Genomic DNA, 72,089 nt, shown 5'->3' with positions numbered 1-72,089 from the left:
GGAGTGAGGGTGAGGATGGGTGCAGACACAGTGTGGTGAGTAGGGGGATGGGTGTGAACACTGTATGGTTGAGCAAAGGGGGGTAATACATGTGGCCATAGTATGGGGAGTGAGGGAGGGGATGGGTGCAGACACAGTATGGGGAGCGAGGGTGGGGATCGGTGCAGACACAGTATTGTAAGTGGAGGGATGGGTGCAGACACATTATGAGGAGCAAGGGGGGAATGTATGCAGATACCGTATGAGTAGTGAGGGGGGAATGTATGCAGACAGTATGGGGAGCGGGGGTGTGATGGGATGGATGCAGACACAGTACGGGTAGTCAGGGGGATGTGTGAGGAGGCAGTATGAAGAGCAAAGGAGTAAATATGTAAGGAGACAGTATGGTTAGCAGGGGGGATGTGAGGGGAGAAGGGTGACAGTATGGGGAGGGAGCAATGTGCGAGGATACTATTTAGGGGAATAGTGTGAGGAGATAGTATGGCGAGGGAGAAAAGTGTGAGTGGGCACAGAATAGAGACTGAGCATTGTGGGGGGATAGCATGGGAGATAGTGGAAGGGCACAGCCTGGAGGGGAGAGCATGCCAAGAAGAAGGAGTTTGATGAGGGGGCAAAGTATAGAGACTTGGCCCTATAGGGGGATACAGTGTGAGAGGACAGTGTGAAGAGGGGGCCCAGTATGGAAAAGAGAGGGCAGTGTGGAGGGCATGTACCATAAGAGAGACAGTTTGGTCATATTTTGTGCAGGGAATATAGAGAGGGGAAATTATTCATTCGGGGCTCAGCGTAGGGCAGATATTTTTATTCAGGAGCATTATAATAACACTACTATTTTTAAGGGTATCGTGTGGAGATGTGCTGCACAAGACTGGAGAAGATGCAAGTCTGCAGAGACGAGCTGAGGCTGTGAAAAGTCATCACAGCGTCTGGGCAAGATGAAGAAAAGAAAGAGAACGACTTAAATCAGAGACAACGTCATCTATGAGGTACCTGGATATAAATGTTTTTTGTGATACTGACCAATTCTCATCAGTACTGTGGTTCCTTTATGGTCCACAGCCTGATGATGACTGATAGCAACAACTCACAGTATCTCCTTACCAATGTTAAGGATGTACTCTAAGTTGTACGTGCCTGCGATACAAATATATATGGGCCAATTGAGGTACCATCTACTGATGGTGGTTCGGCTGCAGAATTCATGTACTGATGGTGAGCCTAGTGATGTATTCATATACTGATGGTGGTCCTGGTGATGTATTTCTGTACTGATGGTGGTTCTTGTGATGTATTCTTGTACTGATGAGGGTTTTGATGCTGTGTTTTTGTACTGATGGGGGATTATACAGATTCTTGTGTTTTTTCAGCGTTTTTGCAACATTTTTCACCCACAGAAAATATTGAGAGAATGCAAAAACGCGGCAAAAAACGCAGAAGACAGGTTTTGCTGTGTTTTGGGTGAATAGGGCTACATTCCCACGATGAGCTTTTGGTGAATTTTTGATGTTGCAGCGTTTTTACTGCCAAGAAAGAAGGTTTTAGCTGCAGAAAAAAATGCAGCAAAAACGCTGCGTGTGAAAATTGTCTAAAGTGCAATTTCTTCATTCTGGTTTTATTGCTCCTGATAGAATCAGATATTACACTTAGCTGGCTTCTTCTGGGACACCCAGCAGCAACGCCCACGATCGGTTCTAGCACTGATCGCGGGCGTTTAACCCCTGTGATGCCGCTATCAATAGTGACAGCGACATCGCAGGGCATCGCAGAGGGAGTGAGACGATGGTCTCCATGGTGACCCCCGGTCCCAAGATGTCCGCGGGGTCCTTCAGGATGGTGGCCTGTCAGCGCCTGCTCAGAGAGCAGGAGCTGAGATGCCTCCTTCCTGCCTGTCAGACGCTGATCTGATGCTCTGCAGTGCAGAAGCATTGCAGAGTATTAGATCAGCGATCAGGGCAGGGAAAGTTGATGTCCCTACTTGGGACAATGTGAAACAGTAAAAAAAGTTAATAAAAATTATAAAAATATTTTAACAAAATAAAGAACAAAAAAAAGAAAAAAAATTAATCCAATAAATACATTTATCTGTGTAAAATAATAAAAATAAACAAAAAAAGGTATACATATTTGGTATTGTCGCGTCTGAAACGACCCGACCTATAAAACTGTCCCACTAGTTAACCCCTTCAGTGAACACCGTAAAAAAAAAAAAGAAAAACAAGGCAAAAAACTATGATTTATCATCATACTGGCGAACAAAATGTGTAATAAAATGCAGTCAAAAGACGAATGTAAATAGAAATGATATAGCTGAAAACGTCATCTTGTCTCGCAAAAAAAAAACAAGCTGCCATACAGCTGCGTCAGTGGAAAATTAAAAAAATTACAGCTCTCAGAATAAAGCGATGCAAAAATAATTATTTTTTCAATAAAATAATTTTAATTGTGTAAAAGTGCCAAAACATAAAAAAAATATATAAATGTGGTATCGCTGTAATCGTACTGACCTGAAGAATAAAGCTGCCTTATTAATTTTACCACACGCGGAAAGGCATAAAAAAATCCCCAAAAAACACAATTCCTTAATTGCTGGTTTTTGTTCATTCTGCCTCCCAAAAACATGTAATTTGCCCGAAATAGGTACCAATAAAAATGTCAATTGATCCCGCAAAAAACAAGCCATCACATGACTCTGTTGGCAGTAATATAGAAAAATTATGGCTATCAAAATATGGTGGTGCAAAAACTTGTTTTTACAATAATAAGTGTCTTTTAATGTGCCAATCATAAAAACCCCATATAAATCTGGTATCGCTGTAAGGGCACCACCCAAAGAATAAAGTCGCCTAATCACTTATACCGCACAAGGAACGGCGTAAAAAATTAATTAAACCAATTCTTCACCTTCTATTGATTTGTTCATTCTGCCTCCCAAAGATCGCAGTAAGGCTCAGCTCCCATTTATCCTGCACCCTACACTGAGGGCTTATACCAGGGTCTCCGTGTAAATCGCTGAAATACGTGATTCAGACTAAACCCCCGGCGGAAGATTCCCTATAATGAGGCAGATGGAGACACTGTGGATGCCGTCTGACCTATGATCCAGCAGTGTCCGTCTTTTTATTAGGCGTGCATAAAAGCACTGTTGGCCACTTCTAAAAAGAAGGATGACGCTGAACAGAGACCGAAGATAGAAGTGCTCAGCGTAGAACGCAGGATAAATGTGATCCCAAATGTTATGCTTCACTCCATTCACAAAAAAAGCAAGTCCCCACTCAGGTCCGTTATTTGTTAACTGAAATAAAGGGGCTTTCACGTTACTGGTAGCACAAAAAAACGAAATGGCACCTTGCCCTCCAAAAGAAGTCCAGCGAATTCTGTGCTCCCAAATCCAAATGTCACCCTCCCTTCTGTGAACTCCACAGTGTGCCTAGTTAGTGTCCACATGTTTGGCCCGTCTAATTTACGGGTGCATGTCTCCAGAAGCACGAGCTGGGCATAACATACTGGTCACTACAACGGCAGTTTGCAATCTTCACCCAGCAACATCCACTGCTGCTTGTTTCTGGAAAACACCCATGGAGTCAAAATCGTTACTACACCTGTAGATAAATTCACAAAGGGGTATAATTTCCAAAATGGGGCCACTTGAGGGGGATTCTGCTCTTCTAGCACGTAGGGGCTCTGTATATGGAGTCCGCAAACTATTCTAGGAAAATCTGCCCTCCAGGAGGTAAAAAGCGCTCCGTCCCTCCCGAGTCTCGCCATATGGCTAAGCAGTACTACATTGCCACATATGGGGTATTTCTACATTCAGCAGAAATTGTGGGACAAATTTGGTGCCATTTTTACCCATTTCCCAGTGTGAAAATGTAAAATAAAATCTGAGGCTAAAACAAAATTTTGGTGGTAAAAATTTAATTATTTTTTCTTCACTGCCCAATGGTATAAAATGCTGTGACACATTTGTGGTGTCAATATGATCCCCTAGATGAATTAATTGAGAGGTGTAGTTTGTAAAATGGGGCCACTTATGGGGGGGGCTCTACCAATGTGACATTGCACCCTCAAAGCAGTCCAGCAAAATCTGAACTCCAATATGACGCTTCTTCCCTTCTGAGCTTTGCATTATGCCTCAAAAGTAGTTTTCAATGACATATGGGGTCTCTGTGTTCTCAGGAGAAATTGCACAGAAAATTTTGGGGTTCATTTTCTCCTGTTACCCTTTGGGGCTAAAAAACATTCTTGTGGGAAAAATGTGATTTTTTTTTTATTATTTTCACGGCTCAACGTTATAAACTTCTGTGAAGCACCTGGGGGTTCAAGGTGCTCACCACACATCTAGATAAGTTCCCTGAGGGTTCTGGTTTCCAAAATGGTGTCACTTGTGGGAGGTTTCCACTGTTTAGGCACATCCGGGGCTCTTCAAACGTGACATGGCGTCCGCTAATTATTCCAGCAAATTTTGCATTCAAAAAGTCAAATGGCGCTCCTTCCCTTCTGAGCCCTGCCGTGCGCCCAAACAGTAGTTTTCCTCCACATATGGAGTATTGGTGTGCCCAGGAGAAATGGCACAACAAATTTTGGGGTGCATTTTCTCCTGCTACCCTTGTGAAAGTAAAAAAAATTGGGTCTAAAGTAAAATTATTGTGAAAAAAAGTTAAATGTTTATTTTTTCCTTTCTCGTTCCATTAATTCCTGTAAAGCACCAGAAGGGTTAATAAACTTCTTGAATGTGGTTTTGAGCACCTTGAGGGGTGCAGTTTTTAGAATGGTGACACTTTTGGGTATTTTCTGTCATATAGACCCGTCAAAGTTACCTCAAATGTAATGTGGTCACTAAAAAAATGTTTTTGTAAATTTTGTTGTATAAATGAGAAATTGCTGGTCAACTTTAAACCCTTATAACTTCCTAACAAAAAAAAATATGTTTCCAAAATTGGGATTATCTAAAGTAGACACGTGGGAAATGTTATTTAGGCTATGTGCCCACATTGCATTTATGAAGCAGAAAATTTCTGCTGCATAAATGCAAGTCCTCTCCCGGAAAAACGCATGCGGAATTCCGCACGCGTTTATCGCGCATTTTTCGCGCGTTTATCACGCGTTTTCCACATGCGGAATTGCCTTGCGTTTTTTATGCATTGGACAAAGGCAATTCCGCTTGCGGAAACGCAAAATTAAATGACATGCTGCGGATTTTTGAACGCGGCATAAACGCTGCGGAAAAATCCGCAGCATGTGCATAGAACTTGCGGAATCCCATTGGGGACCATGGGGTGCGGATATACATGCGTTTTTCAAGCGTTTACGCTGCGGAAATTCCGTAGCATATACGCTTGAAAAATGCTACGTGGGCACACAGCCTAATTAACTATTTTGTGTGACATGACTCTCCGAATTAAGGGCATAAAAATTAAAAGTTTGAAAATTCCAAAAGTCATATGAAACAAATTTTACCACTATCATGAAGTACAATATGTCACACAAAAAAACAATCTCAGAACCAGGGGGATCCGTTGAAGCGTTCCAGAGTTATTATCTCATAAAATGACAGTGGTCAGAATTAAAAAAAATTAGCCTGATCAGGAAGGTGCAAGCAGGTTTTGGGGTGAAAGGGTTAATGCTTAAGACATAGAGCATAAGTCTGCAATCTTTCTTTGCATAAGAGCTCACTCACACGAACGTATAACACGGCCGAGTGCTATCCAATGTTTTATCAGATAGCGCTTGGCCCAATGTTATACTATGCGTCAGTGCAGATCAGCGATTATTTTCTCATGACAATTTGGCACGAGAAAACAATTGCAGCATGCTGCAGGTGCATCCGATGATCGAATCGCACTCACCCATTCAAGTCTATGGGTGAATGTGAAACATCGGACTGCACTTGGATGTCATCTGATGTACGGACACAAAGACAGTGGAGAAGATGGAGAAATTAAGTTTTCCATCTTCTCCGCACGCACCTGTGCTGCAATTCTCTCATGGGAGACAATCGGATCACACTCAGATGACACTTGGCTCAAACTCTGATAGATACAGACATCTCGGTGTATGTTGAGAATGTCCCTAGTGTAACAATATGACTATGGCTACATGGCGACATCACTAAATCGCAGTGTTGCACTGCAACAGTCACGAATGTTTCCAAATGTAACTTGCGTGAGACTTAACTGCGTAACTGCGACTTGGTTATTTCTTTCTAAAACAGTCGCGCAACAGCAAGTTTTCTTGTCTGAGAATTGTCGGCGAGTGTCACATGTCACCGTGTAGCCACAGTCTAAAATAGAAAACTTTGCGGCAGGAGGTTTAAGTTTGGTGATTGATTGTTCTTCAGCACAACAAGTACAGGTGAAGTACATTAAAACTATGTGGACCCTGTAAAATTCAAAACTTATACCGAGATTGTCTCATCAAGGCAGCCCCTCTCCAGATGCCCTATTAGAACACATGGACGTCATAGAGGAAGGTGCCAGAATAGAGAATTGCTCTGTCTGGGAAAAGGCAGCTGCAAGGGAAGAATGCTGGGAGAGACAATGAGTGGCCAGAAGATGGCTCCCCCAACCATAACAGCTGATTGACAGGTGCTAAAAAAGCTGCACCACCGGGGTCAACTGATGGCCACAATATGACGTGTGGGAACAGCTCCCTGAAACTTATAAGCCATAGTTATTATATGTTTTACGTACTAAGTATATAACAAAAATTAATGTATCAATGCGATATCAGTCAAGGCCACTTTTTTTCTCCATTTTGACCACTAAGGGGCCTGTGCAGTTATCTCAATCCTTGTCCATGAATGTGAACATCCCTCATGAACATCTGTTTATTTCATAGTGTGAATATATAATAGCAGCATCACGTATAATTGTTAGTCTGATAATCCTTGCGCGAACATTATTATAAGTTTGAAGCCGCTGTAATATGTCTCAGGGTTTATAGTGCAGGGGTAAAAGTGTAGAGCAATGGCTCCATCTAGAGTACAAGTATCGCCATGACACCTGACAAATTACTACACCAGGGTCAGAGCACATGCCCATACATGTTTAATGAAATGGTGAGCAATGGGTGACCGCAGGCATGAAATGACATAAAAAGAATGCATTACTGTCTACTTATGGCTAATGTGTGCCTTTTGCACCATAAATCCACAGCAATTTACAGTACAATACATATTGAAGGAGCGTACAATTCTGCAGCACTCTTATTATCTTAAAGGGGTTGCCTCCTTGCAGAAAAGTTTTTCCTGTAAGCTTTGTTAGAAGTAGAAAAAACAATTTATGATGTATTTCACCCTATACATTAAAGGGAACGTGTCACTAGATTCCTGCTGCCCGAAAAACAGGCAGCATGAATCAGATCATGGCTGTGCGATTACAGCCAGATATGCCTTTCTCTGAAATGTCCCAGAGTTTCAAAGAGAACCCACTTCAGGTGATGGCTGGAGTCCGCGATAGACTAGTCATATCTCTCCGTATCGTCCCCAGCCAGCTTGTACAATCATGCAGCCAGGTTCTGATTCATGCAGTCCATGGTACAGGCAACATGAATGTAGTGACACCTTGAATCACTGTCTACAAATTAAGATTCTGGTAATAGTCGATTCATGGACAATGAATGAATTGGAGGATGAGAATGTGCATCTTTGCTCCATTCATGACGGGGCTCTATATCAGGACTGCTGTAGGGTCCCAGCAGTTGGACGTTCAGAGACCATTATGTTATGCCCTATATGACTTACCCAAATTTAAATCAGATTAATTGTGTCCCCCTTGTGACTATTTGATTCCCTTAGACTATGTTCCCACAGATCATATTTAATGCGGACCTCCAGCAGCGAAGTTCTAGCTGTCATACCTGCAGAGGTATTTACTCCTGAAGATTTCATTGTGAAGAAGGTGCAGGGAAGTTGCACCCTCAACATTCATCATGCATGGCAAAGGGTGAACAAATTGATTTTAAACAGTTTGTCACTGGTCAGGTCTTTTTTCTAAAGGTCTGCAGTTACTCTATGTGACTGAAGACATTTGAATCCTCATAGCGTGCACACCGCACACTGTCAGGATTTTCTGGTGGCGAGAGCGGGTGGTAACATGGTTGCAAGCATGCGATTTGCATACTTCTGGCCACACTCCTATTAGATATGGGCAACCTTGCTCATATTGCTTATATTCAGTACGGTGGCTCAATGGTTAGCACTGCAGCCTTGCAGCGCTGGGGTCCTGGGTTCAAATCCCACCAAGGACAACATCTGCAAGGAGTTTGTATTTTCTCCCTGTCTTTGTGTGGGTTTCTCCTGGGTTCTTTGGTTTCCTCCTACAGTCCAAAGACATATGGATGAGGAATTTAGATTGTGAGCCCCAATGGGGACAGTGATGATAATGTATGTAAAGCACTGCAGAATATGTTGGCGCTATATAAAAATAAAGATTATTATTATTAGGCAAAAGATATATATAGCTCACCACGCCACTGTAATCATCAGCTTCGGTCGGAAATTCCCTGGAGGGAGTTAGTCCAGCTGGTGACTGCAGCCATATGCAACAAGGAAGGATGGGGGAAGAATGTATTTCAGCACACTGTGGTGCCAGAAACGCGTAAGGACCTTCCATTTTAACTTGGTTTTAATGATACACTAATAAAGAACTAAGTTTTACCTGGATAGTGATGCTGGAATACGTTCCTCCCTCCTCCTTCCTTGTTGTATTATTATTATCATTCAGCGAGGCGGCACACGTTTAGTCAGAAATTGTCTGGAAGTAAGCAAATCCAATACTTGCGGTCCTCGACAAAATTCCTGACATTGTTCAGAGTGCACACCGTAAGGATTCAGAAGTCTGTAGTCACATAGTGACTGCAGACTTTTAGCAAAAGACCGAACAACCCCTTTAAACCCTCATTTCTTGTCAATTTATATTCTTATTTTTTGCAATATGTGTATTTGTTTTCTAAAACCTCATGGTCTATGCCATACATGTAAACTCTGGCCCGCAGGGTGGTTTTATTTGGCCCGCGACACCAGAACCACCATCCCTATGTAGGGCCTTTATTTTGTATGGAGGACTATGTGGTGCCCATAATACTGTATGGAGGACTATGTGGGGCCATTATTCTGTATGGAAGACTATGCGGGGCCCATTATTCTGTATGAAGGACTATGTGGGGCCATTATACTGTATGGAGGGCTATGTGGGGTCCATTATTCTGTATGGAGGACTATATGGGGCCCATTATTCTGTATGGAGGACTATGTGGGGCCCATTATTCTGTATGGAGGATTATGTGGAACCCATTATTCTGTATGGAGGACTATATGGGGCTCTTTATTCTATATGGAGGACTACGTGGGCCATTATTATGTATGGAGGACTATGTGGGGCCATTATTCTGTATGGAGGACTATGCGGGGCCCATTATTCTGTATGAAGGACTATGTGGGGCCATTATACTGTATGGAGGGCTATGTGGGGTCCATTATTCTGTATGGAGGACTATATGGGGCCCATTATTCTGTATGGAAGACTATGTGGGGCCCATTATTCTGTATGGAGGATTATGTGGAACCCATTATTCTGTATGGAGGACTATATGGGGCTCTTTATTCTATATGGAGGACTACGTGGGCCATTATTATGTATGGAGGACTATGTGGGGCCAATTATTCTGTATGGAGGACTATATGGGGACCATTGTACTGTTTACTGGTTGGCCCGCAACTTTGTTAAAGTTTTTAATAATTTTGGCCCTGTGTGTGTTTGAGTTTGACATCCCTGCTCTATGCTGGCACTGAGTGAATACACATAGGAAAATCCACTGTGTTTTCGTTCTAATACACGGCACTAATACATATCAGTTATAAGGCCCCTATAGAATTTTATCTTCGAATTTACAGAGAGGAATTTTTCCATATGAACCATGACATAAAAAAAGTAAATATATACTGTATATACAGGAAACATTGGCACATACAGTGCCTATCCGGCCGTAATATGGCTCTGTGGGGCCTCCATGTGATTCCGCACAAGGTTACGTGCAGATAACATTGCTATGTGCATGAGCCCGTTCTGTGACAGAGCACGTCATAACCTCTTTTACCAATAGGGGGCTGTATATACACAGTGAATAAATACATTATTCTTCCTAATCTTACGTATCCCACCAAGATTTCTTTTCAATGAGTACTTGCCATCTTGGATATTAGAATTGTCTTTTTTCTCTCAGGATGAGCGGTGCAAGAGCTGTTTATCCCCTCTTTTCTCTATAAAAATGACTAGAATGACTATAATAACTAATGACTGTTGATCAAAACTGAAAGTAAACGTAAAAGGGAAAGTCCATTGAAAACCAAAGATTTCCACTAAACCATTTATTGGAAAGTACTCCAGCCTCCATAAAGCATGCTATGTTGTTCCTGTTGCTTAGTAACAATTTATAGCTGGCATGTGACATTGCTGCCCACGTACTCTATATGGAGAAAAGTACCGGGACACGCATAGTAATCAATGAATTCAGGTTTTTCATTCGGTCCCATTGTCCCCGGTGTATAATCCAGGCCCTCGCCATGCCAGCTGCCTTTACAGACGTGTGATAGAATGGCTCGTACAGATCTCAGTGATAGCAGCGCAGTCCTGTAATAGGACGGTGTAACAAGTCAGGTCATGACATTTCTTCCTTCCTAAATATTCTAGGATCACCTGTGAGTGATATTTTTGAAAGTGGAAGCATTTAGGATCCACAGCAACTCAGCCATAAAGTCGTAAACCACACAATGTTACAGAGCAGGGTCCCCGAGTGCTGAGGAGCATCAAAGTCTCCAACGCTCTGCTGACTCCATAACTGCAGAGTCCAAACCTCCTTTGGCAATAACATTAACAAAAAACTGTGCACCAGGAGCTTTGTGGCCGAGCAGATACATGCAAGTGACTCGCCCCCAGGGCCGTGGGGTACTCTTTGGGAGTTATCGCGGTGGCTGGCCCAGGGCGGTCAGTGCACAAAGGGGTATCACTAATTAGTAAAAAGTTCAGAGAGTTTGTGACGACACCGGTGGTGTCTGGTGAGGATCACCAGCGCTGCAACAGTCCTCTGAGGCAGATGTCAGGGCAGCTAAAGATGGTACGGCTCCCCACAGGCAGAGCGGGCCTCAGGGCAGTGTAAAATAGATAAATGGTGCGCTGGGCGTTGTAGTGCGGGGGAGGAAGAATGGCGCCGGTGAAGAAACAGTCAGGGGCCGTTCGATGCAGTCGTACAAGATTTTACTTACAGTTCCTAGGCAATTCACAAGTGCACTTTACAGGTGAAGGCCTCCCTCGTCGCGCCGCATTCACCGGACAGGGGTTCAACCCTTCTTCAAGCAGCTTAGGAATGCCTGGCGGAACCCCACTTTCTCGTGTTCCTACTTTGACCGTCTTCACACTTGGTCCTTCTCTCCTCTGCCCTACACTGACCACTCTCAATCCCGCTTGGGTATGCTGAAGTCCTTCCTGTACGTCGGATCCGGGACCAACTTGACCCCCTGGAGATTAGAATGAAGCAGCCGATCCCTCCTGACACCTGGCAGGAGCGGAGCGTACGGGTGCTGTCCTGCACGCGCCATACCCCCTGGGATCCTTTCCTTAGAACGGAGCCTACTCCCTGCTCCCCTCCGGGGCCTCTATCCTGGGCCCTAACTTGTGGAGCAGAGCTCCTGATGAGCCTCTGCTCCCGGACTGTTCCTCTGAACAGCCCTCACCACACTCCACTACTGACTCCACTACTGACTGACTCTTCTAAGATGGCTTCTCTTTTATATCTACTGTATAAGTGCTTACTGTAACTGCTTCCTCCATCCACACCCACTATTGGTTCCCCATACCTTTGGGTTCCCCCCACTCCAGCCAGGGACAGGGATCAGCAGCTGCGCTCTGCATGTTGCCCCTCCGGCTGGCCTGGAGCAGTGTGATGTTGGATGCGGGTGTTTTGGGGTTCCGTGCGACACTCCCAACTTACCTGAGAGAAGGGAGACACCACACCTCTGGGTGAGGTGCAGTATCTCTGTGGCGACTGAACCCTCAGGGGCGCCACACAAGCCTTACATCACCAAGCACAATACCAAGTGCTGGATGAAGTGGTGTAATGCTATCATCACTGGGTTTTGAAGCAGTGGAAACGTGCTCTGTAGAGTGTTGGATCACTCTTCTCTATCTGGCATTTGATGGACGAGTCTGAGTTTGGTTAATGCCAGGAGAACATTACCTGCCTGATTGCATTGTGCCAGCTGTAAAGTTTGGTGGAGAAGGAATAATGCTATGGGGCTGTTTTTCAGGGTTAACTAGATATCTTCGTTCCAGTGAATACTAATCCTTCAGCATACCAAGACATTTTAGATCATTGTAACTTCCAACTTTGTGGGAACAGTTGAGGGAAGGCTCATTTCTGTTCCCCATGGCTGTGCTCAGTACACAAAGCAAGGTCCATAAAGACATGGTTGGGGGAGTTGGTGTGGAAGAACATGACTGGCCACACAATGCCATGATCTCAACCTTATCTAACAAATATTGTGAGCACGGCCCTCTCCTATAAATGTCTGACCTCACAAATGCTCTTCTGGATGAATGGGCAAAAATTCCCACAGACACCTATAATAATAATAAAAGTTTTTATTTTTATAGCGCCAACATATTCCGCAGCACTTTACAAATTTTAGGGGGGACATATACAGACAATACAGAATAAGCATATCACATATCGAAAGGAGTGAGGGCCCTGCTCGCAAGCTTACAGTCTATGAGGAAATGGGGGAGACACAAAAGGTAAAAAGTACATATATTGTATAGTGCAGCCTTGATATACTGAATAGGATAAATAATAATACATGGACTTGTGTCCTGCCAGTATGTGTACTGTCCTGACAGAGGCTATTAAGTGCATGGTTGGTGTGAACCTGAAGTTAAAGAAGATTTTATTATGGGGGAAAACTAGGACGGACAGAGTGTGTTTAGGCGATACGCCAGTCTAAAGAAATGTGTTTTTAGGGTTCGCTTGAAACTGTGGGTATTGGGAATTAATCGAACTGTCCTGGGTAGTGCATTCCAAAGAATTGGCGCAGCATGCGAGAAATCTTGGAGATGGGAGTGGGAAGTTCGGATTATGGAGGATTTTAGTTTTAAGTCATTTGCAGAACGGAGGGCACGTGTAGGGTGGTAGACTGAGACAAGGGAGGAGATGTAGGGGGGTACTGAAGCATGGAGCGCTTTGTGGGTAAGCGTGATAAGTTTAAAATGAACTCTATATTGGATGGGCAACCAATGCAATGACTGGCACAGGGAAGAGGCATCGGTGTAGCGGTTGGCGATGAATATGATCCTGGCTGCTGCGTTAAGGACGGATTGGAGAGGGGAGAGTTTAGTAAGAGGGAGACCGATTAGTAGAGCGTTGCAATAATCAAGACGAGAATGAATAAGAGCTACAGTAACAGTTTTTGCTGAGTCAAAGGTGAGAAAAGTCCTGATTCTTGAGATGTTTTTGAGATGTAGATGACATGAACGAGCGAGTAATTTGATGTGAGGAGTGAAAGAAAGATCTGAGTCAAAAATGACCCCAAGACAGCGGGGAGTAATAGTTGAGCCACAAACGGAAATGGCAATATCGGGCACAGGTGGGTTAGTGGAGGGAGGAAATACGAGGAGTTCAGTTTTTGACAGATTCAGTTTTAGGTAGAGGGAGGACATAATGTTAGACACAGCAGAAAGACAATCACTGGTCTTTTGTAGTAATGCAGGGGTGATGTCCGAAGCAGAGGTGTATAATTGGGTGTCATCAGCATACAGATGGTACTGAAAACCGAATCTACTGATTGTTTGTCCAATAGGAGCAGTGTATAAGGAGAAAAGAAGGGGGCCTAGGACTGATCTTTGAGGAACCCTGACAGTAAGGGGAAGTAGGGAGGAGGAGGAGCCGGCAAAAGACACAGAGAATGAGCGGTCAGAGAGATAGGAGGAGAACCAGGAGAGAACAGTGACCTTGAGGCCAATAGTGCGGAGCATAGTGAGGAGGAGCTGGTGATCCACTGTGTCGAATGCTGCAGAGAGATCCAGGAGAATCAGCAGGGAGTAGTGACCATTAGATTTAGCTGTTAGTAGATCATTAGAGACTTTAATGAGGGCAGTTTCAGTAGAATGTAAAGAGCGGAAACCAGATTGTAAAGGGTCAAGAAGAGAGTTGTCTGATAGATAGCGGATGAGACGGGAGTGGACCAGGCGTTCCAGGAGTTTAGAGATAAAGGGAAGATTGGAAACAGGTCTGTAGTTGGCCGTGCAGTTCTGGTCAAGGGATGGTTTTTTAAGTAATGGTTGTATGCTGGCGTGTTTAAAAGAAGAGGGAAAGATACCAGATGAGAGAGAAAGGTTGAAAATTTTAGTTAGGTGAGTGGTGACAGCTGGAGCAAGGGACTGAAGGAGATGTGAGGGAATAGGGTCACTGGTGCAGGTGGTAGGGCGAGAAGATGCAAGGAGCCTGATCACTTCATCTTCCGTGACTGGTTCGAAGTCAGAAAATGAGCAAGATACAATGTGGCGGGGGAGAGCATGCATAACATTTGGGGATTGGGAGAGAATTTCCTGTCGGATATGGTCAATTTTTTCTTTGAAATAATTGGCCAGATCGTCAGCGCTGAGGTCGGTAGTTGGGGCCTGTGTTGTTTGATTGAGGAGAGAATGAAACGTGTCAAAGAGTCGTTTAGGATTATTGGAAAGTGAGATTATGAGGTTGTTAAAGTAGGTTTGTTTGCAGAGGTGAAGGGCAGAGTTCTACGTTTTCAGCATAAATTTATAATGGAGGAAATCTTCGGGCAGATTTGATTTTCTCCACAGCCGTTCAGCGCACCTGGAGTACCTCTGGAGAAGACGTGTTTGAGGCGTGTGCCAGGGTTGTCGCTGTCTATGCCGAATTTTCCTTTGTGTAGGAGGTGCGGCTTCATCCAGGGCGCATAGCATTATTTTGTTATAATGCTTCAATGCAGAGTGGGGACATGAGAAGGAGGAGATTGGGGCCAATGATGATTGCAACCTTTTTATAAATTTCTGGGTGTTAATGGCACGTAAATTTCTATAAGTGTGGATGGTGGGAGTGTCTTGAGTAGAGTCACAGTTCTTGACAGAGAATGAAAGAAGATTATGGTCAGAGAGTGGAAGGGGAGAGTTAGTAAAGTCATGTACTGAGCAAAGCCAGGAGAAGATCAGGTCCAATGTGTTCCCGTCCTCATGTGTAGGAGAATTAGCAAGCTGTGAAAGGCCGAAGGAGGAGGTTAGTGATAAAAGATGTGTGGCAGATGGGGAAAGAGGATCGCCAATTGGCATGTTAAAATCTCCCATGATTATCGTGGGGATGTCGCAGGATAGAAAATTTGGTAGCCAGGCAGCAAAGTGATCCAGGAATTGACGGGGGGGACCTGGAGGGCGATAGACAACCGCCACTCGCAGGGAGAAGGGCCGGTAGAGTCTGACTGTGTGGGCCTCAAAAGATGGGAAGATAAGGGAGGGTACAGGGGGGATAACCTGAAAAGTACATTTTGTTGAAAGAAGCAGACCAACACCTCCCCCTGATCTGTTGTCAGGTCGCGGGGTATGAGAGAAATGTAGGCCACCATAGGAGAGAGCTGTAGCGGCGGTGGTGTCCGACTGCTGGATCCAGATTTCAGTGAGAGCCAGAAGGTTGAGTGAATTGGAGAGGAAAAAGTCATGAATGTAAGAGAGTTTATTACAAGCTGAGCGCGCATTCCAAAGGGCACTTTTGAATGAGACCGAAGATATGCAGGGAATATTAATGAGATTAGCAGGGTTTCTGAATGTAACAGGGAAAGAGTTAGTGTTGCCTCCAAAATATTGTAGAAAGTCTTCCAAGAACAGTAGAAACTTATAGCTGCAAAGGGTGGGGAGGATGTGGTGGGTAACTACTTATTCTGTCTAGAGATTTGGAATGAGATAAAAAGCTCCTGTATGTGTAATGTGGAGGTGTCCCAATATTTTTGCCCCTGCGTACATGGGAAAAATATCCAGCAACACATGCAAGAGGAAAAAAAGATAAAAAAACAAAACAAAACATGTATTAAATCATCTTAAAAACATGCTAAAAAAAAGAAGAGGGGGATATGTCACAGCAGTAAGCCTACGCGTTTTGAACAGGAAAGTTCTTATTCATTTTGTCCATACAGTGTACTGAGAACGTAAGTATCACGTCATGGTATCTCCACTGTGACCACTTATTTTTATGAGGTCTATGGACTCCACAGAGTTAAGGAACTGGTGGTGACTCCTACTCTCGCACCCTTGCTGCCTTCCTTTACTTATCCTTCACCAAATATCAGAAAAGTCTGCTGGATGTCGGCACCACGTGATATCAATAATGCGGAGCTGCCATTAACCCTTCATAAAGACAGCAGTCTGGTAAATGCCATTTCACAACTGAAGACTAAGGGGTCACAAACACAATAGACAGCTATCTTTCCTGACTCCTACATACACAGAAACTTTCGCTCTGCCAAGCGCTCCTTTGTTCTCTATGAGAGCGGCTGCCATTCTCCTCTGGCAACAGCTTATCTCGCCAAAGCAAAAGGATCGGCCGCCTGAAATTGAACTTTCTGGATCTTTATCTCTCCTGAAATCCTCTGTTGAAGTAGGGTCGGGAGGCCCCCATACATATTCGGCCATCGGCTGTGCCCACTGATATCAGCAGGTTCGGCTGTCGGCTGTGCCCACAGATATCAGTAGGATTCGGCCGACGTTACGTTGTTCTGTATGGGGGCCTGTAGCTAGAGGTCTTTATAGGTGTCAGAAGGCTATGCAGCTTCTGATGTAGAGGAGCAGGAGTTTTCGGTAATTTAGATATAGTTCTCTCAGGTCTCGCCCCCTTTACTCTGTAATATAGGAGCTGTATACTTCTCAGCAGTCTTATCTCCAGGCTGCAGCTCACTACGTGATTATATCAGGTTATTGTACTCGTGTGGGAAGCGTTACATATGGCTTTTCTTTCTCACTTTATGGCGGTAAACAACTCATTTTATATCTGCATTGCCAGGCAGATTAGAATCTTTTTACCCAGATAGCTCAGCACTAAACGGCATGACAAGACCTGACATGGATGGGAAGAGCCCATCCACCCCCAGCCGTGCGGCAGTGCCAACAGAGCAAGGAGCCAATAGTGCTGCCAGGACAGATGGTTATTCCTGACACACAGTCTAAAAGGAGTACTCAGAGAAACAGCAGCTAATGGCACAAGGGCACATTGTGGCACTGTGACTAAATGCAGGGACCCTGCAGCTGCTTTTGTTATGGGTGCATTATGGTTGGCAAGGAGGACATTGCAGTTACCATTGTTATTGTGGCACTGTAGCTGGCACTGCTTGGCATTATGACAATCAGCTCTGACACTGTTATAGAAGCATTGCAACCAGCACTAGTGACATTGTGATTGCTATTGGTATGGGGGCTCTGTTTTTGGCACTGTGGGGCATAGCGACTCACTGGTATGGGGCACAGTAGCGGACTTTGCCTCCATTATCATTATAGGAGTCTTGTGGCTGGGTATGGTTACTGACACTAGGGACACTGTGATTGTTACTGTTATGGGGGTGTGTGGCTGGCATTCTGGTGGGCATTGCTCTATAGGTATGGGGACTTTGTTATTGGTACTACGGACAGCCATTTTTCTGGTGGCATTGCAGCTGGCCCTTGTGGCTCTATAAATTATGAGGGTGATGTATGGCTAACTCTAAATATAATTCTCTGTGCTCAGCACAAGGCCACGGCCCCACTATCAGTATTTGGTCAGTAATTTTTCTCAGGAGTGGGAGCCAAAACCAGGAGTGGGTGATAAATGCAGAATTGGTGACTTGTTTCTATTATACCTTTCCTCTGATTGTTCCTCACCTGGTTTTGGCTCCCACTCCTGAGAAAAAATACTGACCGAATACTGGCCAAATACTGATAGTGGGGCCATGGCCCAAGCCTCATACTCCTATCCTCATAGGAACATCACTGAGCTTTCACTCAAACCTCAAAAACTGGTCTGAGGGTCAATTTTCAAGATCAGCAAAACCACCTGTAATGAGATGATGGGTGGATGTGCTGTGGACCAACAATGATTTTTAGGTCAGCGACAATCAGACAAGTTATCAGTGATCTTTCGCTCAGTTAACAACTTTACGCAAGTCAATGGTTGGGATTGATTGTTCGGGCGATTGTGAAAATCCTTAAAGTTAAGCTAATTAACTCTATGTCCTATCTTTAGTGTAATGTGCTGACAAAAATACAGCCAATAATCTCTGAAGGCTTGTGACATCGCTGAGACATGAGGAGAATGCAGCACAGTGATTCTCTAGGTATTTAGGGAATGTATGCAGATAATCCTTCCTCAAACACCAGTGACATCACCGGTACACAAAGAGGAGCCATTGCTAGAAGTGTCAGCTCCAGTGACAAAATGGCCGCACTTTGGTGATTCTTCGGACCCAAGGTTCCGACAGGGATTAATCATTTTGGCGAAGAGATCAGCGTTGCATTGTGTTATTTTTTTTCTAACAGCACTGAAAAAGGCCTGAAGAACATGATTGGGTGAGTTTATCATGTCTTGTATCATGGAAGTATATGAGGCGGCAAAATAATACAAACTGCGCCGTATTTTCATGTGGCACGATAAACGTAACACAACCTGCTGGGTATATAAGGGTATGTTCACACTTTTTAGGAGGGCTTTGAAGCAGATCTGCTCCAAAATCCCCCTCAAAAACGCTTCAAATACTCTTTGAATACCTTTCCTATTCATTTCAATGGAAAATTTTGCTGTTCAAGCGACAAGTATTTTTTAAAAGGTTTTCAAAAGCTTGTAGAGGAAAAAAATAAGTTATATGCAATCCTTATGGACTCTTTGTGAAATTTGACACTCTTGTTAAATATGCGAATTGCCTCTTCAGAGAGAAAGAGAATGTGAACTCTAGCACCACCTATAGGAAGCAGCAATCCGAAAAGTCAATATCGACCCTTTAACGAGCCTTGCCACATGGACCAGGGCCGGCTCCAGGTTTTTCTGGGCCCCAGGCAAAAGAGTTTCAGTGGGCCCCTTTAACACATACCACGATTCATGATGCACAGATACCGCAGAGAAATATAGATATAGTACAATGCCAAAGATTTCACTTCTTATATTACATGACCGATATCTATTGTACATTCTACAATAGCTCAGAAACCGGCGAATCGCTCCACACAGTATACTGGCCCCCATAAAATGCTCCATACAGGAGACTGGCCCCCATAAAATGCTCCATACAGAATACTGGCCCCCATATAACACTCCATACCGAATACTGGCCCCCATATAACGCTCTATACAGAATACTGGCCCCCATATAACGCTCCATACAGAATACTGGCCCTCATAAAATGCTCTGTACAGGATACTGGACCCCATATAATGCCCCATACAGCATACGGGTCCCCTTATAACGCTCCATACAGGATACTGGCCCCCATATAATGCTCCATGCAGGCTGTTCCCCCAACATAATGCCCTGTGCAGGATGTCCCTTTCCCCCCATATAATGCCCCATGCAGGATGTCCCCCCCCCCCCCATATAATGCCCCATGCAGGATGTCACCCCCTTTCTTTAAAATGCCCCATGCAGGATGTCACCCCCCCTCTTTATAATGCCCCATGCAGGATGTCACCCTCTCTCTTTATAATGCCCCATGCAGGATGTCACCCCCTGTCTCTATAATGCCCCATGCAGGATGTCACCACCCCCTCTTTATAATGCCACATGCAGGATGTCACCCCCCCCTCTTTATAATGCCCCATGCAGGATGTCACTCCCACTCTTTATAATGCTCCATGCAGGATGTCACCCTCTCTCTTTGTAATGCCCCATGCAGGATGTCACCCCCTGTCTCTATAATGCCCCATGCAGGATGTCACCACCCCCTCTTTATAATGCCACATGCAGGATGTCACCCCCCCTCTTTATAATGCCCCATGCAGGATGTCACCCCCACTCTTTATAATGCCCCATGCAGGATATCACCCCCCTCTCTTTATAATGCCGCATGCAGGATGTCACCCCCTCTCTTTATAATGCCCCATGCAGGATGTCACCTCCCCCTTTATAATGCCCCATGCAGGATGTTACCCCCCCTTATTATGCCCCATGCAGGATGTCACCCCCCCATATTATGCCCCATGCCTCCATACATAAAAAAAAAAAAAAATCAAACACTCACCTCACTCCTCCTCACCTGCTGCCCTGCTCAGGTCCGGATTCCAGCGTTGCCGGTGTCATCCTGCTCTGCGCTGCCTGTGACGGCTCAGGGGAGGGCGCAGTGGAAAGACGTCACCGCACCCTCTGACCTGAGACGTCACAGGGAGCGCACAGCAGGAAGACAGCGGATCTGCGGAGGCACGGGGAGAGGTAAGTATCCGGCTGCCGGGGCCCTGAGCAAGTGGGGGAGAAGGGTGGGCGCTGGCACCGCTCTCCTCCGCCCATAGCCCTGCGGGGTGCCCGACTGCAAGTGGGCCCCCCCCCCGTTTGCTCAGGGCCCCGGAACTTGCCCGGGTGCGCCGGGTGCTGACGCCGGCCATGACTAAGGATAAAAGCTAAACCAGAATCTCGATTTGCTGACACTGTGCACAGTACACAGTGTGAGATCTGGTTTGGCAGGGTGAGAGGCGTCTGACCCTGGTCCAAGGGATAAAGTTTCTTCTTGTGGAGAGTAACAAACCAAGGCTGGCATGCCAATGTGAGGAGACTCACGTGTTTCTATTATACTTTTCCTCTGATTGTTCCACTCCTTGTCTTGGCTTACAAATACTGATGTAAAATACTGACCAAATACTGAATGTGTGACCGTGGCCTAAGTCATGTGGCAAGGCTCGTTAAAGGATCAATATTGACTTTTAGGATTGCAACCTCCAATAAGTGACACTAGAGTTCTAGTCCTCTTCCTCTCTGAAGAGGCAATTTGCATATTTAATTTCCCAGAGGAGCATTGCAAGGCTAAGTCTCCTCACATTGGCATGCCAGCCCTGGCTTGTCACTCTCCACAACATTACCTTTTGGATCACACTCTCAAGTGAAAAGGCGACAGAAAAGTGTAGAAAAAATGCATCAAAAACAAAAAATGCTTTGGAAAAAATAACATCTCTGAAGTAGATTCCTCAGCATTTTCTGCCTTTAAAAACGATGTGGTAACATAACATAAAGTTGTATTTACATGTGTTTTTTTGAGGCATTCAAAAAGACGGGCATTCTTTGGGGATACTAATTCAAGAAAAGCTCCTTCCTTGAAGAGTTTTTGCAGGAGTTTTAATTTTCTTGAAGCAGTTTTGCAAAGTGTTTTTCCTGAAGCAAAGTTTGCAGCCTTTTCATTGGACAGTACGTAGTTTGGTGCTGGTTCCATCAGGATCCACTTAAAAAAAAGGGACATGTATTTTTTTTTCCACTAGGACAGATTTTCAAAATCTCTTCAGGCAAGAAAGAAATGTTTCAAGAGCTCATACAAACAGCAAAGTGGATTTCCGATAGAAATAAATAGGAAGAGTCTTCTAAGTGTTATTGAAGCATTTTTTTAATGAGGATTATTGGGCAGATCTGGTCTAAAAATTCTATGTGAATGTGGCGCCCCTGCAGGTTCAGTTGCCACAGAGGTACTGCATCTCATTCAGAGGTGTGGTATCCCACTCTCAGGTAAGGATGGAGTACTGCCCGGGACCCACCTACCTGCATCCAACACTACACCATTCCAGACCAGCAGGCGGGGCAAGATGCACTGGCTTATGCTGAGCCCTGTCCCTGGTTAGAAGTGGGGGGAACCAAGAGAGGGGGAACCATGTAGTGGGTGTGGGTGAAGGAAGCAGCACAGGGGAGCACTTTGAGTAGGAGTACAAAAAGGGAACCATCTTGTGGGAGACAGGTTCAGTCTGAGAGGAGAAAGAGTGGGAGCAGGAGCTCTGTAGGAGCTCTGCTCAGAAGGAGAGGAGAGAGGAGTGGGCCTAGATTGAGAGGCCCAGGAGGACAGGCTGGAAGAGGACGGGAGCAGAGGAAAGGCTCCAAGAACAGAGAGGGTCACAGGGGCACGGAGAGTACGGAAGCCACCCGTGCACCCAAATCTACAAGGACGTGGAGGGATCAGGCCGCAAAGGGGACCGGCCCCTAACTAGTGGAGAACAACCAGGCTCAACTAGGAACCGGAGGCTACTGTACTTTCAGGTTGCAGCTGCTCACTACCACAATTATATCGCCGAAAAGGTGGCCGCATAGGATTCAGGTGACTGCACGTTATCCGCCAAAATCCGAGGCTACCGGTTTGGGACACTGGTTGCGAGGTGCAGGGCAGGAGGGTGAGAGGGTGAGAGCCAGCGCAGAAAGACGACCGAGGAAGGCACACAGAATGGGGTCCCGTTAAGTATTCCTGAGATACCTGGGAGATTGCTGAACCCCTCCCTTGGTGAACATAGGACGGCGTGGGAGGTTACCCTGGCGCTGGTAACCTGGAGTCTGACAACTGTGAGTAAATCTGAAGACTGCACCCCCACTGTGTCTGTGAATAATTGCTGCGCCATCACCAGCCCTGCACTACACCGCACCAACAACATCCACCCTATAGTATCACTATACTCTGCCCTGGAGCTAAGCTCTGCCTGTGGAGAGCTAAAACAACTCTGCTGCATCACCATCAGCTCCAGAGGATTTGCACCGCAGCGGCGGCTCCATATAGCCGCATACCACAGGTGGCGTCACAAACCTTATATAATAACTTTTTTCCCCTTCTTCATTCCCCTTTTATTGACTGCCCTGGATGTCACGGACCGGGTCACTGCCACCGTGACATCCCCAGCACCGATCAGCCCGGCTACCGAGTACCCCACGGCCTAGGGGGCGCGTCATGAATATAGCCTAAAGTTATAGTCAGGAGTTTTTTGAGGAGTTCAATAACAATGGGCTGGATTCATCAAAGCTTTCACACAAGAATTCTGGTGTAAAAGCTTTGAAAAGTTGCAAACTTCTGAATGACGCCTATATTTTGTAACTTTTGGCCTCTTCCAACTCAACGGAATGGGCAAAGCTGGGGGGGCACTGGGGTGCAGTGTTGCGCGGCTGGGATGCGGCGGTACAGCACAGCCCATATAATTCCTGGTATTGAGACTTCGTGCCACTGGTCAGACGCGCCAACTCCACTGAGAGGCACACATCTCGTCATGAATCATTAGCATCTGATTTCACCACGCCGCCTCAACAAGACTGGCGTGAGTAATACCGGTCTAGGATAATCGGGCCCAATGAGTTTTTCAAGTGGAAACCCCTTCAGGAAAAGCTACTTCTTTGGAGAGTTTCGATTTTCAATTTTCCTGAAAATTTTATTATTATTATTATTTTTCATTTTTTTTAAGTGTTTTTTTCTGAAGCTTTTTTTTACTTGAGTCAAGCTTTTTTATATTAAAGGGAATCTGTCAGCAGGTTTTTCCTATGTTATCTGAAAACAGCAGACGATAAAGGCTGTGACAAAGATTTCAGAGATGTGTCACTTGTCAAAGCCCGTGCTGTTGTTTACTGTGAAGGATTTATCACTAAGAGCTTAACATTGCTGGACTAGTCCGACTCCGCCCCCTCCTGTGATAAGCAGTTTACTGTCTATAGACATTGTACACAGAGACTGGTGTGGGCGGGGTTAGCTTTCTCAGCTCTGCTTCATTCTAAATCTAAACGCGCTGGTGGTGTAAGAACGGCTGCACCCAGTACTCTAAGTGATACATAGTTGGATTCAGCTTCTTTTTGCCTATATTACACTGCTTTCGGATTAGGTAGCAAAACCCTGCTGACAGATTCCCTTTAAAGCTTTAGGCTTTCAAAAGATGCCAATCGGCTAAAAATGACATTTCCATTCTTCCAGCATTTTCCAGTAGGAAGACGCTCAATTCATTACATTAGAAGTCAATGGGAAGGCCAACAAGACGCCAAGAAGATTCCTGGGTGTTTGTTTTTTTTGCCACAAAAACAGCAGCATTTTCTTTATTGCTTAACAGAGTTCAAAAAACAAGCCGAAAACGATGGAAAAAAAGCTAGGACAAAAAACGGTCAGGAGGCAACCAAAAGAAGCGAGAAAAAGACGAGTTTACAAAACTCCGGTGCGTTTCCTGAAGCGTCTTTTGCTTGAACATCTGATGTTTTTAAATGGCGGAAAAAGACACAACATGAATCTACAGTGGGAACCACCATGCATATTACAGAAATGCCAGTGGATAGCGAGTTTAGAACATTTGGCCCATTGTATGAACCCTCGTAGCTAAGACAATTAGTGAAACTATGAAAAGAGGCAAATATACCAAATCCACGCCTTGTAGCACAGTTCGCAAATGTTGCACATCTTGTCAGGCCTAGATATCACCTCAATAATGGTTTCCAGTCACCTACATAATGTGATCTATTTAAGATTTTAAAATGTTTTAACATATCCCCCATCACTTATAACCATAGTCTGCAGGGCGTGTATTGTACTGAATATCAACAGAGTGACCCCCTACAAGAATAGTGTAGCACCCTGAGGATTCGGCTGCTACAGGGGTATTACACCTCAAGCCAGAGGTGTGGTATTCCACTCCCGGGTAAGGATGGAGTGTGGAACTGAGCTAGTAGGCTGCATGCACTACACACATCCCATTTCCGGGGAACAGACCGATGGTACTCCCACTAGAGAAATGTGCAGGTACGACAGTGTCTGTTCCTGGCTGGAGTGGGAGGGGGGTGGAACATCCCAGTAGTGTAGGGGCAGATAGGGGGAGCAGCCTGGGTAAAGTTAGGAGCTCATTGGGTGCTGGTCACCTGAGCTCACACATAGAGGGAGTATATAAGGTGGGCACCATCTTAGATCAGGGTCAGTCTGTGAGACGTCGGTCAGTCTGTGAGACGTCGGTCAGTCAGTCTGTCTGAGAGCCTGAGAAGCAGAGCAGAGGAGAAGAGAGAGAGACCCAGAGGCGCAGAGGGGACCCCAAGAGCCCATAAGAGAGCTAATAGGGTGAAGGGTCGGCAACAGGGTACCGGATCCCAAGCTGGCAGAGGCTACAGCACACCTTAGCCAGGAACCGGAGGTCGTGGGCAGGATCTGCCACGATCACCCACTAATTCCACCCGGAAGGCAGACCAAGAATAGGGTCAGGGAGCCCAGAGGAGGCTTGACCAACAAGAGGCCCGAGGGAGCCGGACTTAGGTGGATCCCTGGTGGGAACGGCCAGAAGAAGGGAGAGACAGAAAGGAGCTCAGGACCACACTCCGGAGTTGCCTGGGAGTTGACCGAGTCCAGGACCTGGTGGACGCAGCACGGCTTGGGTGGTCACTGCTGTACACAGTGACCCGAGCAACACCAGTAAGTAAAACCCTGGAACTGCACTTTATGCCTCTGAGTCTCCTTGCTGCACCTTCACAACCACCATCCTCCACGGCTGACCCCCTGAGGCTATACCCCTCCCGTTGGGGGTTATACTACCTAAGCTGCACACACACCACCAGCCTCAGCGGACCCTGCTGCAGCGGCGGCCGTAGTGACCGCAAATCAACGGGTGGCGTAGTCGACACAAAAGAACATCTAGTAACATCATAAGGACTGCCACACACTGAGCTTGACACCCTGGGCACGGACCGGGTCACAGCCACTCGGAGACTACAACCCCCATCTGATCCGGCTCCGGGTATCCCCAACAACACTGGCCCAGGGGGCGTGTCAACTTTGGCGTAGTCGGCAGGATAACGTGCCCGCAACAACCGGGTACTGCGTGCCTGAAGAAAAGTTCACCGTTACCTCAAAAAGAAGTCTCCCGCCGGTTCCGGAGGGTCCCCGCCAACGGGCCCCATCGCAGGTCGTTTCCCGCCGGTTGTCCGCCATTTGCAGCTTTTTCCCGCCATCCATGGAGTTTCCCGCCACTGGGAGACGATTCCCGCCATTTCCGAAGATTTCCCGCCTTGGGGGAGCGGACGCCATTATGGGCGTGCCAGAGGGTGGCAAAAGGCCACCTCCCATCGTGGGCCAGGTCGAAGAATGGCGCCAAAAGCGGAAACCGCGCCCACCAACAGAGACTGTGATGCTGGAAGTGTCCATCAGCGTAAGAGAACTGCCCCTGGAACTGAAGTTGCCCCGGGACCACCCTCGATGTGGGCGGAGACAGAACAAGAGAACAAAGATGGGTGTCGCCTGGAGCAGTCTGGAGAGAGCGCACCCGGAGACAAGACGTCTGGAAGAGAGTCCAGAGAGAGCCTACCCGGAGATGGAGGGAGAGTCAGGCAGCACCGACCCAGTGGTCAGGAGCCTGTTGCAGGTCGCCACTCCAGAAGGCCTGCTGGAGATCCTAGCACAGCTCCCCCGAGACCGGGAGTGTGCACAGACCGCGTTGGAGGGCCTCGCACGGAGGATGGCCCGGGTGCAGCGAGAGACGTTGGCGGAGTGGAGCCGAGAGATGGCCCAGCAGACCGGCACCCGTCAGCGGAGCACGCCACCTGAGACGAGGAGACAGACCGCCTCTGAGGATGGCGCAGGAGGAATGAAGGCAGGAGACGGCGCCGAGAAGGGAGCTGAACGGACGGAGGCAGGTAAAGGGGACGTCTCTACCCCGAGCCGGGAAACCGCGTGCCTGCCCCAGCTCCCCGTCGCAGAGCCCGAAATTCCCCCTGCCGTGCCTGTCGCTGCATCGTCACCGCCGCCGACTAGGCCTCAACCGGAAACCGCGGCCGCGACCCCTGTGACGTCACACGCCTCGACCTCGAGCGTGGCCAAGCAGGAAATACCACCGGCCTGGTCGCAAGGCCTAGTACCTCCGGGCGCCGCAATACCAACAGCGCCCCCTACCTCCGCGGAGCCACCGGCCTGGCCGCAGGGCCGAGTAACCACGGGCGCCGCCGTTCTTACGGTGCCCTTTGCCTTTAGGGTGCCCCAAGCCTGGTCGCAAGGCCTGGTCGACCCGGGCGCCACTACCATCAACGCGCCCTCAACATCTAGAGTACCGCACCTGGGTGAGGATCTATTTGCCCAGCATACGTGCCCGGATGGGCAGCCCTTCATATGGCCACCGGAGTTTCACCATCCCCGACTCCGGAAAGAGAGACCCCTAGACGAGCCCCTGATTCCGGCTCCGAAGCCTGTAAAGAGGACCTCGCCCCCGCTGGAGGAGGCACAGTTCGAGTGGGACCCCACCGGAGAAGACCTCATGGGGCTCACTCAGGAGACTCGGGCGGCCGCAGCAGAGCGTGCAGAGTGCTGCCGGCAGCAGCTCGAGGTCTTCGAGAGGGAGCGGAGAGAGAGGCGGGTCCGGGAACAGCAAGCGCAGATAAGGAGCGCGGAGCAGAAGAGCCGGACCAGGAGGAATCCCCGTGCAGCACATGGTCCCCCTTCCACCGGGACTGTGATAAAATTCAACATGCAGCACGGATGGGGCTTTATTAGAGACCATCAGACCCCCGGCGACGTCTTTGTAACCCGCAGAGACGTAGAAAGCCATCTGCCAGAGGGACACAGAGGTCGTGACCTGTATGTAGGGGACGAGGTCACCTTCACCCGGCACAAGTGTGCCAAAGGACCCTACGCCCTCCATGTGCATCGCCTGACGGAGGAGGAGCTGCGGTGTGAGGAGGAGCAAGAGGACCCGGACGGGTCTGAAACTGAAACCAACCAACAAGAAAGAGCAGGAGGACGCCGTCGTTGAGTACGGTAGAGAAGAGACTGTATATAGTTGCCCGTAGGGGTACCAAAAAACTGTTGCTGCTCAAAATATGTTCCCCGTTGGGACAAAAGAGTGAACTGTACCCGTGTGTCCCTATTCCCACTGACCGAGGACTGAGAGCGGTCATTCCTCCCTAATACCTGGCCGAGGACTGAGAGCGGCCATATCCCCTTGTATATAGTTGCGCTTCCTAAAGCGCCCCCTACCGGTTTTATAGGAAACTGTTTTCTTCAAGAGACTGTCGCACTTTACCCGGTCACAAGTTGCACCGTGACCGGAGGAACCAGAAATAAGAATGTTATTTATGAAAAGTTTTTATATGAAGAGTTTATTGCTGCTGATGATGTATATGATGTTTTATATGTTTATAAAAAAAAAAAAATTTTGTATGTTTTGGATGTTTATATTTTACAGCCCGAGGACGTGCTGTGATTTACCAGGGGGGAATGTAGCACCCTGAGGATTCGGCTGCTACAGGGGTATTACACCTCAAGCCAGAGGTGTGGTATTCCACTCCCGGGTAAGGATGGAGTGTGGAACTGAGCTAGTAGGCTGCATGCACTACACACATCCCATTTCCGGGGAACAGACCGATGGTACTCCCACTAGAGAAATGTGCAGGTACGACAGTGTCTGTTCCTGGCTGGAGTGGGAGGGGGGTGGAACATCCCAGTAGTGTAGGGGCAGATAGGGGGAGCAGCCTGGGTAAAGTTAGGAGCTCATTGGGTGCTGGTCACCTGAGCTCACACATAGAGGGAGTATATAAGGTGGGCACCATCTTAGATCAGGGTCAGTCTGTGAGACGTCGGTCAGTCTGTGAGACGTCGGTCAGTCAGTCTGTCTGAGAGCCTGAGAAGCAGAGCAGAGGAGAAGAGAGAGAGACCCAGAGGCGCAGAGGGGACCCCAAGAGCCCATAAGAGAGCTAATAGGGTGAAGGGTCGGCAACAGGGTACCGGATCCCAAGCTGGCAGAGGCTACAGCACACCTTAGCCAGGAACCGGAGGTCGTGGGCAGGATCTGCCACGATCACCCACTAAATCCACCCGGAAGGCAGACCAAGAATAGGGTCAGGGAGCCCAGAGGAGGCTTGACCAACAAGAGGCCCGAGGGAGCCGGACTTAGGTGGATCCCTGGTGGGAACGGCCAGAAGAAGGGAGAGACAGAAAGGAGCTCAGGACCACACTCCGGAGTTGCCTGGGAGTTGACCGAGTCCAGGACCTGGTGGACGCAGCACGGCTTGGGTGGTCACTGCTGTACACAGTGACCCGAGCAACACCAGTAAGTAAAACCCTGGAACTGCACTTTATGCCTCTGAGTCTCCTTGCTGCACCTTCACAACTACCATCCTCCACGGCTGACCCCCTGAGGCTATACCCCTCCCGTTGGGGGTTATACTACCTAAGCTGCACACACACCACCAGCCTCAGCGGACCCTGCTGCAGCGGCGGCCGTAGTGACCGCAAATCAACGGGTGGCGTAGTCGACACAAAAGAACATCTAGTAACATCATAAGGACTGCCACACACTGAGCTTGACACCCTGGGCACGGACCGGGTCACAGCCACTCGGAGACTACAACCCCCATCTGATCCGGCTCCGGGTATCCCCAACAACACTGGCCCAGGGGGCGCGTCAATAGCACAAGTTTCTATGCCTGGGAAAGCTGGGTAACAACCATTACAGCGGCCAGTACAACTCCAACAAGGGTTGTCACTGTGTCCTTTATAGCCAATTTATTCAAGTAATAAAAGAATAGTTAGATAGATATATGATAGATACATAATAGATAGAATAGATAGATAATAGATCGATGATAGACATATAATGGAAGCTAGATATGTGATAGAGATAGATATAGATAACTAGATGGGGGCCCGATTCTAACGCATCGGGTATTCTAGATATGTATGCGGCCGACCGGGCGCAATTAGCAGAGCGGTGTTTAAATTTGGCGCCAAAATCGCTGATTGGTCGCGGCCGGCAACCGATCAGCAAAGCGGTGTTTAAATTTGGCGCCAAAATCGCTGATTGGTCGCGGTCGGCCGGCGGCCGCGACCAATCAGCAGAGCGGTGTTTAAATTTTGCGCCAAAATCGCTGATTGGTCGTGGCCGGCGGCCACGACCAATCAGCGGAGTGGTGTTTAAATTTGGCGCCAATCTTGCTGATTGGTCGCGGTCGGCCGGCGGTGAGCGGCGCCGCCTGTCGGGGTACTTGTGCTGCCAGCAGCGGGGAGATGAGCGGCTAGCGCCGGTCATCTCCCTGCTACATCGCCGCTGACCTCCGTCCGGCAGATGAGCCGCTAAAGGCCGCCATCTTTTTCTGAAATCCCACGTCGCTGATTGGCAGCGGCCGGACCAATCAGCAGAGCTGGGTTTAAATTTGGCACCAATACTGCTGATTGGTTGCGGCTGGCAACCGCGACCAATCAGCAGAGCGGTGTTTAAATTTGGCACCAAAATCGCTGATTGGTCGCGGCCGGCCACCGCGACCAATCAGCAGAGCGGTGTTTAAATTTGGCGTCAAAATCGCTGATTGGTCGCGGCTGGCAGCATCGACCAATCAGCAGAGCGTTGTTGAAATTTGGCGCCAATCTCGCTGATTGGTCGCGGCTGGCAACCGTGACCAATCAGCAGAGCGGTGTTTAAATTTGGCACCAAAATCGCTGATTGGTCGCGGCCAGCCACCGCGACCAATCAGCAGAGCGGTGTTTAAATTTGGTGTCAAAATCGCTGATTGGTCGCGGCTGGCGGCATCGACCAATCAGCAGAGCGTTGTTGAAATTTGGCGCCAATCTCGCTGATTGGTCGCGGCTGGCAACCGTGACCAATCAGCAGAGCGGTGTTTAAATTTGGCACCAAAATCGCTGATTGGTCGCGGCTGGCAACCGCGACCAATCAGCAAAATTGGCGCCAAATTTAAACACCGCTCTGCTGATTGGTCGCGGCTGGCAACCGCGACCAATCAGCAGAGCGGTGTTTAAATTTGGCGCCAATCTTGCTGATTGGTCGCGGTCGGCCGGCGGTGAGCGGCGCCGCCTGTCGGGGTACTTGTGCTGCCAGCAGCGGGGAGATGAGCGGCTAGCGCCGGTCATCTCCCTGCTACATCGCCGCTGACCTCCGTCCGGCAGATGAGCCGCTAAAGGCCGCCATCTTTTTCTGAAATCCCACGTCGCTGATTGGCAGCGGCCGGACCAATCAGCAGAGCTGGGTTTAAATTTGGCACCAATACTGCTGATTGGTTGCGGCTGGCAACCGCGACCAATCAGCAGAGCGGTGTTTAAATTTGGCACCAAAATCGCTGATTGGTCGCGGCCGGCCACCGCGACCAATCAGCAGAGCGGTGTTTAAATTTGGCGTCAAAATCGCTGATTGGTCGCGGCTGGCGGCATCGACCAATCAGCAGAGCGTTGTTGAAATTTGGCGCCAATCTCGCTGATTGGTCGCGGCTGGCAACCGTGACCAATCAGCAGAGCGGTGTTTAAATTTGGCACCAAAATCGCTGATTGGTCGCGGCCAGCCACCGCGACCAATCAGCAGAGCGGTGTTTAAATTTGGTGTCAAAATCGCTGATTGGTCGCGGCTGGCGGCATCGACCAATCAGCAGAGCGTTGTTGAAATTTGGCGCCAATCTCGCTGATTGGTCGCGGCTGGCAACCGTGACCAATCAGCAGAGCGGTGTTTAAATTTGGCACCAAAATCGCTGATTGGTCGCGGCTGGCAACCGCGACCAATCAGCAAAATTGGCGCCAAATTTAAACACCGCTCTGCTGATTGGTCGCGGGCGTCGACCGCGACCAATCAGCGTCGTATTAGTGAGGACCGGGGAGCGGCGCTGCCTGTGCGGCTACTTCCGCTGCGAGAAGCCGGGAGATGAGTGGCTGCTCGCAGGAGAAGCATCCCGACCGGCGGCGCCGCACCCTTGTCCTCCGTTCACACTTGCCGTCCGGAGATCACCGGGCCAAGCCGCTGATCTCCCGACGTTAGCCGCATGGAGGTGAGCGGCGCCGCCTGTCGGGGTACTTGTGCTGCCAGCAGCGGGGAGATGAGCGGCTAGCGCCGGTCATCTCCCAGCTGCATCGCCGCTGACCTCCGTCCGGCAGATGAGCCGCTAACGGCCACCGTCTTTTTCTGAAATCCCGCGTCGCTGATTGGCCATGGCCGGACCAATCAGCGACGCGGGATTTCCTGGACAGACAGACGGGATAAGACGATTATATATATAGATGGAAGATAAATAGATAGATAGATAGATAGATAGATAATGGAAGATAGATAGATAGATAGATAATGGAAGATAGATAGATGGATAGATAGATAGATAGATAGATAATGGAAGATAGATAGATCGATAGATATATAGATAATGGAAAATAGATAGATATGTGATAGAGATACATAGATACTGTAGATAGATAGATAGATAGATAGATAGATAGATAGATAGATAGATAGATAGATAGATAGTGGAAGATAGATAATGGAAGATAGATAGATAGATAGATAGATAGATAATGGAAGATAGATAGATAATGGAAGATAGATAGATAGATAGATAGATAGATAGATAATGGAAGATAGATAGATAATGGAAGATAGATAGATCGATAGATATATAGATAGATGGATAGATAATGGAAAATAGATAGATATGTGATAGAGATACATAGATACTGTAGATAGATAGATAGATAGATAGATAGATAGATAGATAGATAGATAGATAGATAATGGAAAATAGATAGATATGTAATAGAGATACATAGATACTGTAGATAGATAGATAGATAGATAGTGGAAGATAGATAATGGAAGATAGATAGATACTGTAGATAGATAGATAGATAGATAGATAGATAGATAGATAGATAGATAGATAATGGAAGATAGATAGATAATGGAAGATAGATAGATGGATAGATAGATAGATAGATAGATAGATAGATAGATAGATAGATAGATAGATAATGGAAGATAGATAGATAATGGAAGATAGATAGATCGATAGATATATAGATAGATGGATAGATAATGGAAAATAGATAGATATGTGATAGAGATACATAGATACTGTAGATAGATAGATAGATAGATAGTGGAAGATAGATAGATAGATACTGTAGATAGATAGATACTGTAGATAGATAGATAGATAGATAGATAGATAGATAGATAGATAGATAATGGAAGATAGATAGATATGTGATAAAGGAAGATAGATAGATAGATAATGGAAGATAGATAGATAATGGAAGATAAATAGATAATGGAAGATAGATATGTAGCTTTGCCATTCAGTGGTCTAGGAAAGTTGGGTGTGCAGCCTTGCTTTGTACAATTACATAATATCACTTGGTAATGTTATGATCATTTTAAAACGTTTACAGTACATATTACTGCACATATCTCCCAACAAAATGGCCGATACTACCAATCCCAGAACGTCTCTCTGTGACAGCAGCACATGCTCACTGTCTGTTTATTCTCGTAGTCATGATGGAGAGTCAGCCTCACGTCAGCACAAAGTCCTCCCACAGTGCAGGTTTTCCCCGCCTCGGTCCTCAGGCCTACTTCCACCTCATAATCCCCGGCCTTGCGTGATTGGTGTGTCCGGATTTATGGGCGGCACAGGCGGGCTGAGAGTCCCGAATGTCGGGAGGAGGAGATGCTGTTAGCTCCAGAGGCCTGAGCCTGAATGCCCGACGTTGTGTAGGTAATGACATTGTAGGAATGAAGTCCAGCAGTGTATATAATATAATTATGCTGTAGGATGTAATAAAGCTGCCATTTTACAGTATATTAATGGTATGAAGATGACTGGATAACTCCATAAGCCTCAACATTGAGTCACTTATTAGTAATGTTGTTTATGTGACACTTTGGTTTACACTGACGCAAAATGGGCGTTTCTGCGAATAGTGTTGTCTGTCATACACGTCCACCGTTTTCTTTGTCATTGTGGATACGTCAGACATGTACAAAAGACTTCACGCCACCTCGATGAAGTAAACTTTGCTCCATAGGCGGCCATTTTAAGTCTTTATTACAAAGTTAATGGAAGCAAGTAACAAAAAGTATTTAAAAATAACTCAGGCAAAAAAAAATAATTTTTGTGTCGGAGTTGTTTTCGTCTGTAATTGCGCAATTTTTCAGCGTCTGGACAACTCGGTGGCCACATTTAGGCATAGTGTCGTGACAAGTCAGTAATATGTGGATAATTTCTCGTACTGGCCCAATTTGGGAAAATTAGCACACTTTTCTAACTTTCGCCACCTCGTCGACTGTATTTTTTGACAAACCTGGAGCACAGATGAGAAAAAAATTGGAGCATATTTTGGTTTTTCGTACCAGACATTCACATATTATCATGGTCTGAGTACAGACCATCACGTACATACCGACCGCAGGTCTCTTCACCCACACTTATTATATATATATATATATATATATATACAGTACAGGCTAAAAGTTTGGACACACCTCATTTAAAGATTTTTCTGTATTTTCATGACTATGAAAATTGTACATTCACACTGAAGGCATCAAAACTATGAATTAACACATGTGGAATTATATAGTTAACAAAAAAGTGTGAAACAACTGAAAATATGTCTTAGGCTGCGTGCCCACGTTGCGGATTACAAGCGTATTTGCTGCGGATTTTCCGCAGCGGAAACGCTTGTAAAACGCTTGGTAATCCGCATCCCATGGTCCCCAATGAGAATCCGCAAGTTCTATGCCCATGCTGCGTTCAAAAATCCGCGCATGTTCATTAATTTTGCGTTTCCGCAAGCGGAATTGCCTTATACAATGCAATAAAAAACGCAAGGCAATTCCGCATGTCGAAAACGCGCGATAAACGCTTGCGGAATTCCGCATGCGTTTTTCCGGGAGAGGACATGCGGAAATGAAGCAGAAATTTTCTGCTTCATTTCCGCAACGTGGGCACATAGCCTTATATTCTAGGTTCTTCAAAGTAGCCACCTTTTGGTTTGATGACTGCTTTGCACACTCTTGGCATTCTCTTGATGAGCTTCAAGAGGTAGTCACCGGAAATGGTCTTCCAACAATCTTGAAGGAGTTCCCAGAGATGTTTAGCACTTGTTGGCCCTTTTGCCTTCACTCTGCGGTCCAGTTCACCCCAAACCATCTCGACTGGGTTCAGGTCTGGTGACTGTGGAGGCCAGGTCATCTGGCGTAGCACCCCATCACTATCCTTCTTGGTCAAATAGCCCTTACACAGTCTGGAGGTGTGTTTGGGGTCATTGTCCTGTTGAAAAATAAATGATAGTGCCGCTCACAGGCAGAAAAGGCAGAGGGAGGTAATTATAAAGAAGTTGCTTTTCATCATAAAAACGCTTTGGCATATTTTAAATAGTAGTGTACAACCCCTTTAATGAAATAAAAAACACACGGTTTTTAATTTATTTATTTTTATTGCACGGGTCCGCGAAGCCATCGATCTCCTGAAAAAAAATGTAAAATAGCAAACAACCATATCCCTCACCTGTCCGCCGTCAACGATGCAGTCCATGTACCGACAATGAGTGTCCCACGTCGATGCATGTCACTTCTACAGCAGTGACATCGGCAATCATGATGTCACTGCTATAGAAGACAGCATTGTATACTGACAGGGGTGTAAAATCATATACATGCTGCTGCAGGAGGTCACTGGGGTTCATCAGCTGATGAGCCCCAGTGAGCTCTCACCGCCATCACCCTGGGAACTTTCTTCTGAAGGTTCCCACGGTGGGGTCACGTGAGCAATCAGCTGATAGGTCACGTAACTGATAAGCTGATCGCTGATGTCACCGCAGGTCCTGGCAGCTCAGTACACTGCGGGGAGCGAGCCTGCTCCCTGCAGTATACCGCCGGGAGGAGAGGATGGCCACCGGGGACCAAGAGGATGCCGGACAGGTGAGTATAGAGGGTTTTTTTTTTTTTTTACTTTTTTTTTTCTTTTTTTTTTAACAGCGTGGTAGCCGGCTTGGCTGGGAAAACTGCTCCTCCCAGCGGCGGTCAGATGAGAGGAATTGTAGTCCTCCTCTCAAATCCGGGTACCACCCGCACTGTCTTTCCGCCGCAAATTTACAGCCATTGACTTTAATTGAAACGCAGCAAATCGACATATACCTGCGGGTTTGCTGCGGTTCAATGCAAGTCAATGGGCGCGAGTTTGTGGCGGAAACGCCTGCAAAATGGTCATGCTGCGTTTTTTAACGCAACGCGAATCCGGAGCGTAAATTTACGCATCATGTGCACAGCACATCCGGATTAGCATTGCTATACCTGGCAGACCTATTAACAAGCGTTTTTGTGGCGGGAAAAGATCAGGAATAGGACAGACATTTATAGGACATTTCATAACTTTCCCAAATTCTTATGAAAAAATATTCCCCACAAACTGCATTGAACTACTGTACCCAATGCATTATATATTTTAGAAGTCGGTCCATTATATACCGACTCCACCAAAATGGGCTCCGACTGCACTACTCCGACTCCACAGCCCTGTAATGCATTCTAGAAAAGCCAAACCATTTTTCATCAATGTGCTGCATCCGCTTCTTACCAATTTTTGGAATGTTTTGGTGTGGGCACCATTTTCCTCGTAGAAAAAAAAAATGTCCTTGCCTTTCCTACTTATTTATGACCTGATAATATTTAGCTTTTGTGCTTTATTTTTTTCTTCCCTTCATTCTCTATTTCTCCGTTGACGTAACCTCAATGTTTTTTTGTTTTTTTGCAGGACAAGTTGTACAACCCCTGGCAAAAATTATGGAATCACCAGGCTCGGAGGATGTTCATTCAGTTGTTTAATGTTGTTGAAAAAAAGTAGATCGCAGACATGGAACAAAACTAAAGTCATTTCAAATGGCAACTTTAGGGCTTTAAGAAACACTAAAAGAAATCAAGATTAAAAATGTGGTACTCAGTAAGGGTAATTTTTTTTTTCAGACCAAGCAGAGGGAAAAATTATGGAATCACTCAATTCTGAGGAAAAAATTATGGAATCACCCTTTAAATTTTCATTTACAAAACTAACACCTGCATCAAATTAGATCTGCTTGTTAGTCTGCATCTAAAAAGGAGTGATCACACCTTGGAGAGCTGTTGCACCAAGTGGACTGACATGAATCATGGCTCCAACATGAGAGATGTCAAGTGAAACAAAGGAGAGGATTATCAAATTCTTAAAAGAAGGTAAATCATCACGCAATGTTGCAAAAGATGTTGGTTGTTCACAGTCAGCTGTGTCTAAAATCTGGACCAAATACAAACAACATGGGAAGGTTGGTAAAGGCAAACATACTGGTAGACCAAGGAAGACATCAAAGCGTCAAGACCGGAAACTTAAAGCAATATGTCTTCAAAACAGGAAATGCACAACAAAACAAATGAACGAAGGGGAGGAAACTGGAGTCAATGTCTGTGAACTGTAAAAAACCGCCTAAAGGAAATGGGATTTACATACAGAAAAGCTAAACAAAAGCCATCATTAACACCTAAACAGAAAAAACAAGGTTACAGTGAGCTAAGGAGAAGCAATCGTGGACTGTGGATGACTGGATGAAAGTCATATTCAGTGATGAATCGCGAATCTGCATTGGGCAAGGTGATGATGCTGGAACTTTTGTTTGATGCCGTTCCAATGAGATTTATAAAGATGACTGCATGAAGAGAACATGCAAATTTCCACAGACGATGATGATATGGGGCTGCATGTCAGGTAAAGGCACTGGGGAGATGGCTGTCATTACATCTTCAATAAATTCCCAAGTTTACATTGATATTTTGGACAGTTTTCTTATCCCATCAATTGAAAGGATGCTTGGGGATGATGACATCATTTTTCAAGATGATAATGCATCCTGCCATAGAGCAAAAACTGTGAAAACATTCCTTGAAAGAAGACACATAAGGTCAATGTCATGGCTTGCAAATAGTCCGGATCTCAATCCAATTGAAAATCTTTGGTGGAAGTTGAAGAAAATGGTCCATGACAAAGCTCCAACCTGCGAAGCTGATCTGGCAACAGCAATCAGAGAAAGTTGGAGCCAGATTGATGAAGAGTACTGTTTGTCACTCATTAAGTCCAAGCCTCAGAGACTGCAAACTGTTATTAAAGCCAGAGGTGGTGCAACAAAATACTAGTGATGTATTGGAGTGTTCTTTTGTTTGTTTTTCATGATTCCATATTTTTTTCCTCAGAATTGAGTGATTCCATAATTTTTTCCATCTGTTTGGTCTGAAAAAAATTACCCTTACTGAGTACCACATTTTTTATCTTGATTTCTTTTAGTGTTTCTTAAAGCCCTAAAGTTGCCATTTGAAATGACTTTAGTTTTGTGCCATGTCTGTGATCTGCTTTTTTTAAACAACATTAAACAACTGAATGAACATCCTCCGAGCCCGGTGATTGCGTAATTTTTGCCAGGGGTTGTAGTACAAGAATGATGGTATTAAAGGCAGGGCTGTGGAGTCAGCCAAACCTCCGACTCCTCAATTTCCATGCCACCGTCTCCACGACTCCGACTCCCTCATACATGGCTCATGTTTAAGTGATAAATTTACTGTAGCACAGATTCATCTCCTCTAAAAGTCTAGACACTTAGATCAGGAATAGGACAGACATTTATAGGACATTTCATAACTTTCCCAAATTCTTATGAAAAAATATTCCCCACAAACTGCATTGAAGTACTGTATCCAATTTATTATATATGTTAGGAGTCGGAGTTGGTCCATTTTATACCGACTCCACCAAAATGGGCTCCGACTCTACGACTCCGACTTCACAGCCCTGATAAAGGGAATCTGTCACCCCCTGACACTTATCTGACCTCTTATATGGGCATACAATGATAGAAATGTAAATCTATACATACCTGTATGCCTCATATTAGAGGTCTTGTTGCTGTGAAATGTCTTTTTATTCTTACAAGTTTCTGATGTGTTCCACACCTGGGGACTGGAAGAAATCCCCGCCTCCTGTGTGAATTATAATGTCCTCCCTTCTCCCCTGCATGTCACAGTTCCTGTATTTGGCTGCTGCAACTGCACATCACAGGGCACTGTAAGACGGCATTGGCCTTAGCGACCTATGATGAAAATGTACGTCCTGGGCAAGAGATACGACCCAAATCCCATCTATGGTTGCTATCGCACCCTGGGCTGGATACAGTTGTATGTAGGACCATGGGCAACAAAGTCTTAATAGGCAGCTTATTTACCCAGCTCTTCATAGACCCCCACAGCTCAGTGCCCCTCTGGCTCCTTCATGTCCTATCCTCTGATTGTGGACATCTGGCAAGAGGGTTCTTGTAATACAACGGGATCTCTACACACCTGGCAAAGGGATAGTTACATCTCTATGTACCATTTTAGCCCCATATAAACTCTCAAAGGTGACACCTATAGTAGTGCCCTGATGGCACCTGACTACCCTCCTCATGCCGTACATGACACTTCTGCTGTAGACCCGATCCACGGTTACACAGGGTTATCTGCTAACATGAGAGAGATGCAGATTTACTATAAACCAGTGATGAGACATGTGTAAGCAAGCAGGAAACCACATGCTGAGAATGGAGGTGGCGGTTTCCTCCTAAAGAGCTGGGGTGTAATAACCCCACTCATTTTTGCAGAAAGGATGAGGAAAATGCAAGGTAAATGTTTAATCTAGTGGTTGATTAAGGCTACGTTCACACGTTCAGTATTTGGTCAGTATTTTACATCAGTATTTGTAAGCCAAAACCAGGAGTGGGTGATAAATACAGAAGTGGTGACGTGTTTCTATTATACTTTTCCTCTGTCTGTTCCACTCCTGGTTTTGGCTTATAGATACTGATCTAAAATACTGAACATGTGAATGGGTCCTTATAGTGAGAGTCCTGAGCTCTACTCACCCATGCTATAATTATCTCGCTTCTTAATGATGTTCTGTGGGTTCAGCCACTTCTCTTCTTCTGTACCAAATTAATCCACCTGTTTCCTACGTTTGTGCCGTATATTGGATCCTGGTTATAGCCATATGTTCAGCATATTTAAAGGGTTTATCCTGGATTAGTAAAAATGTCTGCTTTGTTCCAGAAATGGCGCCGCACCTGCCCACAGACTGTGACTGGTATTGCATCTCCGCTCTGTTGAAGGTAGTGGGCTGAGCTGCAATACCAGACACAAACTGTGGACAGGTGTGGCGCTGTTTTTAAAAGAAAGCAGTGATTTATTTTTTTAAGAATTCTGAACAACTCATTTATTCATAAATCCAAAGAGAGAAAATGCCAGGACCAAAATTCACACATGAAGTTTTTTGTAAAAAGTATACATTTTATTGAGCAGTAAGAATGAATTAATACTATCATAAAAATCCAATATCCAGATAAAGTGATGAATGAGAAGCTGAAGGAACCCCACAATATATAAATAACGAATTAGATTTAAAGCAACATAGTGCTAATGTAAATCAGGCTAAAGGTAACATAATCAAATATTATTAGTATATGATGATGGCTATATATAGATATATATATATATATATATATATATCTATAGTATATAGCCAGGGCTTAGGAGTCGGTATAGAAACTATTAAAGGTATTTTTTAAGGGTCTTCTTTTGTTTTTTGTCGGTATAAAGTGAACCAACTCCGACTCCTAAAATATATAATAAATTGGGTACAGTAGTTCAGTGCAGTTTGTGGGGAATATTTTTTCATAAGAATTTGGGAAAGTTATGAAATGTCCTATAAATGTCTGTCCTATTCCTGATCTAAGGGTCTAGACTTTTAGCTGAGATTAATCTGTGCTACAGTAAATTTATCACTTAAACTTGAACCATGTATGAGGGAGTCGGAGATGGAGTCGGTGTCATGGAAATTGAGAAGTCGGAGGTTTGGCTTACCGACTCCACATCCCTGTATAGAGCTATCATCATGATTAGACACAATTAAATAGATAAAGTCCCTCAGTTAACAAAGTATAATTAGATCACATTTACAACATAATGAAGTCCCTTACTCACTCACCAAGGACCCAATGCGCATTTCGCTCCAGCGAGCGGCTTCAGCTCAGGCCCGGTGTCCTGTCACTCACTGAGCGCAGCTACGGAGCGGCTCATTCTCTTCGGCGTCAGTGGTCGCATGGATTACAGCGGGGATTGTTAGGACAGGTGAGTATATGAATTTTATAATTTTATTCTTATTTTTACAGGTGGACACTGCGGGAGGAGACTACCACTACCCTCATCATTGTCTCTGCTGGTGCTGATCGCAGCGCCGGCAGGTAACCATGATTAGGGCAGCGTTCAACACCAGTGTTTGGGAACAGCGCTAACTGTAGCGCTGATTCCCAGGCGCCGGTACATGTCACACTGATGACAGACAGATGTCATCCGTGTGGTACATTTTGTGGACCGTGCATCCGTAAAAAAAACAGACTCGTCTTCGTGTGGAGCATACGCACCCACAGTCCGTGAAAACACACTGAGATGTGCGCAGACCCATGGATTTGAATGGGTCTACGTGTTTCAGTGTCTCCGGTTCGTGTGAAAATTGTCACCACACGTACCAGGAATACTGAAGTGTGAAAAAGCCCTAAAAGAGACTTTTTTTTTTTTTGCATCATCATATTTTGAGAGCTAGAATTTTTCTATATTTCTGCCGACAGTCATATGAAGGCTTGTTATTTTGTGGGACGAGTTGACGTTTTTATTGGTACCATTTTCAGTCACATAACGTTTTTTGATCACTTTCTATTCCTATTTTTGTGAGGCAGAATGAACAAAAAACAGAAATTCAGGAATCATTTTTGGCATATTTTTTATGCCGTTCACTGTTTGGTAAATGTGATAAGGCAGCTTTATTCTTCGGGTCAGTACAATTACAGCGATACCACATTTACCGTTTATCTTTTTTTTATGTTTTGGTGCTTTTACACAATAAAAACAGTTTTTTAGGCAAAAATAATTGTTTTTGCATCCCTTTATTCTGCGAGCTATAGCTTTTTTTATTCTTCCACTAATGGAGCTGTATGGTGGTTTATTTCTTGTGGGACAAGATGACGTTTTCAGAGATAACATTTTTATTTACATTCGACTTTTTGATTGTGTTTTTATTTCATTTTATGTTCAGTGGTATGATGAAGAAGTATAGCTTTTTGCCACATTTTTTTTCTTATTTTTTACCATGTTCACTGAAGGGATTAACTATTGGGACAATTTTATAGGTCAGGTCATTCCGGACACGGTGATACCAAATATGTGTACTTTATTTGTTTCTCTTTGTTCTTACATAAATGAATATATATATTGGATTAATATATATTTATTTATTTATTTTTATTTTTTTTGTTCTTTATTTTGTGATTATTTTAATATATTTTTACAATTCTTTTTTTTTTAACTTTCTTTTTTTTTATCTTGTCCTAGGATGAGACATCAACTTTCCATTGAGTGATCACTTATCTAATATTCAGCATCGCGCAGACAGGGAGGTGGCGTGTTAGCTCCTGCCCTAAGTAGGATTTTACAGGCTACCGTCTCTAGGTGTCCCCTCGGCCATCTTTTGGTCTAGGGTCACCATGGAGATCATCGGCACAACGCGATTGCGTTGTGCCGACCGGAGCAGAAAGGGAGCTTCCTCATTCTCCAATGATGATCGATGTCGCTGTCACTATTGACAGCAGCATGAAAGGGGTTAAACGCCTGTGATTGGCGCTGATACCCACACTTGATCGAGCCGGCTCGATCCTCACACCATAATGTATGGCGGTTTATGGGAATGCACCTCCCGCGGTGCTTTACATGTATGACGGATGTCGTGAAGGGGTTAAAGCTAAGTTTGGTGCAGATTACATCAGAACAACTTTTGAGGCACGGTAGTTCTTGTCCCAACGTTAGATAAGAGCAGGAGACCATTATGTGCCGTATGTTGCATGTGTTTTGAAAATTAGATCAATTTTTTTTGTGCACATTTTTGTAAAATTTAATCAAAAATTATCTCCTTTGAAGACGGAGTTTATAGGAGATTTACAATGACAGGCACAGAGGTCTTCTGCAGACCACTGGCTGTCAGGAAAACCCATGACGCGCTTCCGTCTTGTGCAAGTTAAATGCCGCGGTCACAGATTGACAGCAGTATTAAACATTAACAGCCACCGGTGGATCGCGGATCCACCTGCGTCTGTTAGAGGCACATGACAGCTGACCAGATCAGCTGTCTTGTGCAGGAAAAGATGCGGGCTCAGCACTGGAGCCCACATGAAATGCAGGGAGGCGACCTATGACGTACCTATGTGTCCAAGGTTGTAAAGGGGTTAAGGTTTGGCATGGGTACTAGAAAATGGTGTAATTAATGGTGTAAAGTTGTGGCTTAGTCATTTATGACAATAAAATGTCATAATTTCCTCAAAAAATTTGGTGCAAATGCAATAATTAATGTCTTGCAGTATGTATAGGGTATACAATACTGTGCAAATGTTTTAGGCAGATACTTATCCATCATGCAGTAACATCAGAGAGGCGTCTGATTGGCTCCAAATGCCATGTAGGGGACACAGCTATCATGTGGAAAAGGTGCTCTGGTCAGATGAGACCAAAGTAGAACTTTTTGGGCTAAATGCAAAACGCTATGTGTGGTGGAAAACTAGCACTGCACATCACCCTGAAAACACCATCCCCACCGTGAAACATGGTGATGGCAGCATCATGCTGTTTGGAGGCTTTTCTTCAGCAGGGACAGTGAAAGCTGGTCAGAGTTGATGGGAAGACAGATGGATCTAAATACAAGGCAATCCTGGAGGAAAACTTGTTAGAGGCTGCAAAAGACTTTAGTCTGGGGTATAAGTTCACCTTCCAGCAGGACAATGATCCTAAACATACTGTCATAACTACAATGGAATGGTTTAGATCATGTGTGTGAATGGCCCAGTCACAGTCCAGACCTAAATCCCATTGAGAATCTGTGGCTGTGAAAATTGCTGTTCACAGACGCCTCTATCCAATCTCACTGAGCTAGAGTGAGTTTGCTAAGAAGAATGGGCAAAAATGTCAGTCTTTACATGTGCAAAGCTGATAGAGACATACCCCAAATGACTTGCAGCAGTAATTGCAGCAAAGGTGGTCCTGACTCGGGGGCTGAATACAAATGCACGTCACAATTTTCAGATTTATATTTTTAAGATATTTAAAAAAACATGTATCAATACATACATACATACATACATACATACATACATGTATGTATACCATGTCAAGACAACTGCGACAAATATTCACAATGCATGAGTTATAGGTCATTGATGCATTATAAACTTGATTTGTACCATGGGAATCTAATATTTATATATATTTATTAGATCCCCATGGTACAAATCTAGTTTTTAATGCATCAATGACCTATAACTCATGCATTGTGAATATTTGTTGCAGTTGTCTGGACATGTTATGCCAGCAGTGCCAGGCCACGGATATAGTAATATTATTTTTTCTGTTAATATATTACAGTGTCTTAATTTCCCAGCTATGTCCATGTATTTCCACTTGTGCTGGATCAGCAGTATTTCCGCAGCTAACGCTGTTGTAACATATGGAGCAGATTCCTCCACTGAGGAGGACATTATTACAGATTACTGATGTGATTTCTCACATTACATCTGTTCATTTCTGTATTAACCCTAAAGCCCTGTCCACTATAGGCCAGGTTCACGCCGTTAATAAAGGGTTGTTCATCACTTGGAAAAAGCCCTTCCAGAATATGTTTGTACTTTGGGCAACGAAATGTGGTAGCCATTTCTAACTATTCTTAGGACTTGTTCACAAGCTGCATTTTTTCCGCATGTTTTTCAAGGGTAGAAAGGCTGCAATTTAGTACAAGCAAAGTGAATGAGATTTCTAAAATTTGAATTATCAAAGCGTTTTCTCAGATCTACAGCATGTCAATTTTTTCGACATTTTTGCAGCATTTTTCACCTATTAAAATAAATGGAAAAGACTTGGTCCCAATAGAGGAAGATACATGGGAAGATAGTCCATACCACTAGTGTCCAGAAGTGAGGGGCAAATGCTTTCGCAATACTATCTGATCCATAGAGTATATAACACCCCTTTGCTCCTATATAACTTTGGTTACAAAAACAAATCAAACTGTTATAGGTGTGGCAATCCTGACGCAGACCTATGTCATGTAATGAGGAACTGCCCTAAACTTGGAAGATTTTGGAGAGAGGTTTTGGACCTTGTTTCCAACGTGATTGACTGTGAGATTCCCCAAGACCCTATAGTTTGTCTACTGGGATATGTAAATGGTCTACCAACTGAAGAGGCCCATCAGACAGCTATCCTCCGTCTACTATACCGGAGGATAGGCACCATGGCTGGACTCTCCGGGTCTGGCTCCTATGACATTAACATGGTCAAGAATGCTAGTGAATGCACTGGTTAGACAAATCTGATTTGTACGTAATCTAAGTGCAATAACTCCAGTCAATTGATAACTCACAGATAGATTTGAGATGATTAAATAAACTGAATATGTTAATAAATAAAGGAGAGACAGAAAGTGATTAACACATTTGATATGTATTAAAGTAAATAAATCATTTTATTGCATAAGAATTTAGCTGTTGGGGCGGAGGGGATGGGAGGGAAAGGAAACAGACATTGAGCAAAAGTAACGATATACGCCATAAAGGACATATGGACTTGATGTGAAAGATCCGGTAATATCCGGCTACTGTTTTTTTTTTTTTCCTTTTGAGGACTGAAGAGCTCGGCGCGAAAGGGTGGGTGTTGGGAAAAATTCAAATGTGTGATTGCAAACCTACTTGTTCATGTTTTAATAAAAAATATTTGATTAAAAATAAATAAATGGGGGAAAAAACTCACTTAAAGACACTCATAAACAGGCAAAAATATGTGCATTTTAGCATTTTTCCGGCCAACGCTGGTTTTTGGTACAGAGAATGCTGCAAATAGTTAGCATGTGCAGATACCCTTGGAGAGTTTCTAGATAACCAATGCTATTTAGTGCATGTCTTTCCTAAAAGCAAAGCATTCATGTTGGCTTTCTCCAAGAGCTGAAAGTGAAGGTCCATGAGTAGAATCTCACTTTGATCATGAAAGTGCCACATTACAGCTTTGTTTATTACAAAGCTTATAATATACCACATATTTGGAAATCGTTATGGTATGTTGGGGAGGCTCCTGGATTAAGGTGCAGATATGTTCATGCTGGTATTGACTACATTCATCTTGGAGATGACAGCCGAGTGTAAGGAGACTTGTAGGCCATGAAATGCTAAAATTTGCAAATAGGGAAGGGTTTATAACAACAGCTGTGAATGGAGCTAGCACTGTTATAAGCAGATGTCGGCTGTATAACACAGCTGGTACCTGCCAGGCATGATGTGAATTGAAATCTTAAACCCACTGTATACACCCGACATGCACTGTAAATATGCTGGGGATGTCGGGAAGGGGTTAAAGGGTCGATATTCACTTACAAGATTGTTACTGCCAATCGGTCGCACTAAAGACTCCGTTCTCTTTTTCTGTGTAGAGGCTATTTGCATGTTGGAAATTACAAAGCATGGCTGTATGTACCTTACAGTAGCAGACAGGTTGGGTCTCCACAATACAGACTGTCATGTATTTATAGCCAGATTCTGGTGTCTCCTCCAGTAAGAGACTGTCCAAACCAGGCTACCTACTCAGGATCGCTGTATTGCACCATTTACTGAAGACCAAGCCCAATCTCCACCAAAGTAGAATATGACTATTTGTCCTCGGACTGAAATATACATGCAAAAAACTTACCTGCCAGAATTCCTATTGCAGCGCCGATATAGCAACACCAAGTTAATACACTGCTCAAAAAAATAAAGGGAACACTCAAATAACATATCCTAGATCTGAATGAATATAATATTCTCATTGAATACTTTGTTCTGTACAAAGTTCAATGTGCTGACAACAAAATCACACAAAAATCATCAATGGAAATCAAATTTATTAACCAATGGAGGTCTGGATTTGGAGTCACCCCCAAAATTAAAGTGGAAAAACACACTACAGGCTGATCAAACTTTGATGTACTGACCTTAAAACAAGTCAAAATGAGGCTCAGTATTGTGTGTGGCCTCCACGTGCCTGTATGACCTCCCTACAATGCCTGGGCATGCACCTGATGAGGTTGCGAATGGTCTCCTGTGGGATCTCCTCCCAGACTTGGACTAAAGCATCCGCCAACTCCTGGACAGTCTGTGGTGCAACGTGACGTTGGTGGATGGAGCGAGACATGATGTCCCAGATGTGCTCAATCGGATTCAGGTCTAGGGAACGAGCGGGCCAGTCCATAGCTTCAATGCCTTCATCTTGTAGGAACTGCTGACACACTCCAGCCACATGAAGTCTGGCATTGTCCTGCATTAAGAGGAACCCAGGGCCAACCGCACCAGCATATGGTCTCACAAGGGGTCTGAGGATCTCATCTGGGTACCTAATGGCAGCCAGGCTACCTCTGGACTGTGCGGCCCTCCAAAGAAATGCCACCCCACACCATTACTGACGCACTGCCTAACCGGTCATGCTGAAGGATGTTGCAGGTTGCAGATCGCTCTCCACGGCTTCTCCAGTCTCTGTCACGTCGGTCACATGTGCTCAGTGTGAACCTGCTTTCATCTGTGAAGAGCACAGGGCGCCAGTGGCGACTTTGCCAATCCTGGTGTTCTGTGGCAAATGCCAAGCGTCCTGCACGTTGTGGGGCTGTGAGCACAACCCCCATCTGTGGACATTGGGCCCTCATACCACCCTCATGGAGTCAGTTTCTAACCGTTTGTGCAGACACATGCACATTTGTGGCCAGCTGGAGGTCATTTTGCAGGGCTCTGGCAGTGCTCCTCCTGTTCCTCCTTGCACAAAGGCGGAGGTAGCGGTCCTGCTGCTGGGTTGTTGCCCTCCTACGGCCCCCTCCATGTCTCCTGGTGTACTGACATGTCTCCTGGTAGCGCCTCCAGCCTCTGGACACTACGCTGACCGTCACAGCAAACCTTCTTGCCACAGCTCGCATTGATGTGCCATCCTGGATGAGCTGCACTACCTGAGCAACTTCTGTGGGTTGTAGAGTCCGTCTCATGCTACCACGAGTGTGAAAGCAAAAAGTGACCAAAACATCAGCCAGAAAGCATTGGTACTGAGATGTGGTCTGTGGTCCCCACTTGCAGAACCACTCCTTTATTGAGGGTGTCTTGATAATTGCCAATAATTTCCATCTATTGTCTATTCCATTTGCACAGCAGCATGTGAAATTGATTGTCAATCAGTGTTGCTTCCTAAGTGGACAGTTTGATTTCACAGAAGTTTGATTAACTTGGAGTTATATTCTGTTGTTTAAGTGTTCCCTATATTTTTTTGAGGAGTGTATATTGCAGAGTGTGTGATAATATAATATTAGACATTTCTGCTATTCATGAATGAGCAGCAAAATGAATGTGCACATTGCAAATTGTGTTATTTTTAATGGATTGCAATAAAAATGGAAAAATGGAAATAGCACCCTTCGAGGAATAAAAAAATACAAGTTACAACGTGGGGGGGAAGGGGAGGACAGCAAGCTATGAAGAAGGCATGTCTCCCAACAGGAAGTCCTAGCACCGTTCAATGGAGATGCCCCACTGTCAGACTGGTTGCCAGAGCATGAGAGCATGCTGGGAGTTTTATGCCGGTTTCACACATCCGTACTTCGCAATTGGAGTACAGACTGTAATGTATGGACCGGCCGCGGGTCTCCTGAACCAAAGTCAATAGCATTAGACCTCATTCACACGTCCGTGCCTAAACATGTACATGAAAATATGGTACCGGTGTGATCAGTATCTTGGATCAGTGTGTCCGTTTTTACCATCAGGGTGTAGTCCGTGTGTCCGTTTATGTCATCAGTGATCAGTGTTTTTCACTGATGGATAAAAATAATGACAAAGCTTCCTCTATCCTTTGCAATGTTAAATACAGACAGCACACAGACTGTACACTGATGCCATCCGTGTGCTGTATGTGTTTTTCACGGACCCATAGACTTGTATTGGCCCTTCTCATCCGTGAACCTGGATAAAAAATGGACATGACTCCATGAGTTTTGCACATACACACGTTTTGACACGCTGCAGACTTTACAATCCGCACCGCAGATCAATTTCTGGGCAGCAGTTGTCAGCGACTTGTAGATGAGATGTGTTGGGATCTCGTTAACATTGCTATTACTGATTATTCTGTGGATTTTCTGCACACAAATCCGCAATGTGTAAATTTACCTATACAATCTGTCAGTAATATGTGAAAGATCTGAGCTATCTGATCTAAGAAAAAAACCTCCTGCATCATAGGAGCTCAGCTGCAGGGTTAGACATGTGTCTAGAAACAAGCTTGCTGATTGTTTCCAGTGATATCAAATGGTGAACACAGCTCTAGACTATAATACAGGCTGTAATTTTGGATTAGTTCAAGGTAAGTTTTTAAATTTTTTTTTATTACATACAGTATAGATTTATACAAGAACCTTACATTACACGGTGCCCACTGAAGTCAACAACCGACCCCGTAATACATGGCGCTAGTAAGTGTGAATTATTGTTTGCAGTCGTTCTTTGTATTGGCTTATATAGAGGGGTCACGAGTAGGGGACCGCACTACCCCTATGACATTTGTTTGCCCTGGTACATATGGACAGCACTTGTTCTAGCACTTATTTATTGCATTCACCTTCTCTGTATACTGGTGCTGTTATGGGATGACCATTTCCCTATCCTTTAGTTGTACAGGTTGTTTTCCAGTGTGCATTCCCAAGGTGTTCACCTCTGTAGTAAACAGTTCTTTCACGCTCCTGAGAATAAAAATTACTAGGGTGGATATCTTTTAATATCAGTGGATGTTGTGTATATGGACTTTTCAAAAGCTTTTGATACGGTTCCACACAAAAGGTTGATACATAAAATGAGAACAATGGGGATAGGGGAAAATATATGTATGTGGGTTAAGAATTGGCTCAGTGATAGGAAAGAAAGGGTGGTTATTAATGGAAAACACTCAGACTGGGTCTCAGTTAACAGTGGGGTACCACAGGGGTCAGTATTGGGCCCCCTTCTTTTTAACATATTTATTAATGACCTTGTAGGGGGCATACAGAGTAATATTTCAATATTTGCAGATGACACTAAACTCTGCAGGGTAATCAATACAGAGGAGGACAATTTTATATTACAGGAGGATCTATGTAAACTAGAAGCTTGGGCTGATAAATGGCAAATGAGCTTTAATGGGGATAAATGTAAGGTAATGCACTTGGGCAGAGGAAATAAAATGTATAATTATATGCTTAATTGTAAAACACTGGGCAAAACTGTAACTGAAAAAGACCTGGGTGTATTGGTGGACGACAAGCTCACGTTTAGTGGCCAGTGTCAGGCTGCTGCTGCAAAGGCAAATAAAATAATGGGATGCATTAAAAGAGGCATAGATGCTCATGAGGAGAACATAATTTTACCTCTATACAAGTCACTAGTGCAACCACACTTAGAATACTGTGTACAGTTCTGGTCTCCGGTGTATAAGAAAGACATAGCTGAACTAGAGCGGGTGCAGAGAAGAGCGACCAAGGTTATTAGAGGACTGGGGGGTCTGCTATACCAAGACAGGTTATTACACTTGGGGTTATTTACTGTGGAAAAAAGAAGGCTTAGGGGTGATCTTATTACTATGTACAAGTATATGAGGGGACAGTACAAAGACCTTTCTACTGATCTTTTTACTCTGAGGCCTGAGACGGGGACAAGGGGGCATCTTCTACGTCTGGAAGAAAGAAGGTTTAATCATAATCACCGACGTGGATTCTTTACTGTAAGAGCAGTGAGACTATGGAACTCTCTGCCGCATGATGTTGTAATGAGTGATTCACTGTTAAAATTTAAGAAGGGCATGGATGACTTTCTTGAAAACTATAATATTACAGGTTATAAATACTAGATTCCTTGATAGGGCGTTGATCCAGAGAACTAGGCTGATTGTCGTATGGAGTCGGGAAGGAATTTTTTTCCCCAATGTGGAGCTTAGTGTTTGCCACATGTTTTTTTTTTTGCCTTCCTCTGGATCAACATGTTAGGCTATGGGTTGAACTAGATGGACTTAGTCTTCCTTTAACCTTAAAAACTATGTTACTATTGATTTCACACTTCTTGTCGTAACCCGAGTGTCTATGGGATCACAGACACTCTACATTTACAGTGCATTGTGAAAGTATTTGGCCCACTTGAACTTTTCTACCTTTTGCCACATTTCTGGCTTCAAACATAAAGATATCAAAATTCAAATTTTTTTGGGAAGAATCAACAACAAGTGAGACACAATCGTGAAGTGGAACAAAATTTATTCGATATTTTAAACTTTTTAACAAATTAAAAACTGAAAAGTTGGGCGTGAAATATTATTCGGCCCCTTTACTTTCAGTGCAGCAAACTCACTCCAGTAGTTCAGTGAGGATCTCTGAATGATCCAATGTTGTCCTAAATGACTGGTAATGATAAATAGAATCCACCGGTGTGTAATCAAGTCTCCGTATAAATGCACCTGCTCTGTGATAGTCTCAGGGTTCTGTTTCAAGTGCAGAGAGCGTCATGAAGACCAAGGAACACACCAGGCAGGTCCGAGATACTGTTGTGGCGAAGTTTAAAGCCAGATTTGGATACAAAAAGATTTCCCAAGTTTTAAACATCTCAAGGAGCACTGTCCAAGCGATCATATTGAAATGAAAGGAGTATCAGACCACTGCAAATCTACCAAGAACCAGCCATCCCTCTAAACTTTCATCTCGAACAAGGAGAAGACTGATCAGAGATGCAGCCAAAAGGCCCATGATCACTCTGGATGAACTGCAGAGATCTGCAGCTGAGGTGAGAGAGTCTGTCCATAGGACAACAATCAGTCGTACACTGCACAAATCTGGCCTTTATGGACTAGTGGCAGGAAGAAAGCCATTTCTCAAAGATATCCATAAAAAGTCTTGTTTGAAGTTTGCCACAAGCCACCTGGGAGACACACCAGACATGTGGAATAAGGTGCTCTGATCAGATTAAACCATAATCGAACTTTTTGGCCACAATGCAAAACTATATGTTTGGCGTAAAAGCAACACAGCTCATCACCCTCAAAACACCATCCCCACTGTCAAACATGGTGGTGGCAGAATCATGGTTTGGGCCTGCTTTTCTTCAGCAGGGACAGGGAAGATGGTTAAAATTGATGGGAAGATGGACAGAGCCAAATACAGGACCATTCTGGAAGAAAACCTGTTGTAGTCTGCAAAAGACCTGAGACTGGGATGGAGATTTATCTTCCAACAAGACAATGATCCCAAACATAAAGCAAAATCTACAATGGAATGGTTCAAAAATAAACGTATCCAGGTGTTAGAATGGCCAAGTCAAAGTCCAGACCTGAATCCAATCGAGAATCTGTGGAAAGAGCTGAAAACTGCTGTTCACAAACGCTCTCCATCCAACCTCAATGAGCTCGAGCTGTTTTGCAAGGAAAAATGGGCAAGAATTTCAGCCTCTCGATGTGCAAAACTGATAGAGACATACCCCAAGCGACTTGCAGCTGTAATCGCAGCAAAAGGTGGCACTACAAAGTATTAACTCAAGGGGGCCGAATATTATTGCACGCCCTACTTCTCAGTTTTTAATTTGTTAAAAAAAATTCAAATATCCAATAAATTTCGTTCCACTTCACGATTGTGTCCCACTTGTTGTTGATTCTTCCCAAAAAGAATAGAATTTTATATCTTTGTTTGAAGCCAGAAATGTGGCAAAAGGTAGAAAAGTTCAAGGGGGCCAAATACTTTCACAATGCACTGTATCTAATTGTCACTGCCGTTGCCGTATATCGCGTAATGTCCTGTGTGTTAATAGAAAAAAATATTATGATCATTAATGTAAAATGTTTACAGTGGTGACGAGCCTGATGTGCCGCTCTTCTATGTGTGTATGGGTGAGGAATTGTATAGTGGAGGAGAAGATCTGCATCAGAACCCTTTTAAAAATGTGTTTTTGTAGTCACAGACCTTCTGTTAGAAAATTTTCTGTGCCTGTGTCCCTTTAGCCTTGTTACTATAGGGACCCTAAAGCCCCTCTCTACTATAGACGGTGGGACAGATCGCTTTCTATCCCACTAATAATCAGAGTAGAGAGCTGATAGACTCCTCTGTCATCTCTGATGATGACATTACACATCACCAGTCTAGAGCTGCCATTACTCCCAGCTCAGGTGGATGGCATCACTGGATATCATCAGGTTGCAAAATCTTGTATTGGCTGCAACTGCTTGATGGCACTTGAAGGCTATGCCCAGATCCCATCTGTTTCACCGTTCATGACTCGTTTCGGGGCTTCTACCTTAATTCCCGAAAAATAGGATTCAAAAATGTCTCTGACACATCCATTGATTTCAGTTTGGTTGGTTTCACACATAAGATATTCAAGGTCCGAATATGGGTCGTGATTTCCGGACAGGCCACAGGTCTCCTGATCCATGCTCAGAAGCCTCACTGGCATATATGAGGCGGTTACGCCAAGGGCAGGAGACACACGGTCCATACTTGGACCATGAAAGTTGTATGTCAAAAACAGGAAACTTTGGACTCCTTTTGACCTTTTTCTGGCTGTGTGCGTCTTTTTAGCCTTACCCAATTGCAGAATAACTTAAATTTTCAGTAGAATTTTATGTTTTGGACTCCATTTGCCTAACTGAAGTCAGTGGCGCCATTGTGGGCACGTCTGAAAATCGTGTTTTTTCAGAGATATAAAGTGAAGCCCACAATAGAATCATGTATGGGAACACAGCACAGTGACTGGCACCAGGTACTGTGCCTGTAATGTACTTCTCCGACACTAAAACACCCTGGGTGGCACTGTTTAGGGGCAAAGTGACTGGCTAAAAGCAACTGAAGCAGATTACAGGGTTGGTCAAATTGATTGGATAAATAGAGATCCTACTGTGTATGGTCCATATAAATCAATGACCTGCCCTGGGTCTATGGCAAATAGCCAGAATCCATCTTTTTTTCATGAAGGAAGATATTTGAAGATCTGCTGTGAAAATCCACAACATAAATTGCCATATTACGGGTTTAAAGTCCACAATTCAGGTCATATTTTGCTGATTTTATGCTGCAGTGTGTGGATGGGAAATCGACAGCGTAGCCGCCACGTGTCCGCACACCTTTAAGGTAAATGCACACATTTCATACCTGCAGCAGAATCCACGGTGTAATGCAACCTGATCGGTATAAATTGACCTGTGGTGCAGACTTTGAAATCCTCAGCATATCAATTCTTTTACCGATTTTTCACTTTGCAATGTATCGGGTGAAATTCACAACAAAAATCCACTTGTAACACATGGGGATTTTGCTGCAAAAATCCCCATGTGTGCAGGTCATTTAATGTAGATCTCCTCCCACTAAGGCCAAATTCAGACACCTGTGAAAATTTTTCCTAGTATGGACCATGACATTTGGACAGGCGACAGGTCTGCTGACCTGACTTCCTCAAATATGTCAGTGAGGTTGTTGAGTTTGGATCAGGAGACCCGTGGCTGCTCCAGACTTCACTCCGTACTCTGATCGTGTTTCATAAACTTCTGAATTCGGCCTAAATAATATTTCCCGCTAAAATAAAAATTAGTGAAGAACACTCCTTGCTTGTTCTTAGTTCTACCTTCTTCTGTTTGGCCACTAATATGGCTACTATCGCAGTCCTAATACGATTTGTCACTCCGCTAACTATGCAGGGATCTGTTTGGAAAGCTGGGTGACAGCTCCTGTGATTGCTGCAGTGATAATTTGACACTTCTCATCCTTATGTCTGAGAAATCACTACAGAGAAATTCTGCATTTGTAAAGTGCTGCGGAATATGTTGGCGCTATAAAAATTATTATTATTATTAGCTTTAATCTTGCCCGTCTCACATGTTCTGCAGCAATGCTTTTCTTTATGTTTCTGTATCTTGTAGGTACGGTCTTCTCGTCATTTTTCTACAAACCAAGTCAACAGCAGCGGATCAGAGTTCACCTGTTATCAGGCCATGGTACAGCAGAGCAGTGCCACGGCAGTAGCTGGCAGTACTTTTGTCCTGTAGAGGAAGCACAGCACTGAAGCTTTGTACGCAGCAGTCTAGGATTGTGCAGCGCTGAGTCCTGGACACATGGGGACTGATCAGGATGAAACTGGATACCAGAGGCAATTTAATGCAGCTGTGTCCGTTATTCAGAGCTTACCAAAAAATGGTATGTAAAGCCCTATGTGACCCAGTGTTATGTCACAAGTCCATGTAATGTCCCTTTATGCTACTAGTTATTATGTGTCTGTAATACATCACATTGATTATATCCCTATTCCTCCATGATTTATAGACCCAGCCTCCCTGCCATAAAAGAGAACACTGGACAGTATGGAGGGCAGTGGTAGATCAAAGTAATGATGTAATTACAGTAGACTGTGCTATATAGGTACATATGAATACAATAATGGGAGGGCAGGTGAAGTCCTCATCTGTGGTACCAGCTGTCGCTTTTGCCCCAGGAGCTTCAAGATATCTTTGTCATTAAAGGGTTTTTTCCACAAAGTTAACTTTAAAGTTTTTAATTAATAGATCTTGGAATGTGTTTAAATTTTTTTTCCTGTGCTGAGATAATCTTATAAATGTTCCCCTGCTGTGTACTGTGTAATGACTGTGTCTGACCGTACAGGAACATGGTCTGATTATACCACAGCTCCTGGGTAAGGGAGGAAGGAAAAGAGTATACAGACATTACAACTGGGGATCACAGCTGATTCTTTTTATGAGAAAGCATTTCCTGACTTTAAAAAAAAAAAAAAAAAATGTTTTACCTCACAGAAAGCAGCAGCTGCAACCCTATGCTGTCCTGTCTATATACTCCTTTGCTTCTTCCCAGGAGATGTGGTATGATCAGACCATGTTCCTGTACGGTCAGACTCAGCCATTACACAGTACACAGCTGGGGCACATTTATAAGATTATCTCAGAACAGGAACATTTTATTTAAACACATCCAATTGTGGAAATTATTATTCCAAGATCTATTGATTAAAATTAACTTTGTTCGCAGGAAAACCCCTTTAACACAGCTGCCAGCTTTCTCCTTGTACTCTGTCCATTACTCTGACACCTTGTCCTGGTTTCCACTTATCCAAGCTACAATGACAATGATAGTCGGGTAATGATGTAGAAGTCGTGCATAAACAATATATCTAGACAGATAAGACCTCTTCAGTGTTAATAGGCTGATCTATAAAAGCCGCCTTTGCTTAGCATTATCAACTTATTCTGTGTATAGGGTCCTATGTGTCTATTCACCTTCTGTCTCCTCATTCGCTAAATGACTGGACTTTTTATCCTGGTTCCCCCAGGCGCTTATCGGCCGTCCTATGAAGAAATGCTCCGATTCTACAGCTACTACAAACAGGCTACCCTAGGACCCTGCAATATATCTCGCCCCGGTTTTTGGGATCCCATCGGAAAGTACAAGTGGTATGAATGCTATACTTTATTTCATATGCCAGAATGTGAATGTCTTAAAGGGACAGTCTGTCATTCAGAATGCTCATTTGTGAGCAAGAGTGGAGCGGCGATAAGTATTTTCAGATTCGACCTGGTCATGGATTACTTGGATAACGATTATGCATGCCATGTAATGCTACATTTCCCCAGCAACAGAGTTTCTTAAAGGGTTGTCATAATGGGACAACCCCTTTAAAGAGCATCTGTCACTTACCATAAACATGTATTTTTTTTACCTGGTGTAAATGTTAATGCTCTCCTGAATCTAAGGTTGTTTTTATTTTTTCCTACTCCTCTCCGTTCCTGATATATGGCCCCCTCTTCCCAATATATTAAATTAATCCAACCTTATTATCCAAGTGGGCGTGGTTATCTAATTTCTGAGTGAGATCTTTGACCATGCCCAGTTGTAAAACAAATTTTCTATATTTATATACAAGGAAGAGGGGCCCATATCTCACTAACTGAGAGGAGCAGGAACAAAAAATAATGCCAGATTCAGGAGAAAATTGCAGCTTGCATTATGTAAAAAATACATATTTATGGCAAGTTACCGCTCTTCTTTAGGGACCGGCTATACCGTTTGTACGGACATTAGCGAATGTATGCAGAATACAGCAATTGCGGAAGTGAAAGATTGGTGAATACTAAGCAATGTAGACAAAGCACAAACTTCTATATTCTGTTTTTCTGCGACCCAGATCAGCCTATTCTGTAATGTTTTATAGCAGGGTCCCAGGAGGTTTAATTCCATATCACTTTGCTCTTAATTTCCACTGAACAATTATCCATTTTTGCATACCAGTTTACATTATTTTGGTCTAAGGGGTAACCTCTCTCTTTGTGGAGTGACATGCTTAACATGCCAATGTAAGGAGACTTATAGGCCATGAAATGCTCCTGGGAAATTAAATATGCAAATTGCCTTTTCAGAGAGGAAGAGGGCTTGAACTCTAGTGCCACCTATTGGAAGGGCAACACCCCAAATCACATGTCTGCAAATTTGAGATTCTGGTTTGGCTTTTATCCTAAGTAGTGATGAGCGAGTATGTTTTGTTAACCCTTTCGCCGAGTATACTCGGGCGAGCACCGAGTATTTATATGTCTGCTTCTTACACATTCCTCACATGTATTAAAGCTGTCAAAAAGTCGCAAATCATGCACACGGGAGTGATTCAACCATATCACCGAGCAGCTGTAAATACTCGGTGCTCGGCCCGAGCATACCCGAAAGGGTTAACAAAACATACTCGCTCATCACTAATCCTAAATCTTGTGGCAAGACTTGTTAAAGGGTCAATATTGACTTTATTAAGGATTGCTGCTTCCAATAGGTGGCGCTAGAGTTCAAGTCCTCTTCCTCTCTTAGGCAATTTACATACATTATTTTGGTCTTTTGCAGGGACGCATGGAGCAAGCTTGGTGATATGAGTCAAGAGGATGCCATGTGTTCTTATATCAGAGAAATGAAAATGGTTGCACAAAAGGTACACTATATAACGTGTGATGTCTTATCAAATGCAAAGTCTAATAATGTTGTAAACATTAAATAAAGCCATTATCATGACCCACGTCCCATCTGATCTCACCTTAGTCCCGACCGTTTATTTGATTATCAGTCACTAACATGAAGTTCTCATATTATGTACAGTAAATAGCCATAGCATTAGTCTACGGTTCACCCCATAAGGGAGTGGTACAGTAGTTCAAGATGGTCACCATAGACTTTGTTGGCACCTAGGTCTACATATCATCAGAGTCTAGCAAATGGTATATGTACCAGTCCACATTAACTACACTGCCATGCCGGGTAGAAAATATAATGCACCCTGGGTGTCTAAGGAGGGACTGGCAAGCTAGAATTTTTTGGTTAGGGCATGCATATGCAAAGCTAGGCCAGTCAGCTTAATGGTTTATCAGTAGTGTTGATATATACAGTACAGACCAAAAGTTTGGACACACCTTCTCATTTAAAGATTTTTCTGTATTTTCATGACTATGAAAATTGTACATTCACACTGAAAGCATCAAAACTATGAATTAACACACGTGGAATTATATACTTAACAAAAAAGTGTGAAACAACTGAAAATATGTCTTATATTCTAGGTTCTTCAAAGTAGCCACCTTTTGCTTTGATGACTGCTTTGCACACTCTTGCCATTCTCTTGATGAGCTTCAAGAGGCAGTCACCGGAAATGGTCTTCCAACAATCTTGAAGGCGTTCCCAGAGATGCTTAGCACTTGTTGGCCCTTTTGCCTTCACTCTGCGGTCCAGCTCATCCCAAACCATCTCGATTGGGTTCAGGTCTGGTGACTGTGGAGACCAGGTCATCTGGCGTAGCACCCCATCACTCTCCGTCTTGGTCAGAAAGCCCTTACACAGCCTGGAGGTGTGTTTGGGGTCATTGTCCTGTTGAAAAATAAATGATGGCCCAACTAAACGCAAACCGGATGGAATAGCATGTCGCTGCAAGATGCTGTGGTAGCCATGCTGGTTCAGTATGCCTTCAGTTTTGAATAAATCCCGAACAGTGTCACCAGCAAAGCACCCCCACACCATCACACCTCCTCCTCCATGCTGCACGGTGGTAACCAGGCATGTAGAGTCCATCCGTTCACCTTTTCTGCGTCGCACAAAGACACGGTGGTCGGAATCAAAGATCTCAAATTTGGACTCATCAGACCAAAGCACAGATTTCCACTGGTCTAATGTCCATTCCTTGTGTTATTTAGCCCAAACAAGTCTCTTCTGCTTGTTGCCTGTCCTTAGCAGTGGTTTCCTAACAGCTATTTTACCATGAAGGCCTGCTGCACAAAGTCTCCTCTTAACAGTTGTTGTATAGATGTGTCTGCTGCTAGAACTGTGTGTGGCATTGACCTGGTCTCTAATCTGAGCTGCTGTTAACCTGTGATTTCTGAAGCTGGTGACACGGATAAACTTATCCTCAGAAGCAGAGGTGACTCTTGGTCTTCCTTTCCTGGGGCGGTCCTCATGTGAGCCAGTTTCTTTGTAGCACTTGATGGTTTTTGCACCTGCACTTGGAGACACTTTCAAAGTTTTCCCAATTTTTCGGACTGACTAACTTCATTTCTTAAAGTAATGATGGCCACTCGTTTTTCTTTACTTAGAATTTGTATTATGGCAAGAAAAAAGCAGCTAACAGTCTATTCAGTAGGACTATCAGCTGTGTATCCACCAGACTTCTGCACAACACAACTGATGGTTCCCAACCCCATTTATAAGGCAAGAAATCCCACTTATTAAACCTGACAGGGCACACCTGTGAAGTGAAAACCATTTCCGGTGACTACCTCTTGAAGCTCATCAAGAGAATGCCAAGAGTGTGCAAAGCAGTCATCAAAGCAAAAGGTGGCTACTTTGAAGAACCTAGAATATAAGACATATTTTCAGTTGTTTCACACTTTTTTGTTAAGTATATAATTCCACATGTGTTAATTCATAGTTTTGATGCCTTCAGTGTGAATGTACAATTTTCATAGTCATGAAAATACAGGAAAATCTTTAAATGAGAAGGTGTGTCCAAACTTTTGGTCTGTACTGTATATACACCAAATACATTACTTACTGGAGAAATTAGACATTTCACCTGCTTATACATGTTTTCTTGACATGCAAGACTTTAATATGTACTGGAGTACTGTGTATGGTAATAGTGAAAAACCTTTTATTTTGTATGTATCAGATTATAGACACAATTCCCTTGGAAGACACCTCACCGGAGATGTTTGAGCATTTCCGTCCTCTGTATGATGTCATCCCTGACATGCCACGTCCCCCAGACTCCTTTTTTGAGCCGAGCAATGGTAGGTGGATGCTTCACTATTATAAAACCTCCAACATGACCTCTTCACTTATTTTTTAAACTTTTTTCAAGTTTCTGATTCATTAAAGGGGTATTCCCATCTCCAAAATCCTATCCCCATATGTAGTAGAAATGTGGTATAGTTCTTCTGATTAGCTACGTCTCTTACTCCATGTGCAGGGCAGTAGCTTAGGTATCCATGGATACGACCACTAACAGCTAACTAGCTGTCACTATATGATTGGTTGTAACCATAGATACAGAAGCTACTGCAATGCCCTGTACATGGGGTAATTGACATAGCTAATCAGAAGAACTATACTACATTTCTAATTGGAGGTATTTGCAAACATTATTAATAATAATAATAATAATATTATTACACCTACTACATATTGTGATAAGATCTTGGAGATAGTACCCCTTTAAGGCCAGCAGTTTGTGCACCAATCTTAATGAAGGGTGTGCTAGAATAAGATTATTAAGATCATTATCAGGCTCACACCTCTTAATAAATTTGACACATCTTACTAGTGGCGTGCACCTCACCAGAAATGTTACTCCAATCAGTGACTGGAATAACATTTCTGGTGTAATGTATTTTGCCACTTTCAATGAATCTGACATGTGGGCATAGGCATGCCCTGGCTCCTCCACAGCTCAACCCATTTTGCTGGAGCTGCTTCACACTGGTGTGAAAATGTCAAGTCACAAAATATTTGTGCAACTTCACGTTGTGCAGAAATATTGAGACTTTTCAAAGTGTTTTACGACCGTTTTCTGGTGAAAGCACATTGATGAATTGCCCCCGTAGTGTCATTCTTTGAGGGCCAGTCCTAGGGGGTGGCAATTCAACACAATATAAGCTTCATATTGTAATAATCAATAACCACAATATCTAATAAATCATCTATAAAAACATCCTATGAGTTACGCAAACGCATTCCGAACCAAAGCGTGGTTCTTACTCATGGCATAGTGTGCTTTATACAGAACCAGCATAAGATGTCAGCACAGGATTAATATGGAGCCCCCAAGAACGTCAACTCAAGGGGAAAACTAAAAGCACCCAGTATTTTTTAGCAGTATGCTGTTTGTAGTATTATTTGGGAATTTGATTTTGGGAACTGTATTATTTGGCCAGTATATGGCAGTGATATGTGTGCTGTATATGGCAAAATTATTACCCTGTGACTGTATTTTTGGACTGAGATATACGATATGTCCCAAAACAATAATCTGCTCATATACATAGTCACAAATACACTGTAGTCTATGTAATGCCAAGGCTGGTTGTCTGCACAAAAAAAAGAGGCAAGTGGATGAGCTACATATACAAGACAGAGGCTGGTGCTTTACAGCCAGCCTTGGCTTCACCTAGACTACTGTACATTTGTGACTCTGTATATGAGCAGATTATTACTTTTTTATAGCCCAAAGGGTTAAAGTTTAAAGATCTGGTGGATAAGCTGATATACTGTAACCTGGTGAAAGTTTATCTTATCACTAGAGAGCAGCTATGTTCTGTATGAAAGAAACACCTAGAGCTATCTGCTAGTGATCCAATATTGCAGCCTGACTTGTAAATACAATGCAGACTGAAAGCAAATACACATACACACGTACACATGTAGCTACTTAAAGGGATTTACTGGATTTATTTAAAGAAAGCTTCTACAAGTTTTCTACTATATTTTTTGTTTCTGCTCATCATAGTTTTAAAGATCACTGTTTGCTGTCAGTGGAAAAAAAGAAATATTGAATGGTATCTGTAAGCTAAAAACCTGTAGAGATCTAATGCTATGTTCAGCTGATAAGTGGATAAAGTAAATACATCAGTACGACAAATCTCGTGTCTGTTTTGATGTTTTTTTTCAAAGTGTTAGTGATGTAATTAGGGTTTCAGCACAGGGGGGGCACAACACATCTGGGTGGGCTGCCAAACCAGATGATGCAAGTTTACAACTACATAGGTGCACCCTACTAGGTATAATGGGCACTTCAACGAACAACATATAGAATAAGACCGATATTACCACCATATAGTGGTAGATACCAGTCCTTCAGACCATACAAGTGACTACAGAACAGATTGATATAGTGGCTCATTAGTAATGTTCTTTCTAATGGGAGTATTCACTTCTTTTTTTCCATCTGGCCCAGACCACCCTGATGACTTCTTGTGGCCACAGCTGGCCTACAGAGTTTGGAACATGAACACGTTTGACTTCTTACATGTCCAGCACCTACAGAAACTTCCCATCCCGTTTCTGCTTAGTCTGATACCCAATTTATTGCATCACTGCACCTGCGATGTGGCAAAGTTCTCCCAAATGCTGTACTTCAGATATATTGGCTCCTTTACTATAATTATCCCAAATTGTGCCACATAAGCAGTGTCCACCCCCCCTCCCTTAAGTAAACTGATGGTAGACAATAATAGCAAGTCCCCTGAGTGCCCCTTATAATTACAGCATGCATACTTTTAAAACAATAATGCTGCGTCTGCCCCCTATAAACTAATAATGCTTCAATGTGACCCCCTTTTAAAGTAACATTGTCCTTTGAGTTCCACCTTAACAAAATATATTGCCCCTAGAGCGCCCCCAAAAAGTAATGATGCCTCCTTTACAATTTAAAAATTCTCTGAATACCCCCCAAAATGTCAGTGTCCTCTGAGTGCTCTCACCCCTCCCTCCTGCCACCAAAAAACAAGTAATAATGCTACAAATTCCCCTCAAAAGTAATAATGCACTTATTAATTGAAAAGTGGTAATTTTCCCGATTGGCTCTTTAAAAGGATTGATACCTCAGGGAAAAATTGTGACAAGTCCACCAGACACTGACGTCCTGTGTGAGCCCCTGCTGTTCTGTAGGCTGCAGGCCTAAAATGATCTGCAGCCTTCTAAACAGAGTGGTAGAGAAGGGAACCCCTGGCTCTCTGCTTCACTATAGTATTTAGCAGTATCACTGTCTTTTGGACAGTTGAGCGCGTATACCTGGGGATCTGGATGGGCCCCTTTGTGTAAGCGTGCATGGGCCGGCCGTGGCCCCTGCCTCGCCCTCTGCCTACGCTAGATGAAGTGCGCGGTATTATAAAAATGGATCTGTAACCTGCCCAAACATAGCCCAACGCTGGAGTATAGTTATGGTGGTTGAGTAGGTAGGAGCGCGATTTTGCTTTCTGACTATAAAGACAGTATGTTCTGTATACAGATTTTATATAGCATATAATTGTACATAGGTATATGAAGTCATCAGATGTAAAGCAGGCCTCACTCCTAGATGGATGGGACAATGACTAGCCAATGTGTATTAGGGCCTCCCCTCTATTCATCGAAGACAGACGTCAAGGAGGGGGGATTAGGATCAGGCAGAGAAATTTCAGTTGCCCAATGCTTTTTTCTGTTGTTGGGGAGATAACATGCCACCAGACAAGTCTTCTGCACTTACTGAGAACACGTTCATCGGTGGCCGGGGACCAGCATGTGTATGGGGTAGTCAGAGCTTGTTCGGCTAACACCGATGTAATGTGTGTGGCTGGCCTAAGTTATCGGGCCACAAATACAGCATCTATCCATGTTATCCTTGCCTTTTACAGACCTCTTTATGTAACTGATGCTTTCTCTACCTTCTACATTGTCTATAAATGTCCTCGTGTTACAGATGATGAAAGTCCAGAGGAAGCGAAGGAGCAGAGTGAAGAAACATGGGACCAACGTCCTGGAGATGCCAGACGATATGCCGCTATAACAGAGGAGACAGAGACGGGGGCACTGTCTGCGCAAGAAGAGCTTGAGCAAAGAAGAGATCCTTTAGGTCGGCGAGTACAGACCAGATGGGAATTATTCACAGTAATGTAAAATCTGCACTAGTTGCTAGGAGATGTCATACAATTTGGGGAAGTTATTACTAAGTCCAGATCAGGTGCTGCACAAACATTACAACGTCAAACACTTTGCCACTGTACTTCTTATGGATTGTTAGGCACCAGTTGGAGTTGGGCACACATTGGTGCACCACCAATGGCGGCAGGCCACGCAACTGCTATGGGGCCGTGAGCTGGGGGTGCCCGGTGTCAGCGCCCCCCCTCCGGACAGCTAGCGCCGGGCCCCCACGCCCGCATTCAACTGTTTCGGCAGATGATACAGTTGAAGGCAATGATGGAGGAGGGAGCGTCATGTGACACACCCTCTCCTATCATTCCTCCTCTGCGTCTGACGCAACGGGCGCGATGACGTCACTTCATCGCGCCACGCTGGGTCAGGCAGTGGAGCTGATGAGACGCGCTGCAGAGACTGAAACAGCTGGGTAAAGAGGAGCGGTTTGTATGTATTTATTTATTTAATATGGCTGCACTATGCCCTATGGGGGCTGCACTATGCCCTATTGAGGGCTATATTATACTGTATAGGGGCTGCATTATACTGTATGGAGGACCATGGGGGGCGCATTATATTGCATGGGGGGCGCGTTGTATTGCATGGAGGACCATGGGGGGGCGCATTATGTTTCATGGGGGGGCACATTATATTGCATAGAGGACCATGTTGGGGGGGTGCATTATATTGCATGGAGGACCATGGGGGGGGCCCATTATATTGCATGGAGGACCATGGGGGCGCATTATATTGCATGGAGGACCATGGGGGGTGCATTATATTGCATGGAGGACCATAGGGGGCCATTATATTGCATGGCGAATCATGGAGGAGCGCATTATATTGCATGGAGAATCATGGGGCGCATTATATTGCATGGAGGACCATGGGGGGGGCTATGCTAAATGGAATGCTATGTGGGGTCATTTTAATATCTGGAGGGTTATGTGGGGTCCTTATAATATTTGAAGGGTTATGTGGGGCCATTTTACTGTATGCATACAATTATACAGTGTGAAGGTTTGTGTGAGGTTCATCTTACTGTTTGGAGGGCTAGTGCGAGTCATTATACTGTATGTAGGCCCATTATACTGCATGGAGCGCTCTGTGGAGGTCACAGTTGGGGGATCATACTATGTTGGGGTCACCAAACTTTGCGTCGGGAGTTGAGGTGGGCTACAGTAGGGTCATTATACTGTGCATGTGGAGGCTAATGTGAAGGAATTCACAATGGGGGTATCATACTGTGTTTGGGGTGCACTTTTGTTAGCATCATACTTTATGGGGGCAATGAAAGAGGAATCTAGGACATCAGCAGGAAGAAAACTACTATGTGAATGCTGCAAAGTTGTAAGATATGCTCTTCTCTGACCCCATCAATTTTTTTTTTTTTGGGGGGGTGGGGCGGTGGGCAATTAGAACTTCTGCTATGGGGCCCCATGATTTCTATGTACGCCCCTGGGGGCAGGTATATCTTTATTGCATGTTGTATGGTCGCTGTGACCAGTTCTCATCTAGTATATAGTCCTATAGTTAGGTGGATTGTATACAACATATATTGCTGATATTGATTTTTTTTTTTGCATCCACATTTAGGTGAGGCAACACGTCCAGTGCAAACTGAGCAGAGGCTGCAGAGCTGGGGGTCAGAAAATGATAATTCTGACAGCTTAGAGCAGCTGGGGTCTGATGAGGTGGGACGCTAATGTAATAAATCCATTACTAATACTATGCAATCTGTGAATTAGTATATATAATGTATGTGCATCCTCTTAGGACTGTGAAGAAAATGGTTCTAGGATTTATCCGCACTTATTTCAAGCATCTGATATTGCACACAAAAAGACCAAGACTAGATCAAGGAGGAGAAGTGCAGACAGGCGAAAGGATGATGATTGCTTAACAGGTATAGAAATATATATGTAACCGCAAGACGCTAAGTTCACATTCAAAGTGCTACTTCAGGTGAGAAAATGAAGGTCCTCTTCTAAGACATTGACAAAGCCTGACTTTCCAGCTACCGTGTTTCCCCGAAAATCAGATCTATCCTGAAAATATGCCCTAGCATGATTTTACAGGATTTTTGGAGTATGCTTGAAATATAAGCCCTACTCCAAAAATAAGCCCTAGTTAGTCAAGGCCAGCGTTAGGAAAGGGGAGGGGGGCAAACTGGGGCCCCCAGCATTTCTAATGCGAGTTTGACTCCTTAAGGCCCTTTGGTGACATCATGGTCTTGTGATCATGATGTCACCAAAGGTTCTTTAACTGCGGGAGTCTAGAGGAACTGAAGAGGAGACAGGCTGGTAAGCAGTGCCGGCCATAGGCGGGAAGGCAAACTAGGCAATTTCTTAGGGTCCCCTAGCGTTTCCATTGTGAGGTTAAGACTGCTTAAGGACCTTTCGGTGAAATCACCGTCATGTGACCATGATGTCATCAAAGGTCCTGTAGCTGCGGGAGTCTAGAGGAACTGAAAAGGAGATAGGCTGGTATGTACCGTATATGCAGAGTATGTATATACATGTGCAGTTTGTGTATATACATGTGTATTTACATGTGTATGTATGCTCTGTGTGTGTGTTTGGCTACGGCCCACTATCAGTATATGGTCAATATTTGGTCAGTATTTTTTCTCAGGAGCGGGAGACAAAACCAGGTGAGGAACAATCAGAGAAAAGGTATAATAGAAACAATGCACCAATTCTGTATTTATCACCCACTCCTGGTTTTGGCTCCCACTCCTGAGAAAACATACTGACCGAATACTGACCAAATACTGATAGTGGGGCCGTGGCCTTTGTGTGTGTGTATATACATGGGTTTGTGCAGAGTGTGCATAAAAAATAAAAACAAGACATCCCCTGAAAATAAGCCCTAACTCCTCTTTCAGAGCAAGAAATAATATAAGACTGTCTTATTTTCGGGGAAACACGGTATTGCTTAAAGGGGTTTTCCAGTTAAAAGAAAATATACTAAAATGAGCATAACATAGCAAATGATAAAAATCTACATCAATTATCCACGATGCCTCAATCTAAATATACCTGCTCCAGTTCGGTGTCCCAGCAGCGTTTTCTTTGTATAGCGGGGGTTGACTGGCTCTATGAAATGAGCCTGTCAGCCAGCCCCCTTCACACACAACACTGATGACATGCTGACACAGGCTCGTCTAGTACCCTCTTTTGAAACTTCTTACATTTTTTTGACAAGTATCCTGTTAGCAGGGAGAGCTGTATGGCTGCAAGGGGGGTATTATGATTCTCCCGCAACTACTAGGAGCGTCACCTCTTTTTGGTGATTTACAATTGTAAATCCGATTTCAGGAATAGTTTATGCAGGTTTTCATAAAGTGTTTTTTTCCCTCCATTTAGTTCCTCAATCAACTAGTGATGTCTGGCAAAGAAGTCCCAGCGATGAAGACAGCAGAGACACATCACATGGATTACAGAGCAGATACAGAAGTGAACCGCAACACTTGAGCCCTCAGATTAAGGCCACGGTAGAGGCACTGCAGGCATCAATCCAGAGTCTCTGTCAGCGGCTAGAAAGCCTGGAGAGAGCTTTACAGGTTATGATTCTGAAACCTTATCAATTAACTATGATCTATGGAGAACATAAAGTAACTTTATGCAAAGTGCTGGTTGTATTTTATAAAGCGACTGTGTCACATTTTCTACTTTATGTATGGGGCTAAGCTGCAATACCACTTACAGCCAGAGGACAAAGGTGGAGCTGTTTGTTTACAGTAATCTCATACAACCACTGAATGTCACATATAAGGTGACATATTTACCGTGGCAACAAAGCAGGGTCTCACAGTGTATATTCTGTTACAAGTCTGTCGCCCCTCTTCCTTGTATCAGTGGCTGGTGTATTTGGGTAATGATCAGATCTGATCAGATAAGCATTAGGTTTCTGGCTGTCATTTAGCATTTATACTGAACACATCCTTTCTTCTCTCACAGGATCAGCGACAATACATAGAAGGGCAAACGCTGCGATTGCATAAACTGCCGGTATGTCAGTAATCAGAAAGTGTGTCTGAATCGGACCAGTGTCAGTGATTAAATACCATAGTCGTAAAAAGGAGACAACTAAAGCTCTGTTCACACTTGCTAGTTCCATTCATAATGAAAGTCACAACGCTCTGCTGGATCTGTCATATGACAATTACTGCTGCAACAAATTGACTCCTATTAAAGTTCATCAGGTTTATCCAGTGATGCAAATGTGAACGGAGTCTAATAATATCACCTACAAATATAGAAAATAGTACAGATTTTTCTCAGGAGCAGATCCTGCTCCATACATGGTGTGTGCCGACTGTTTTACAGCCAGCACCTGCCTTAATAGCACAGATCGGAGCTAGCTGGCTCCAGTCGCTGCTGTTTAAACATTCAGATGCTGCTGTCAATCACATATAGCACCATTTAAGCAATAAGATATTGGGGGAATGTGGCTATTTTTTTTTTTTATCCAATTCTCCTTCCCCATCATGATTGTGGGGTACTGGTGGGCTTCTATACCAGCCAGCATTCTGTTGAAGACCACTGTTGATTCTCCTAATGACTATTGCTTTGTATTGCACAAAAGATTGCAGGTTCATGTCCCTTTTTGTAGGATAAAAATTCTACGAAAAAGAACAGTTACTAACTTTTAAAAAAAATATCTAAAATTTTTTAACTTACATGGTAAAAATCAAAACCAGAATTGCTGTTGTTGTTTTTATTTGGGGGTCAGCTCTCTTGCATGGAAAATTGGAATAAAAGGAAAAAAGTTGTATGCAACCCTATATGGTGTGAACAAAAATTGGAAGGGTCTTTAAAAAAATGGCAATACAAACCAAATTATAGAAGAAACATTATAACGTTATCACTGTAATCCTACCTAACTGGAGGACCATGTCACCAGGTTTTGTTTTTTTTTCCCATATGTCAACAGAAAAAAAATTACACATTTAGGGAGAAAGAGAGGTAAAATGAAATAGCAAAAATGAAAATTGGCCTGGTCACGAAGGGGTGAAGCGGCCACGTAGGTTAAAATATTGTGTCTACACCTGTGTGTCCCTTTGCCCTCAATCCTCTGCTGTATTGGTTGTGCTATTGAATACGACTGGCCATCTCTGCTGTGATCCCTCAGCTGGGCTTACATGTATGGGTTTCAGCTACAGCACCTGACAAGGATTGAAAAATTCAGTACGACAAATCCGTTTTTTTTTTTAAGAAAACTCTGATGGCTATAGATAGCTTGTGAATGCTACAGCATATATATATTTATTACGGTAGTATTTTTCTAACATTAAAACACGTCTGTTTTGTCTCATTTTACAGAAATCGCGACGTCCTGCACTAGCCAAGTCTCAGACCTTTCTGTTCATAGTTATCTGGCCATTTGTCGCGCACTGGCTGCTGCGCAGGTTTTTCTGGAGGAAGAGATGACCTGTTGTTTTTGGCCTGTATTGTCCCCTGTACAGAACTATATCTGGAGTGGACAGAATGAATCAGACTTTCATCATCCTGTTGTTTTCTAAAAGAGACTGCTGCTAAAAAAAAAATAATCTCAGTGACCATTGTATATTCAATGGGATAATCATTATTATTATAATATTTCCTTGTTGATTTAAGAATTATATCACATTTTCACCACCTTCTTGAATAATCTCCTTAATCCTGTATGCTTCTTATACACTCTTTAAGCACTGCTGCCATTATAGCTGATAGGTAAGAGTATGCACATACATGCTCCTAAGGGAAAGTAAGCAGCAAAGGCACAAAACAAACACAAAGTAACCAAGAAAAAGTAAAACATAGCATGATATTACACATGGAGAATAGTAGAATCAGAGAGCACCACCGCTGGGCAGAGTTGGAGAGCTGTTTTGTATATGGACTGGCAGGCACTAGTCAGGGCAGGAGGGAAGGTCCAGTAGTGTGCAAAAGCAGGAGAAGAGGCTACAGAGGTGTGCAATCGCAGGAGGGTAAGCCATGGAAGTGTTCAAGGGGAGCCCACAGAGGAGTGCAAGGGCAAGAGGTGAAGCCATAGGGGTGTGCAAGGGCAGGAGGAAATGCCACAGAGGGGTGCAAGGACAAGAGGTGAAAGTACAGGGGTGTGCAAGGGCAGGAGGAGAGGCCATAGAGGAGTGCAAGGACAAGAGGTGAAAGTACAGGGGTGTGCAAGGGCAGGAGGAAATGCCACAGAGGGGTGCAAGGACAAGAGGTGAAAGTACAGGGGTGTGCAAGGGCAGGAGGAAATGCCACAGAGGGGTGCAAGGACAAGAGGTGAAAGTACAGGGGTGTGCAAGGGCAGGAGGAAATGCCTCAGAGGGGTGCAAGGACAAGAGGTGAAAGTACAGGGGTGTGCAAGGACAGGAGGAAATGCCACAGAGGGGTGCAAGGACAAGAGGTGAAAGTGCAGGGGTGTGCAAGGGCAGGAGGAGAGGCCATAGAGGAGTGCAAGGTCAGTAGGGGAGACCACGGAGGAGTGCAAGGGCAGGAGGAGAGGCCATAGAGGTATGCAAGGTCAGTAGGGGAGACCACGGAGGAGTGCAAGGGTAGGAGAAGATGCCACAGAGGAGTGCAAGGTCAGGAGATGAGGCTGTAAAACAGCCCAGTGCCACAGGTTTGTGGTAAAGTTTGTGACTGTTCTAGAGCAAACTTGCCATTCCTGTATACCACTAAACACCATGGGTGAGATATTGTATGGATTTAAGGGCTATATCTATATTTCAAAAATCCTACCTTTTATCATAGTAATTATACTCTTGACTTTCTTCTCACGTTTACACAGAGCTTCAGTAATAAAATGGTTATACCACAGCAAATGAGCTTCCTTCTTCATGGATCTGTTTAGGGCACACTTTGCCTTCCAGGCTTTATATATTTGTCTTATAATTGTTATACTCCTTAGGTTAAATGTGCCAAGAGCTATTTCTCCCAATATCCCTCATACATATACATTGGCTCGGCAGAGCATCCATGTGTTCTGAATAGGGAAAGTGGAGTAACTCAATGTCAGACACCTCTGGCAGTGACTTATCTTTCCTACAGTAGGAACAAAAGGGTTGGACATGCTGACAACCAACAGCCCATTCCTTCATTCCAACAACATCTGCTGTTAGGCGAAAGTCAAAACACCCCCATACACATCAGTGGGTTTAGCGAACTTTATTCTAATGGCCACCTATAAACCAGAAGTAGGGATTACAGCTGGTATACGGTAGAATACCAATGGTGGAGAACTTGGCCTTTAGCTGTCAGGGTACAATCACACAAGTACAAAACACAGTGACTACATATGTCTGAAGGCTTCAAGACAAACCAATCCATCTCAACTGATCTCGCTTGACTTATTTCTTGAACATGCACTGGTGTGAGAATATGGATTATCACATCTCATATGCAATATATTTCTATCCATTAGCATCCCGTTGCATGTAAAGCAGGGGTATGCAATATTTCCTAGTCTGTGGGCAACAATGTCGGATTGTACTAAGGGTCACAAAGTTTAAATGGACTGTGTCATCAGAAAATGACCTTTGATTTAAATCCTGGTTTTTATGTTAAAAGTACTTCACATTTTTTTGTTTTCCTTATCAATATAGTTTAAAAAAAAAACAGAAATCTTGCAGTTTTTACTCTGACCACTAAACCTAATACTAGACTCATACTTCCTGTTCTCTACAGATAACTTATCAGCAGTCTCATTATTACAGATACACAGGACCCACTATTCAGAATGATGATGTCACAGCTCACTTCCACCCACTTCTTGCATAATGACCTTTGCCTGGATCAGAGCATGCCTAGAAAATATGTTTATAGAAGTCAGAGCCAATCTATTGCTGTCTGTGTCTGTGTAGCTGTGGAAAAAGAACAAGAGGTGTGAGTCTAGTATTAGGCTTAGTGATCAGTGTATAACTTGCAAGCTTTCTGTGTTTTTTGTTAGCTTTTTTAATACAGATCATGAATCTATGAAAATACATTTAAACAATGGGTAATTTTATGATGACACATTCTTCTTAAAAGGCTTTTATGGC

At 44.3% G+C, this 72,089-nt stretch overlaps 1 protein-coding gene across 2 annotated transcripts; it reads left to right on the top strand.

Moving 5' to 3' along the window:
• Window positions 1-33,229: 33,229 nt before the first annotated feature.
• ACBD4 (acyl-CoA binding domain containing 4) lies at window positions 33,230-70,504 on the top strand. 2 transcript variants are annotated; one of them, XM_073683178.1, is made up of 11 exons: window positions 33,230-33,436; window positions 54,781-55,054; window positions 56,199-56,319; window positions 57,752-57,836; window positions 60,057-60,177; window positions 63,843-63,995; window positions 65,654-65,751; window positions 65,834-65,963; window positions 67,426-67,622; window positions 68,020-68,070; window positions 69,385-70,504. In XM_073683178.1, exons 2-11 carry the CDS (start codon window positions 54,973-54,975, stop codon window positions 69,490-69,492), a joined length of 1,146 nt encoding a protein of 381 aa, XP_073539279.1. In that variant the 5' UTR covers window positions 33,230-33,436; window positions 54,781-54,972; the 3' UTR covers window positions 69,493-70,504. The 2 variants fall into 2 exon arrangements, with proteins under 2 accessions (XP_073539279.1, XP_073539280.1); XM_073683179.1 differs by lacking the exon at window positions 33,230-33,436 and adding an exon at window positions 40,778-40,896.
• Window positions 70,505-72,089: the final 1,585 nt, after the last annotated feature.

The sequence above is a fragment of the Phyllobates terribilis genome, unplaced genomic scaffold, assembly GCF_046119375.1.
Source record: "Phyllobates terribilis strain yellow unplaced genomic scaffold, ASM4611937v1 Scaffold_5__5_contigs__length_657084704, whole genome shotgun sequence".
Lineage (NCBI taxonomy): Eukaryota > Metazoa > Chordata > Amphibia > Anura > Dendrobatidae > Phyllobates > Phyllobates terribilis.
This window is presented reverse-complemented; position numbering and strand designations above follow the sequence as displayed.

Bases quoted from the DNA above. Each gene is read 5' to 3' on its own strand.
- ACBD4 (XM_073683178.1), top strand. From the start codon at position 54,973: ATGGGGACTGATCAGGATGAAACTGGATACCAGAGGCAATTTAATGCA. The intron at 65,964-67,425 runs GTATAGAAATAT...CCCTCCATTTAG, and splicing joins GGATGATGATTGCTTAACAG to TTCCTCAATCAACTAGTGAT. The intron at 67,623-68,019 runs GTTATGATTCTG...CTTCTCTCACAG, and splicing joins GCCTGGAGAGAGCTTTACAG to GATCAGCGACAATACATAGA.